The 71,457-nt window shown below is 47.0% G+C and overlaps 1 protein-coding gene across 5 annotated transcripts; it reads right to left on the bottom strand.

Moving 5' to 3' along the window:
* Positions 1 to 36,357: 36,357 nt before the first annotated feature.
* Positions 36,358 to 64,597, bottom strand: SPP2 (secreted phosphoprotein 2). 5 transcript variants are annotated; one of them, XM_026491639.4, is made up of 8 exons: positions 64,234 to 64,597; positions 58,508 to 59,436; positions 58,282 to 58,406; positions 51,717 to 51,839; positions 50,491 to 50,598; positions 45,739 to 45,793; positions 42,973 to 43,070; positions 36,358 to 36,466 (listed from the first exon to the last, which is right to left on the bottom strand). In XM_026491639.4, exons 2-7 carry the CDS (start codon positions 58,587 to 58,589, stop codon positions 43,000 to 43,002), a joined length of 564 nt encoding a protein of 187 aa, XP_026347424.2. In that variant the 5' UTR covers positions 58,590 to 59,436; positions 64,234 to 64,597; the 3' UTR covers positions 36,358 to 36,466; positions 42,973 to 42,999. The 5 variants fall into 5 exon arrangements, with proteins under 5 accessions (XP_026347424.2, XP_026347426.2, XP_057161740.1 ...); XM_026491641.4 differs by lacking the exon at positions 64,234 to 64,597 and having other exon boundaries at positions 50,491 to 50,595; positions 58,508 to 58,836; XM_057305757.1 differs by lacking the exons at positions 36,358 to 36,466; positions 64,234 to 64,597 and adding an exon at positions 39,617 to 39,935 and having other exon boundaries at positions 58,508 to 59,431.
* Positions 64,598 to 71,457: the final 6,860 nt, after the last annotated feature.

The following is a 71,457-nucleotide window of genomic DNA, read 5'->3' as shown; positions in this document are numbered from 1 at the left end:
GTCAAGCACACTTAGCCCATGACCCAGCAGTTCCACTCCTACATCCGCATCCGAGAGAAATGAGAACGTGTTCACACAAAGACGTGAATGTGAATGTTCACAGCAGCATTACTCATGACGGCCAACAAGCAGAAACAACACAGAGGTCCTCTGACGGGTGAGTGGGTAACAAAATGGCGTACATCCATGCAACAGGAAATTACGAGAAAGAACAGAGTACTAATACAGCCAACAGTGTGGGTGAGCTCCCCAAACATTCTGCTGAGGGGAAGCGGCCAGACACAGAAGACTGCACATTGCATGATCTCACTGATGTGAAATCTCTAGAAAAGGCAGAGCTGCGGCAGCAGAAAGCCGGCCGGTGGTTGCCTGGGTGAGGATGGGGAAGAGGGACTGACTGCCATTTTGACCGGGTGATGGAAGTGCTCTTAAACTTGGCTGAGGCTCATTGCACAGCTGTATAAATTGACAACGTTATTGGACTGTATGCTTTAAAAGGGTAAATTTTACCTCGATAAAGCTGATGTAAGAATCTAGGTGAGTAAAGCAAAGTACAAATTAGGAAGCGACTAGTGATGACATGGAAGGCCTCACGTTTTCAGGGTACTGCTTGATTGTGACCCATCTCCGTCTTCCCCAGAGTAGCTTACACAGTGTCTGCACCCAGAAGGACATCAACAATGTGCAGAATGGTGAAGAAACGTGCTGGAGTGCATGCTCACTCTGGGCCGGGCACTCGTCTGAGTGTCCCACGTGTTAACATCCCAAGGTAATCCCAGTAGGCCACCATTTTAGCATTGTCAACCCCATCATACAGCTGGGGACAGAGAAGTTGTGTAGCTTGTCCCAAGTCACAGGCTGGGAAGCAGTGGGCTGGAGCAGCCCCCAGAGCCACCTTCCGAGTTGTCCCCATACACAATGTGCCCATTCATCAAGGGCTTCGGTCTTTTCCCATTTTGCCCTGGCCTCCGCCCTGTGGGGTAGATGTCATTCCACACGAGCCTCATTCTGCACGGGGCCACGTCCACAGTCTGTGGCTCCGAGTCAGCCCCTCCAGCCACAGCCTTGCTGCTCACGGAGCCACGGCACTGCCTGCTGGGTGGGGGAAGCATAGGAGCACCCTGCTAGCAGCTTGCCCTCGCAGGGGCCACAGCCAAGCTGTTTGCCTCCTTTTGGGCTCCTCCGGCACTGTCTGTGCTCTAGCACCCTTGGGCTCCCATAGCAAAGGACCGCAGACTGGGTAGCCCAAGGAACAGAAATTTCTTCTCTCACACTTCTGCCATTTTGGCTGGAAGTCCAAGACCAAGGTGTCAACAGCTTTGGTTTCTTCTGAGGCATCTCCCCTTGGCTTGTAGAGGGCCACCTGCCCACTGTATCTTCACATGGTCATCCCTCGATCTGTGTGTTCCTGTGTCCTAATGTCCTCTCCTTATAAGGACATGGGTCATATTGGGTTAGGGGCAACCCCAATGACTTCGCTGTAACTTAATTACCTCTTCGAAGGGCGAATACAGTCACATTCTGGCGTACTGTGGGTTAGTGCTTCAGCATATGAATTCGGGGAGGGTGGGGAGGACATAGTTCAGCCTGTAACAACATGCCTCAGTTAACGGCACCGTCACCCTCTGCCTCCAGGACAGCAACTTTGGGCACTGCCCTCTCTCTCCCTCCTCCTCCTTTAATATACCCACACTCACTCCACCCCTCTGTTTTGAGCCCAACTCCTTGGTGTAGACTCATCACCTCCTTCTAGATGGTGCCAACAGCCATCCCAACCCACTGACGGTTCTGCTTTTGAATACCCTCTCTGCAACACGGCTCTCTGACTGACTGCAGATCACCTCGTGTCTTGGGCAGGGCCTTGTCTTGCCTGTGCCCCCAAACCCACAGGATCCATGTGTCCCACCTCCTCCCCTCCGCTGCCCCATTAAGTTCTGAGTAGCTCTTCCATCTCACTGACAATCAGGGCTATCAACGCCACCTATGTATGTGTGATGAATGGCCATTGAAGATAGGAAGGGACATGAGGGTAGCTGACAGCAAATAAGAGCTATCCAAAGGGAAGGAGGCATGGGGCGCCTGGGTGGCTCAGTCGTTGGGTGTCTGCCTTCAGCTCAGGGTGTGATCCCGGTGTTCAGGGATCGAGCCCCACATCAGGCTCCTCCACTGGGAGCCTGCTTCTTCCTCTCCCATTCCCCCTGCTTGTGTTCCCTCTCTCGCGGGCTGTCTCTATCTCTGTCAAATAAATAAATAAAATCTTAAAAAAAAAAAAAAAAGGAAGGAGGCAAGTGAAATGATCAGGGAAGATGTTGCCAAGAAGGGCCAGAGGATGTCTGTGTGGTCTGGCCCAGAGATGTTGAGGTTGCAGGCTGTGAGCAATACCATGCATCCAAAGCTCGCTTGGACTCTGTGCTCATGGGGACAAAGACCCAGCTGTGGTCCTGCGAGTGGCTGGTTCTCTGCAGAAGAGCACAGAAGTGACAGGAACCATGCAGAGTCTTACAAAGATTCCAGAAATCCGAGGTCTACGAGGGATCCATGGGAGCCACGACGAAGACAGAAGAGATGCTTAAGGACACTTTGGAAAATGTGGACAATCAGGAAGAAAAGGGAGAAGCAGCAGAAATGGAAACTGACAAAGTTCTGTGTGAAATTGAGGGAGGGCTTTGGGCAAAGCACACGGTCAAGGGACTGACACCTTTCTAGGGCCCGGACCTCCAGGAGTGATGGCCGCCTCAGGAAAGGACCAGGAGGAGAAGAGGCACTGGCTGGCTGGGTGTGCACTGCAGCTAGCAAGCACCTGGCTGTGCCCACCCCCAGCCCACCACCCACAATCTGTCCTCTGCAGTGGTCACCATTGCCTGTGTCTCTTGCTCTGCACCTGTCACGAGGTGTTGCATTTTGGAGAAGGCTCTCTGCTAATATCTCCTCACTCTCAGCAGAGGTTTAGGGGATGTCTTGGATCCCAAAGGGGTGTTTCTTATGAAAGATGGTGTAATTAAATGCATTATTTCCAGGAGTATAAACAGAAGTATCTTGCTTAGGGGAGGGCAAAGAGTTCTGCCTTATCACAAAATACTTCTGAGAACAGCTTTGAATGTTCTTGCCTGACTGTTGAGAACTCTGCACATTTTGTACATCAGTTAAACACTATATAAATGGATTTTAATACACTTCTGCTTTGCAAAGAGGGAGTGGTACCCAGGGGCTGGGCTATACCCAAATGCTGGTCATATCTTGAATATTGCATGTGCCCAGCATATAGTAAATTCTAATACTAATACTAACAGTAAAAGCTTTTTTAAAAAGTGAACTATGAAACAACAATGATGACGTGGGTAATGATGCAAGAGTTGATGCTGTTATTGATCTAGTCTCACCTCCAGTCCAAGCCTGCTCTGCTCCCTTTGGCCTCCTGTGTTCCTGATGCAGGATGCCCTTTGCCTGTTTGAGGCTCCCCTTCTGGTTTCTATCTCCACCTAACTTATTACGTCGTCTCAGCTGATGGACATCTGGAGTCTCCTCCTAAGAAATTCTGTTCCTTTCTTCACTTCCTTCCTTTTATCCTAGCCCTACATTTTTTGGGGTACTAGTTCCCCCTGAATTTTTTTTCAATCTTCCAAAATCCTTACCTTGAGATCTTTGGGTTAAAGTTCATGAATCCTAAGTCATTTACATGGGGCACAAATAGAAAACGAAGGGACTGGAAACTGAGAGTGGAAAAGATGGGGGACTTAATGGCAGAGATGTTTACAAAATGCCATGGAGAAGATGAAGGAAATGAACCAAGCCTTGGACACGTCCCTGGGCAGTCTGTAAACGGGGTTCCTGGCCTGGCTTCAGCGTGAAGCTCTCTCATGGGCAGAGCAGGTAGAGATTAGCCTACATCAGCTGATCAAGGGGTCTGAGAAATAGTGAACGGCAACCAGAAAAACTCATTGCTAAGCTTCTCACCTAGACAAGGACCCTTACATCTATCGGTGCCTGGAATTCTTACAATTAACAAAACCTTGTGGTTTGCACCACTCTTCCTGGTGCCATTTGAGCTGAAGCAGTGATGGCCACCCCATTCTACCACAGTCTCATTCCCGTATTATCCATCTTTCTTCTCTCCTCACTCAACTTTTCACTCTCCTCTGTCTCCCAAAAAAATAACCTTAGTTTACACGATGAAGTACTTTACCAAATGTTCCTTCTCCACCCTTGCCTTTACAGAAGTCTGGCTGCACCTTGGGGGCCGTGCTCCCCAATCGTCCTTTAGTGGAGACTGATGGTTCTCCTACACCCCCATATTCTCTCCCTTCCCTGCTAACACCAAGGCTATTATTCCTCCCTCTTTATAGCAACTTCCCACCAGACATCTTGACCCAGATGTCCTATCTCAATTCACCAAGGCCAACCTTAACTCATATGCTCACTCTCCAACCTGCCCCTTCCACCATGTCCCCATCTAAGCAATTGACTTGCCATCAATCCAGTTGCCAAACACAGAACCCCTGGCCCCATTCTTGATTCTTCTCTCCCCCTCCAGGGGGTCAATTACCAAATCCCTTGGCTCTGCTTTCCAGATACCTGTCGCATCTTCTCTACTTCTCTCACCCACCCTTACAAGCACTGCACTAAATCAGGGTCCTGTTACCTTTCTTCTGCATAACTTCAACAGCTTGGTATCATTCTACCTGCCTTTCCTCTCCCCCAACAATCCATTCCCTACATAGCTAAAGATTTCTAAAATGCAAATCTGATCATGCCATTTCTCCGCTTAAAACATTTTAATGACTCCCCAATGCCTAGAGTAAAATTTAAATTTTTCGCCATGGATTAGAAGGTCATTCATAATGGAACAGGGATAAGATAAAATCTACTAGGTAAGTATTTACATTCCTTCTCCCCAGTGAGCCCTCCCGCTGCCCTGCACACACATGCACCCCTTCTAATGAAGGAGGCAACCGTGATCTGAGCTTTAATTTGGTGCTCAGGGCAATGAGTGAACAGCAGAACTGGAAGAAATCCAGAATGCTGAGATTGATTCACTTCAAAAACAAACGAGAGCAAGTTGCTAACAAATTCAAAGACCTGGCTCCAGGTCCCCAAAGAGAAGGTGGGCTCAGACCTCTGGCTTTAGGGCTACCTGGGAAGTACAGCCAGCCTTGTTGCAGGGGCCTGGGGTCCGGAGCAGTGCCTGAAAGAGGTAACTTCCAATGGGATCCCATTACCACAAATACAAAAAAAAAAAAAAAAATCAAAGCCACTGCCTGGAGGACTGGCATAATTATTTCAGATGTGAAGAAAGGCATATGTGTGGAGCTTAAAAATTTAATAAACACATTTCCTTGAAAAGGGTGTCTATAGACTCACCTTTCTGTTGGAAATCATAGCAATAATAGTATCTCAGACACTTACTCTATGATGTACATTTTATACATGTTCTCTCTTTACTCCTCCTACCCTTATTATGTCCATTTTACTGGTAGGAAAACAGTGGTTAAGCAACAAATATGCATAGCCAGTAAGTGGCAGAGCCAAAAGTCAAGCTCCAACTTGCCTGGTGCCCAAACCCAGGCAGGTAATGGCCGCACTAGAGAATCAGACATTTTTCTGAAACAAGGCAGGCGTCTCAGGTCAAATTCCCTGGAAGCAGAGCCTGAGTCAGAGATTCAAATACAGTTGATTGTATTGAGACGGTGCTCTGTAGGAGACACCTGTAAAGGAGGGAGAAAGCAGGAGAGGGACGGGAAGGAGCAGAGCAAGAATGTGGCTTCAGAGAAAATCTAGCCTTGGATTAGTCAACAGAATGGAAGGGAAGGGTGTCTCTATAAAATTGTCCCACCTGGAAGCAAAGGGGGCAGGCCGTGTTAGTCAGCATGCTGGCGGCTACGTGCCCAGTAGGTAGAGAGTATCTAGCAGATTCGATACTGCAAAAGCACACGAACAATTAAACAAAAAAGCAGTGAAATGTCTCAAATTCTCTAAATCTAAGTTGGGAATAAAATGCCATTCTTCCCTGTCCGTCAAAACAAGTAGATATTCCTAAAGCATTAGGCTGGAATCACAAAGAACTGGCCAGTGGTAAACAGAAGCCTAAGGTAGCCCCATCATCTCCAACCCTGCACTGATGCCCTAAGTAAGCCTCTCCCTTTGAGTGCAGCAGGGAGGGGCAGACAGCTACACTGTGAACTGGCTATGGAGAGGGCCACATGGAGGGAACCATGGGAGGTGTCTGGAAGTCACCGGGAGCAGTCCCCTGTTAATGGCTAGCAAGAAAACTGGAACTTCTGCCCTATTGTCCCAAGGTCAGTCTTGCCAACAGCAGGAGGGAGTGTGGAAGCAGATTCTTCCCCAGTCGAGCCTCCAGATGGGAACACAGCCTGACCAACACATAAACTGTGGTTTTGTGAGACGCCGAGCGAAGGACTCAGCTAAGTCATGTCCAGATTCCTGGCTTATGGAAGCTGTGAGATGATAAAAGTGTGCTGCTTTAAGGTGCTAAGTTTGAGATGATGTGATCGGTAGCAACAGAAAACTAACATAGGGCAGCATGGAGCATTACACTAGATTTGTGAGTCATGTGATGATTGACACTTACATATGTGTAAGTATGTTGCAGAAGTGCAAGGGCTGTTATTACACCTGTAGGAGAAGTCTCAGATAACTACTGTCGGGTATAGTGTAATGTGTTCGTTGAACAACATGTAATTAAATGCAGCAAAGTTCATTTTGGAACTCTATACAAGACTTCATACATATCATGTCAAGCACATCAGCACACAACAAATCATAATTTAGCAAGCTACAGAGACATTTTGATTCTCTAATTTGTTAATAAAACCCCATATTTCACATCTCAAATAATTGCTCTATATTGTTTATAATATAATTATAATTGCTCTGTATTTTAGCAGTAGGAAATTTCCTATTTTATTTTCTTTTTAAGAAATAACATCCAAACCTCAGGGTTAGAATAACAAAGGCTGACTAGCTATATTTGAAATGGCTTCAACCCACTTCTCATTTCAAAAATTGTAAGGATAGGGGCGCCTGGGTGGTGCAGGCATTGGGCGTCTGCCTTCGGCTCAGGGCGTGATCTCAGCGTTCTGGGATCGAGCCCCACATCGGGCTTCTCTGCTAGGAGCCTGCTTTTTCCTCTCCCACTCCCCCTGCTTGTGTTCCCTGTCTCACTGGCTGTCTCTCTCTGTCAAATAAATAAATAAAATCTTTAATATAAATAAATAAAAATAAAAATTGTAAGGATAGTCAAATATGGAGAGGAAAAGCCAGAGGTCAAGTTCAAGGTGAAATTTCTGCTGTGGTATAGACTATGTAGGTAGATTGAGAAATACATGCTCCGTCTTCTGAACTTAAAAAATATATATGTAATTGATTTTCTACAATTTCCTGCAGTCTTTTTTTTTTTTTTTTTAAATCAGGAAAACAAACGAGTCAAAAAGCCACATAGCCATCAGTCAACTTTACAGACACTTTCTTCTGAATGAGACAGGTCAGGGGCACAACAGGCTCCCACCCCATCCTCAGTCCATGGGCATCCTCCCCACTCTCCCCCTTGCAGACTGTAACCCTCTGCAGGCAGCAGAAGGGCAAGGGGGGGGGATGGGCAGAGGCCACTGCTTTCTGGGATGCTCTCTAACCATGAGTAGGGTAGCTTCAAGCCAGGAGCCCAGACTGCAGGGGAAGCCCATCCTGACAGCTACAGCACCTAGTCAAAGAACCACACCCTATGCATCACCACGGACTTAGTTAAGAAAAATGAAGTGAGTGATGGAGCAGGACATGAGTCAATGCTAGTCATGCACCGGAAGTAATCAGAATTTGCTTCTGTAGCCCTGCAGCTATGCTCATTTGGTTGAGTTTGGGGTCTAACTCCACAGCCTGGACTCCAAGTCACCAGGCCATTTGGCTTCCTAGAATTGGGAGTGCCTGAAAAGCTTTACAAATTGGCCATGGGCCTAGATCCATAGATAGATGGTAGATAGATAAATAGACAGACAGATAGATAGATAGAGATAGATGGTATAGATAGATGGTATAGGTATGGGTGTAGGTACAGGTGTAGATCTGGATTAAGCTGCATTTATGTTCAGATCTGGTTGCTGGAAGCTGCCCGCCTTGGAGAGGGGCAAACCCTGCTCCAGCCATCCTGTCTGTCGGCAAAATGCTCTGCTAGGTGAAAGTCTCCACGTTCCTGAATGAATGGGAGAAAAAAAAAAAACCAGCAGCCTCTGCCCTCTGTAGCTTCTGACTCATAATGGTATGCAAATGATGATGCAAGTAATTAGCATTAGTAATTAGAAAACGTGTTGGAGATGCTGACGACCTCTCCCAGAGATGCCGTTTGCATCCCGAGCAGAGGAAGGATTTGTTCGCAAATTACTTCTCAACAAGTCTATTAGAATTTCATTTCTGGGCCATTTATTTATTTATTTACGCTGCTCACGATATTCAGGAATCAATTTATTGCTACCTGGAGATGACTTTCACTGATGAGGACAAAGACATTTCCCTGTCACTCTTAATACCATCATTAGCATGCGTCTCCGTGGCCGCTCGGGACCTGCAGTTTTGACTCCCTGTTGCGTGATTTGCCAATTCAATCTTTGCTCTCTGAGATCTCACAGTTCTCCAGGTAGAGCCTGGGTGTGTTGGCAGGAGAGCCTCTGGTACCCGTGACACCCCTGCCCTTACCCCCCACCACCTCCGCCTCAGGGCAACCTTGACCCCACTGGAGGGCCACCCTGTGACCTGGCAGACAGCTCTGGCTGTTAGGACAGATCTCCTTTCCTTGATTCCCTGACTCACACCCTGGAACCCTCATTCTGGGGCCCTTGCAGAGCACGGAAGGTGCCCAGGAACCCCCGGAGTCGCGAGAAGGAAACACAGCTCCCATTCAGAAACTAGCTGAGCTATTTGGCACAAGGCATACCTCCCTGTAGTGTGCAAACAAAACAAACGGACAAAATGATGAGGGAAGCCCCCGGGGAGAGCCGGTCACAGCCCAGCGCGAAGGCTGGCAGTGAGTGGCAGGCCCAGCAGCAGGTGATTGGCAGCGTGGAGAACCTTCTTGAGCCCAAGGACCCCCAACCACAGGAGGGGGGAGATGGCAGATGGTGGACACCCATCCAAGGGTCTAAGGACAGCAGCAGAGCGATGCGAGAACCACTCCCTCCCCCCACCACGGACTCCAAGAAGATGGGAATGGGTGGGAAAACACCGGGAAGGGCTGGCTCTGCCTCTTAATCAAGCAGGAAAGGGTGCAGAGCGTAGATATTTATGGCATTCCCATAAAGTGATACTTTTATAATCATCGATGGGGGCAGCTGGGAAACCAACAGACTCCCCCTTAGCGATACCCTTATTTCCAAAAAGATGGCCCTTCAAAGTATGGAAAAGTTAGTCTTGATACCTATGACCATTGTTTTATGTGATGATCTAACGTGTGTACTATTAATTAAAGCCTTTTAAAACTTATTATTATCAATTATCCTTCCTCCTCCCACGTGAATCACAAGAGGCCGTCTATTCCTCACCCAAGAGGAATCTGGAACGCTTGCAAGTATCTGTTTCATGGATAAGAGGTATTTCATAAAACTCCAGGCTTGCACCTAAAAATATAAAATCCATTTAGCCTAAATTACCTCTTCGAAGGCCTTTGACTTCATCAGATTTGGCTGTAGAAATCTGCACACTCCAGTCAGGAAGCTAAGGAAATGAAGGCGGAATAGGGCTCAGAGGGGTGCTTTGGGTGTTTCCTTTTCGCCTTCTCTTCTGGTTCAAGCTTTTCCCAGACTCCTGCTGCTCACTGGTTTAGCGGTCTGATACAAGCAACCAGAGCGCACACCGCCATCCCGTGTGATGAAGGACGGGCCTCCATCACCCCGCAGATAAGGTTCTCTGGCTACGGGATCGTTCGTTTTCCCCGCTGTTCAACTACCTGGCTTCTTACCTCGCCTTTCCTCCAGAGATCCTCCAGGGATCTTTGATACGATTCTGTGCTAGCCTTGCCGTAGCCACATTGCCGAACATCACAGGGAGTGGTCTCTGAGGAGGCTCTCCAATCAGAGCGGTGAATGTTGACCTTTTGTTTCGAGGCTTGGAATTCATGGCTCTGTGTTGCTAGGGATGAATTCTGTGTCCTTTACTTAGTTACACTGGAGCCATGGATTGTTTAATCCGTTACAGGGCGTCCCTGCCTTCAGCATTTCACATGGATGGTACAGAAAGTCCTTCGTATCCCCATCTTTGCAATATTCAAAACAAGCTTGACGGGGACACTTCTCCACATTCAGAGTTAAGCCGAAGCTGGGCTAAAAGCAGGGGGAAGAACGAGAAGTGGCACAGTATTTGCCGTGCCAGGACACACCACGTTCCATGTCAGCCCTCCTCGTGGCTCTGTTCAAACACACAGTTTGCACACAATCTTCTTCCCATTATCTGCGGGAAGGGGAGGGCTGTGCGGGGAGCAGGAGAGGGAGGAAGTTACACAGATGTCAGTATCACCCCAGGTCACCCAGAAGGTCTGGGCCACATTGACCTCCTTTAAAACACAAGGGGAAGGGCAGGCTTGTCTCCCCAGTGGACGGTGTCACCAGGCAGTGCCCGCCTGGCACTGGTTTCTTAGGATCCAGTGCTGGCAGGAAAAGGGGTGGCCAAGCTGGGGGGATCAAGTTCAACTGAAGCAATAGTAAAACAGATTCAGGACCACTCAGACGCATGGGAGAAACGGGGGCGCCACTTGGGCGCGCACAGGTATGTCATGGATATTACTGAAAGTGCCCTAAGCCCGCTGAAGCAGTATTGTGGAGGTCGGAGAAAACAGTCACTCCTGGATAAACACAGCAGCTGTTGGATGCTTTTAAGTTAATGTAATGGGGCGCCTGGGCGGCTCAGTCATTAAGCGTCTGCCTTCTGCTCAGGTCATGATCCCAGGGTCCTGGATCAAGTCCCACATCGGGCTCCCTGCTCAGTGGGGAGTCTGCTTCTCCCTCTCCCACTCCCCCTGCTTGTGTTCCCTCTCTCACTCTCTCCCTATCAAATAGATAAATAAAAATCTTTAGGAAAAAAGTAAACTTAAAATAATGAAACGCGATGATACCCGCCCTGTCTAGCCCCTCTCCTAATTCTGGACGGTAAGCCAAGGGCTTTGTGCATACTCCCTTTTGCTTTATCCTCAGAGCACGTCTGTCCGGTGGGCATTTACACACCACGAGACCCAGGAGGAAGCTGTGTGACCCACGCCGTTCTGCCGAGGTCACGCCGTTCTCTGGTCACCAAGCACCAGAGCACCGGGGCCAGCCCAGCCTGCTGAACTCTCCCGTCCGTGCTCCCCAGGAAGGTGGGCTCCAGCCGCACAGTTCCTCAGAGGGGCTCCCGCTCCAGCCCCCCTCACAGGCAGGCTGGTTCCACTGGCCCAGAAGGAGAGAGTCGCCGACACTGTTAATTTTGAAGAAAACCAAATTTCTTCAACTTAAAGAACACTCCTGTACTTTAACATTGCCCTGCCAAGGTTTTCCTTTATATTAGAACGTCCTTTCTTCAGTAAATGGACAGTGCTAAGGGAAGGTAGTTTTTTAAAATATCATTTTTAAAAAATAGAAAACCCCAAATACATATCTACACCATGTGAACCAGATTATCCAAGGGTCTGTGAGGGACCCAGCCAGGGTTTGCATCTGTCACATGCGGGCAAAGAAAGGATGGAGGCAGGTGAGGGGTAGATGTCCGCCATTGTCCTGGCCCCAGGGCTGTCTTCAAACCATTCTGAGAACATCCCATTATCTCCCCGTCCGAGGTAGGGGATCTGCTTCACATCCCATTCCAGGAAGCAGGTGCCCAGGTCCACCCTCTACTCAGAGGCAGGATTGCAAGGGCCTTGCCTGCTAGACAGGAAGTGTCTCCAGAACATGTGTCAGTGGGGTCCATACTCGAAGAGGCTAAGTGGCTGTTCTGTTCCTTCTGTTCTGCCCACAGGACAACCTGCAGGTCCCTCCTCCTTTTCTGCTAGGAGGATTCTGCCCCTTCTTCTATCTACCCAGGACCTCTTGCCCGCAGGCTTCCCCTCCCCCGCAGCTGAGCTCGCTGGTCCCTGGGAGTGGAGAAACTGGTTCTCCAAGAATCCTGTGGCTTTATGCTTATCTTTTTTTCTGCAGAGATTCCTTTGAGTCTTTCTCTCTGCTTCAGTGTAGGCTGGGGTGACCTGGCAGAGGGGGAAGAAGCAGAGGGGAGGGTCACTATTCCAGTTGTGCTATGAACTTGATGGGGTTTGGGAATATAGGTGAGGTTCAGTGGGGTGGAGTCAGAGCCGATGACCAAGAAAGAATTCTTGAGGCGTCTCTGGTGCAAAATGGTGGTTTATGAAAGCACGGGGACAGGACCCGTGGGCAGAAAGAGCTCTGCCTGGGGTGGCGAGGGGTGGCTGATTATATATTGTGGGGTTGAGGGAGATAAAGAAAAAGGGAGGTTTCAAAAGGATACCAGAGGCCTGGCCATTGTCAAGTTAAGGTTGTTTTCCCCTCTAGCAAGGCATTAGCATGAAGACAGTTGGGAGCTTTCTGGAGGAACATCACATGTCCCACCCGGGAGTGGGGGAGGGGAGGTTGCAGGGTAGGCTTATGCTTAGTCTTCAGCCCCCCTTCTGCTCCCTTCTCAGACCAAAGGTGTGTGTCCCCTCAAAGGCATACACTGAAGCCTAAATGCCCAAGGTGACGGTACTTGGAGGCCGGGCTTCGGGACGTGATTAGGTCATGAAGGGGGGGGAGCCCTCGAGAATGGGACCAGCACCCTTATGAGACGGGAAGGGGACTCAGGATCACCTTATCTCTTCTCTCTGCCATTGAGATGGTCCTCACCAGACGCCAGGTCTGCCAGGGCCTTGATTTTGCATGTCCGGCTTCCAGAACTGTGAGAAATAAGTGTCTACGGGTTAAGCCCCCCAGCCTGTGGGAATTGTTACAGCAGCCTGAAGGGACTGATGAGGGAACAGAAGGCAAGCTGAGGACAAAGCAGAAACTGAAGCCCTGCAACACCCGCCCCCCAACCTTGGGGTGTACCTGACATTCCCCAGGCACTCCAGCTGCCCTAAAGGACAAAGAAATAGTTAACAAAGAAAAAGTTAATAGTTAATAGTTAACAAAGAAATAGAGACCACAATCCTGCAAGATTAAGTCTCCCTCAGTTTACAAATGTCTTGGCATTTACAAGAACAAAGCGTTTCTATCACTAACCTAGCTTCCGGAAGGGAATGTAGATACAATTAAATGTCCTTATAATCTGCAGCCTCCAGGAAGTTCCCAACCATCTTTTAACGTTAACGCCTTGCTAGAGGGAAAAACAACCTTAACTTGACAATGGCCAGGCCTCTGGTTTCCTGTGAATCTTTAACATATGAAAGGATTTTCTCAACCTCCCTGTTTCTTTTCCTCCCCCAACCCCAAGGTATATAACAGCCACCTCTCATCCCCCGCCCCCCCCCCCCCCGGAGCAGCAGCTCTTTCTGCCCACGGCTCCTGTCCCCGTACTTTCATAAAACCACCTTTTTGCACCAAAGACGTCTCAAGAATTCTTTCTTGGTCGTTGGCTCCAGACTCCACCCCACTGAACCTCACCTACATTCCACAACCTCATCAGGACCACTAGAGCCCCCACCGGCCACTACCCAAGCACACACCTGGCGCTGTCTGGGTGGGGAAAAGACTCACTGGCAGATACTGAGCCCTGGCCCAGCACTGGGGGAAGCGTTCACTTGCACTCCATTTAGTCCTAACAACTCTGTGCGGAAACTTTTACTATCCTGATCGCGGAGATGAGAAGGCTGAGAAATGATGAGTTTGGGTAAATTTTTCCAAAGGGTCATTGTAGGAGAATCAGGATCAAGTCTCACATCCTTCTAACTGCAAGGCCAGCCGGGCTCCTGTGCAGGGATGTCCACCATCCCTGCGGCTTGCCTCCTCCTCCTGCCTGGGGCACTTCCCTTATGCATAACGAGGTGCCTCTCCTCTTGGCTGGCAGAGCGAGCTCAGCCGTGCCCCCTCCTGCGGCACAGTCCCTCCAGAGGGGAAGTTTCCATGGTGAGAAAATTCATCAACAGGCCTGTGCCTTCTTCTCTTCCTCCTTATTCAGAATCCCAGATACTTCATGGGAAAGTATATTCGGAGGATGAAGCTTCCCCATGGCCTTCCTTACAGGGCTTCCCTCCATCTGGGCATTGAACTTAATCTTAGTTAAAAAAAAAAAAAAAAAAAGGCTTCTCAGCATTTGAAAGCCCTTGACCTAGGTAGTCAAAGGATCACAGACGTTGGGACTTCTTGCTGTCAAGAGTAAGAGCAAGATAATACTTACCTCCCTCTACTTACCTCCCTCCACCTCTCTGTGGAGAGAGCTTAATTTTTACTTGAGTCTTGGAAGCAATTCTCTCCGATGTCACCAGTGATGACAAGACCGGGCAGGGGTCTTCGGGTGGGTCCAGGGTAAGTTGCAAAGACCAGTCAGTGCCTTTTGCCCAGGCTGTCTGAAAATGTCACATGGACGCTGGGAATCCATATATTGGAGCAAGGCAGAGGCTCGGTGCTTCTGTATCTGGTTTATGGGGATCAAATCGAGAGCATAGACGCCCCAACCTCAACATCGGAACACATGGACACAGGGTATTTGGATCATAACAATGAAGTCTTCTTTCAGAATATACATACAAAAAGGATTCCAGGCTAATTGTAAAATGTCAAAGAACCCTAAATTTCCGATTTTCGGTAGTTTGAATATAGTCACTAAGGATGCATCACTTTAACATTTTAGTCAAGCCAACTGTTACGCCAATAAGAAAATCAGTTGTGCAAAACTTTATTTGTAATACAAGGAGTTTCTATCTGGAGGAATAACTAGAAATTTTCAACAAATTTGAGAAGAAATACCTGAAATATAACAGGAATAATGATAATTTTGGAGTAGGTATTCTTTTGAAAATTAAGGATTTGTAAATGAAACTATAGCTAATAAATTATCATCTACTCCTTCAAAACAAGTTGAGAAAAATAAAATAAAACATCCCTGAAACTGACAGTTGAAAATATCCATCTCTTGGAAATCTCTGTTTGCCATTATTGAGTTTTTGTTTTTCTGGAGGAAAAAAAGAAAAATAAAAAAAGCTTTTACAAATTATTAGAAATTGACCAAAGGATAAAAAGAAGAAAGAGCTCAAATGATGAACTCCGTTTGATTTCTATTTAAAAAATCCCCAATTCTGAAATGTATCATTAGCATATCTATTATTCCCTATTGCTATATAACAAATCATCATAAAACATAATGGCTTAAAACAACCATAATTATATTTTACCTCTCGTGGATTCTGTCAGGAATTCAAGAGCAGCCGAGTTAGGTGGTTCTGGCTCTGAGTTTCTCATCAGGTTAAGTTAAACAGTTGGTTGGCTGTGATCATTTGAAGGTTTGCCTGGGGCTGGAGGACCCAGTTCCAGGGTCGCTCCCTCATGCGGCTGGCATGTCGGCATAACAAGTTGTTTCTTCTCCATGTGAACCTCAACTGGAGCTGCCTTTACAACATGGCTACAGCGTCTCCCGGAGTAAGTGACCCGAGAGATCAAAATGGAAACTGAAGTCCTTTTCACGACCTTTCACGACCTAGCCGCAGAAATCACGTGTTGTAACCTCTGCCATGCTCTCCTGGGTGCAGAAGGGCCCTGATTAATGTAGGTGGGAGATACAAGGTGTTCATATAGGGATGAGAATCATCCGAGGGCCATCTCGGAGGCTTGCTATTACAGAAGAATGACTGAAATGGATGGATGAGGTCACCATTATCTAAGACTATAAGATGATACATAATAATATATTTTTCAAGTGCAATGAAAGAGTAATAACCAATCTAACAGTGAATAATTTCTTTTTTTTTTAAAGATTTTTTTATTCATTTGACAGGGAGAGAGACAGCCAGCAAGAGAGGGAACACAAGAGGGGGAGTGGGAGAGGAAGAAGCAGGCTCCCAGTGGAGGAGCCTGATGTGGGGCTCGATCCCAGACGGCTGGGATCACGCCCTGAGCCGAAGGTAGACGCTTAATGACTGAGCCACCCAGGTGCCCCTGAATAATTTCTTTTTAAAAACATTTATCTATTTATTTATTTATTATTTGAGAGAGAGAGAGAGCATGGTGGGGGAGCGGGGAGGAGCAGAGGGGAGAGACATGGACGGGGAAAGAAACTCAAGGAGACTCCTCCCTGAGCAAAGAGCCCGACATGGGGTTCTGTATCACAACCCTGAGATCGTGACTGGAGTAGAAACCAAGAGTCACATGCTTAATCCACTGAGCCACCCAAGCGCCCCAAATAGTTCATATTTTCCACAGACATTTTAGTAAATGTTGCTGTTGTTGTTATTGTTTTTATTAATAAAGAGGTAATTAGAATCTATACACATCAGTTATAGAAGTATTTCTACAAAAAAAAAATCAAAATTGATTTTGGTGAAATGGTCGCATGGTCTGGGATGGCACTAACCACAGGAGGCAGAGCCACTCAGTTGAAAAAGAATTTTAACAAACTTCCTGAAAGGTATGCTAGTCACTATATACATATAATTTCTCTATAAATACATACATTTCTTTTATATATATTATATATTTCCTTTCCATGAATGTAATTTGAGATTTTGTGAGAAACTGAATAATTTTCAAAATGATATTAACATTGTTGTATTAGTGTTGGTTTATGTTGTATGTTTCAGAATATGTAAACAAAGTGGCTTTAAAAAATCGAATATTCTCTCTCTGTTTTTAAAAAGAAAACCAGAGATCAGCAGTCTAGGGCTGGCATAGCAGCTCCGTGATCATCAAGGACCCTTCTCTCTTCCTGCTTTACCCTCCAAATGCCTGGTCTCCATTTTTATGTTTGCTTCATAGTACAAGATGGATGACAGGTAGAGCTCCATCAGTCCGAATTCCAGGCTATAAAGGAGGAGGAGGAGGAGGAGGAGAAGAAGAAGAAGGAGGAGGAGGAGGAGGAGGAGGAAGAGGAGGAGGAGGAGGGGGAGGAGGGGGAGAAGGGGGAGGAGGAGGAAAAGGAGCAAAATAGGGGGCATACCTCCCCCTGCAGCCAGTTGACTTGAAGGAACTTCTTAGAAGTCCCACCTGATGCTTCTGCTCATACTGCATTGATAGGACTTCATTACATAGCCACATCTGCCTGCAAGGAGAGATGGCAAATGTCATCTTTGTTCTAAGTAGCTAAAATCAGGGTTATTTCTCTGAATTTTCTTTAAAAAGGCAGTAGAATTGATATTGCATAGGAAAATTGCAATCTCTACTACAATTTCAATTTTTATAAGACATGATTTACGCATTTACCAAGAAAGATTGAAAAATTAAAGATATCAACAAAGGAAAGTAAAAATATATCATACTGGAAGCTACTTAATAGTTCCAAATATGTTGGGTTGTTTGTTATTATAATAGGGATTGAGGACATTTTTAAATAGTTGAACTATTGAAAGTTTATTAAACAAGTCTGCAGTGATACAAGAGGCCAGTCTAAATTGTCATGTCTTTACCAAATGCTAAGTGTTCCAGACTTTTAAAAATATGCTTCAAAGAGAAATGAGTTATTATTTTTCTTTTTTTCCAAAGGGAAAGAAATACTGTATTTATGATTTGAGAGAAATGACAAAAGTTTCAAAGTAACTTGGAAAGAATAAAGGAATTATGCCAAAATTTATTTCTGAGGATTTTGAAGCCCTAATAGCTTCCTCTTTAGAAGAGATGAAATATTTGGGAGGCAAGTAGGAAATGTATAAGAAGGCAGATTGCAGAAGTATGGTTAACAGATGAAGAGAACACTATGAAATCATTACCTATTACATGGGTATAGAATTGTATATGCAGTTATATCATCAGTAACTAGTACCAATGTTTGGAGGCTTAGTATAAACATACATTTTAATTAAAAATTTTTTCATTATTTTTTTGTTGAAGTATAGTTGATACACGTTACATTAGTTTTAGGTGTACAGCATCGTTCTTTGACAAGTTTATACACTATACTATGACCACAGCAAGTGCAGACACCATCTGTCACCACACAATGCTGTTACAATACTATTTGACTGTATTCCCTATGCTGAGCCTTTATTGCCATGACTTACCCATTTCATAACCAGAAGCCTGCGTCTGCCACTGCCCCTCACCCATTCTGCCTATCCACCCACCCCTGTCTCTCTCGCACTACATCTCAATTTTTAAGGTAACGAAAAAATGAAAAAATTTCATTTGCTGAAAAACGAAAAGATCAGGGGCGCCTAAGTGGCTCAGTGGTTAAGCATCTGTCTTCGGCTCAGGGCGTGATCCCAGGGTCCTGGGATCGAGCCCCATACCGGGCTTCTCCGCTGGGAGCCTGCTTCTTCCTCTCCCACTCCCACTGCTTGTGTTCCCTCTCTCACTGGCTGTCTCTATCTCTGTCGAATAAATAAATAAAATCTTAAAAAAAAAAAAAAGAGAAGATCAGAATGCTATTTAAATGAAAACAGTCACTGTATGAGGTATAAAAAAAAATCAAATATGGGTGTGAATTTCACAGATTTATTGCAAATTCCAGTCTGAGAATTGCAGTATGCTGGCACTCTGAGACTCTCTGTTGTTATCCATCTAAGTAACCTCGGCTGTTTGTGATAACGGTCCTCAAAATGAAGTTACTGCGTTGTCAGCCCTACCGGATTTTGAGCTAAGCTAGCCAATCATGAGAGTGAGGGCAGAGGGCTCGTTTTCAATTCTAAGCTGCCTACAAATATACTTACACCGCTCAAGGGGGAATGGAAGCTAGAGGTTCGGAGATCTGACACAGATTCCTACTGAGTGGAAATCGTAACCAAATTCATGGAGCCTGACGGACTCGCTGCTGGTGTATAAAACGTGCTGCTACAATGGAGCAAAGGTGATGGTTTGTTAACTTACCTTCCCCATGAGAATTTTATCCTTCCGTTACTGTGAGTCAGAGTTAGAAATGTAAGATAGACCCGCAAAATTGCTCCTGCGATTGTAATTGTGTCTCTCACGTTCTTTCTATGAGGTTACATTTTAAAAATTGAAAGGTCACTTTATGAAAATATTTCATACCATCCAAAAACAAATAACTGGCTATTTCTGGCCAAGATGGATTCACAGGGAACGGTTTTTAGAAAGTCAAACACTGAACGTACAGACTCCGATACTTCAATCCAACGGTAACCCAGGTGGTGCTGTATTTCGTAGATGTCACTGGAGTCCATAATCAGTCTACTGTCAGTCAATGGGATTAGCCCAGAAAATCTGGGTGGGCTGAATTCCGTCAGTTGAAGGCCTGAAAAACAGAGCTGAGCTTTCTTAATGAAGAAGAAATTTTGCCTTGGAAGAGCAGCTCCAGCTTGTGCCCGAGAATTCAGGTCTGCCCTTCTGATGGGCACTTCTCTAATTTTAGATTTGTCCGGCCCGTTCCCACACTCATGTAAGCCAATTCCTTGCAGTAAACCTCTTAATATGTATTTCCTACTGACTCCCTGACTCTAATTGAACGCTGACTGATATGCCCATCAGTTAAAGGGCAGAGATTTTCCAAGCAGATAAAACAGCAAAGCTCACCTCTATGCTGCTTACAAGGAAGAAATCCACTTTAAAGACGAACACACAGGGGCGCCTGGGTGGCTCAGTCAGTTAAGCCTCTGACTCTTGATCTCAGCTCAGGTCTTGATCTCAAGAGTTGTGAGTTCAAGCCCCACGTTGGGCTCCACAGTTAGGCATGGAGTCTACTTAAAATATAAATAAATGAATAAAAATAAAGGTAAAAAAATAAAAATAAAGGTAAATAAACAGGTTAAAAGTAGAAGAGAGAAAAGATATACACTGATCAAAAGAAAGCTGGAGTGGCTTTATTAATATCACACAAAGTAAATTCCAGAGCAAATAATATTAAAAGGGATAAAGAGGAACATTTGAAAACGGTAAGGAAGTCAATTCATCGGGGAGACATAGCAGTTTTAAATGTGTGTGCACCTAACTGAGCTTTGAAATACAAACGCTGATTTGACAAAAGCACAATTACAGTTTAATTTCAACCCTCCACTCACTAAAAGAAAAAATAGTTTAAAAATCAGTTCAAAAGAGAAATTAAAATATCTTTTATGACCTAGCCTCAAAAGTAACGCACTGTCACTTCTGCTATAGTCTATTGGGTACACAGACCCAACGTTCAGGGTAGTATGCAAGCTATAAATACCAGGAGATGAGAAGCGGTTGTGGCCACATGGAGACTGGCTATTCCAGAATAATAACAGGTAAGATGTCCTGGGTGAGGTGCTCGTTATCTAAGATTATAAGGTATTCCCTAGTAATACACTTGCTAATGCAATGAGAACACCAGCCAATCGAATAGATGATACGAGCATTTTAATCATGCAATGTTGCCTCTGCTTTTCACCTTATTAATAAAGTGATAACTAGAATCAATGCACAGTGGTTATAAAGACACTTCTACAGCAAACCAAAATTGATTTTGATAAAATAGGGGCATGGCCTGGGATGGCACTGCAATAGGAGGTGGGGCCGTATGACTGGGAGGGGATCTTAATTAACAAGTTCACTGAAAAATATATTAATCACTATATATGTATAATCACAAAGTATATACTTTGTCATGCACAGAATTTGAGATTTTTTGTTAAAAAAAAAAAAAACCAACAGAAGGGAGGCGCCTGGGTGGCTCAGTTGGTTAAGCATTTGCCTTTGGCTCAGGTCATGATCCCAAAGTCCTAGGATCAAGCCCCACGTGGGGCTCCCTGCTCAGCAGGAAGTCTGTTTCTCCCTCTGCCCCTCACCCTCCTCGTGCACTTTTTCTTTCTCTCTCTCTCTCAAATAAATAAATAAAATTTTAAACAACGACAACAACAGGAATTAGTGAGGCAACGCAGAAATCAGCAACAGCCAGGAGCTGATGCCATTGGTAGCTGGAGGGGCAAAGGGAGACCGTGGAGCTACCGGAGCCCAGAGATGGTGTCACGGATCAGAAGCTGGGTATGTCTGGTCTAAGCTGGATGCAAGGAGACATGGCCCCTGGTAGTGGTAGCACCAAAGGCAGAATGAGAAGAGAAGAAAAGCTTTGGCTTCTCCATTACCTCACCCTCCAATCTCCCAACAATGCCTCCCTTTGGCCAAATTCATTTGGAAGCCGCTTAATAAATGTATTAGTTTCCTATTGCTTCTGTAAGGAATCAGTTCAAACTTTCAACACACAGTGACACAAATTTATCTTCTTACAATTCTGAAGATGAGAAATCCAGAATCAGTTCCACCGGGCTGAAGTCAAAGTGTTAGAATGACTGGTTCCTTCTGCAGGGTCAAGAGGAGGATCAGTTTCCTAGCTTTCTTTCAGGTCTAGAACAATTCCCTGCATTTCTTGGCTCACAGCCCCTTCCTCCATCTTCAAAGTCAGCAGCGTAACATCTTCAAGTTTCTTTCTGTCTGTTCCCACTCTCTGCTTCTGCAGTCACAACTCCTTCTCTCGGACTTTACTGATTACATGACCCCACCTAGATAATCCAGGGCCACCTTTCCATCTCAAGATCTCTAGTTTAATCACATCTGCAATGTCCCCTTTGCCATGTAAAGAAATATATTCACAGGCTCTGGGGATTAGGACACGGACATCTTTGGAGGGCTGTTATTCTGTCTACCACAATAAGGGAGACTGGGAAGTGTTACCTGCAGGGCTCAGGCCTCCTGGCGTCCAGACATAGAAGGGACTGGAAAAGGAATGGATCTCAAGGCAAAGAGACCCAAAACAAGCGCTCGTTTAGAGAACTTCTCTAAATTTTCACTGTTGCAATCTTACACAAAAGACTCCATTTCTTCGTCTTTCTCTTCCTAACCACTATTAATGAATTATTGTCTTCATCACATCCCCTCTCCCGAATAGAATAGACACCGCTCAACTGGAAACAATTTGCTGGCAGACAATAATAACACAACTAGCAAGTTTTTCCTCTGGTTTTGAGCTTGTAGAAACAGAGTGAGGTTTTTTAAAATCGTGTTTGGATTTTAATCTTTCACTTATTCCTTCCTTTCCAAACTATATAGGTTTGCTTTTCCTATGTTGGGTTTGCTAAAGAGGAAAAGGAGCAATCCCCACATACTGTCATCTAAGACATTTAAAATCTTTAATCAAGAGGGACGCCTGGGTGGCTCAGCTGGTTAAGCGCTTGCCTTTGGCTCAGGTCATGATCCCAGAGTCCTGCTCCATGGGGAGCCTGCTTCTCCCTCTGCCTGCCACTCCCCTGCTTGTTCTCTCTCTCTCTCTGACAAACAAATAAAATCTTTAAAAAAAAAAAAAAACAACACATGTTATCACAACAAGAACACTGGGTCCCAAATTCTGACCTGTGCAGAGCCTCAGCATCTCTCCGCACATCACCTTCTTACGTCTGTATCCAGGTATCCATGATCCAGCATTACACCTGCCCACTGTCAACCCACCATCTTCCACCACAGCACTGTCCTGATACGCAACTTCAGAGGCTGGCCCCTCGAGGAAAAGGGACCTTGGCAACTACCATGACTCCTTTGCTCAGGTCAGTTTTACTGTCTATGTACAACTGGAAGACTATAACCCAAAATGGTCACTGGCATCTTACCCATTGATCATGCCAAGCATGTGATAGGGTCCAACTGGTAAAAAAAGGAAAGTCAGGTAATGGCTAGTCTTCAGAGAGTAGAGGAGATCTGTGATTGGTTACTGCCACTTGCATTATTCATTGATATCAGGAGTGGCCATGAGGGGCCAAAATGTTAAGACTGCCAATGAATTGTAGGTGTTTAAGAAAACACTGGAATATAAACTCCATGAAGACAGGAACTCTGATGGTCTTGTTTGCCATAGAATCCTCAGCACCTAGGACAGTGCCTGGCTCAATTGAACGCTGTCTCAATACTCATCGAATGAATGTATTACTTAATTTAACTTAAAAAAATCATTTGGACTGAAAATCTATAAACTTTACTCATTATTATGACTCATTCTTTCTTTCCCCAAATCATGTATATAGAAAGGTACAAACATACAAAAAAGTTGAAAGAATAGTAAAATAAATATTCATACACCTGCCGTTTAGTTCAGTAATTGTTAACAGTTTATTGTGTTTATTTTTTTCAATATTTCATGTATTTATATTTGTAGACAGGCATGTGTACCAGTTAAAGTTCAGAGATGCAGAACCACCACACATCCGTATATCTTCATATCCATATTTGTGTTTATATATCTGTAAGGCCATTATCTTCATGTCTGAGGCTGGAGCTTGAAGTCCACAGGGCAGGAGTCAGAAGGGAAGACTGATGTAAAATGGAAGAGATCAAAACTGGGACCCCACAAGGATGGACAGATGGCTACTCCTCGGAGAACAGCAGAAGCCCACTGTTGGCAGACTTGAGCCATTTTTGCTGCCTCCAACCCCGATGAGGCAGGTGTCCTGCAAAAGCTAGGCCCTTCCTCGTGAAGCTGAACACACACACCTAGCCCAAGAGTTGAAGAAGCTGAAGGGAAATCCAAGGGAAGGTGGACTGGTTGCAGACCCAGACGCTCACTCATGCCAACAAAGGGAAAGGTGAATCAGCTGCTCAGGGATGTGCCATACCTACAGAACGGCCACTGTGTCCCTGTGCCTTCAGAACCTCCCACAAGCGTCCTTTGTGGCCCACGGAACCAGAAACATACAAGAAAGGTGAGCCTGGGAAACAGGTCAGCGTAGTCAAGCAAACACGTTACGAAGCCACCATCTCAAACCAAGCTTCGAAACGCTACCATTCCACCTCTAAATTGTTCAACTTTCATCTCATGTTTCCCTTCCAAAGGACGGAAGAGCCATCTGAGGAATTTTAATGGCAAGTTCAGCTCTCGTGAGTGGTGTGGATTACGTGTTTGCAACAAGCCCCAGGCACTGTTGCAGCTCGATTTTACTCTCATTTGATACAGTATCTTCTGTTTGGGAAAGACTTTGTTAAATTCACCTGGCCTGGTCTTGCATTGATTTTTACTCTGCTCCACCAAACAATAGAATAAGATCATCAGAATCATTTTGACAAATACGAAACTTTTATTTTCGTCAGGAAAAACAAGTTAGCATAAAATTTCTGATGGGAGCCTGCCTCCCAACTAACAGCTTGAGTTTTAAAATGAATCCTTTGACAAATGGCTTCTCTCCCGTTCTCAAGCTGCTATGACAAAATCTCCATCCTGAAAAAAGAAAACATTCCAAATGTTTCTTCTCGAAGAGCTGTACTGTAGCTCTTACAAAGTATCACTCTCTCCTGTTTTGTTTTTGAAGGGGTTCGGAAGAAGTATCCCCAAAATTTGTCACTTTGGCGTGTGGGCTATTTTAAGCTGAAGGCAATCAAGACACAGCAGACTCAAGAAAAACTTTCGTCTCCCCTTTAAACTACCTAAAAGACTTTGGATAGGGGTCCAAGCCCAGAAAGAGAGCTGTTACCAAGAGATCACATCTTTTTTTTTTAATTTTTATTTTAAAGATTGTATTTATTTATTTGACAGAGATAGAGACAGCCAGCGAGAGAGGGAACACAAGCAGGGGGAGTGGGAGAGGAAGAAGCAGGCTCATAGCGGAGGAGCCTGATGTGGGGCTCGATCCCGTAACGCCGGGATCACGCCCTGAGCCGAAGGCAGACACCCAACCGCCGCGCCACCCAGGCGCCCCGAGAGATCACATCTTCATCTTAATGAGCCGTCCACCTGGCTGCACAAACATCTGATTACCTAACCTCTGATCTTCTCAACCTCCTGTGAATTGCCCTCCTCCCTTTGAAGCCCCATGTCCCATCCCTTCTCTTAGCTCAAGACAACATATAAGCCTCAATTGTCCAGCTTGTCCTCAGGTCTCATATTTTTAGGGGCCCCCCTAAGTACATAATTAAATTAGTTTTTCACCTGTTAATATGTCTTATGCTAATTTGATTATTATACCAGTCAAAAAAACCTAGAAAGGTAGAAGGAGCAAATCTCCCCCACCAACATTTCCTTTTCTTGGCATTCCTTGGGTAGGCATTGCTGGAGTGAAGACTAAACCTGTTTAAAAATTTATGTATTGTCTCATTAGAATCAGACTATCCCTTCAGCTTCTGAAACTTGAGTGGAATAGGAACAGCAGATGAAGAATTTGTAACCAAGCAAAACTCCATAGCAACAAGTAATTAAAGCTGATTATAATTGTAAGACATTTACTCAGGATTTTTTTTTAATTCTTAAGAAAAATTAAATATGAAAGAACATCTCAGAATTTCAAGGCACATAAGTTGGCAACAAGTAAAAACCATTCATGTTAGGTTCAGTCATTCAAAAAAATGGGCGCATATTTTAGGCTTGATAAAAAGCTTTGCTTTGAGAATTCCAGCAAAGTCAGCTCCCCAGTGAAGCCTGGGATGAATTCTGTATGTACGTTTCTAATTTGCGTGCAACCCCGAGTGGATTCTTCTCTAGTGACAGCTTTTTCCCTGGTGGTTTGGTTTCCAGACTAGTCCACAAAAGCTTGTTTTACCCACATACACCCAAATTACAGCTCTAATCATACTATTTCAACTACATCTAGCTGCATTGTTTCATGGAAAATGAATCTTGAATTCCAAGTTGCAATGCCAAGAACACATCTTCCCTGAACCCAACAGCCAGAACAAGCAATTGTAGTGGGTTTAAATTCTACTTAGTAAAATATAACTCCAGATTAGCACTTCCCAAAGCATCCCTTGGAAAGTTCCCCAAAACAGAAAGGGAGGGGAAGTCCAATCAAATAAGCTTAGGAAACTGTAGGGGAGGAAAAAATAATTTCTCCCCTACCCTTCTGAGTTCTTATTTGAGACCCCTAAACAAAAGACAGATGCACAAGAGAAAAACAAACTGAAGTTGATGCACTGTATACCTCACGTATACACGGGAGATACCCAAGGAAAAGCGCGTAACTCCCAGTGGCCTAAGAAACCATCTTTAGCTTAGATAGCATCTTTAGCTAAAGACAAAAGGAAGAAAGATACGTGTTGGGGTAGGAGAGGCCAGTCACAGAAAGGTTGCTGGGAAAGCCCTAGTAAACAAGGGCAAGGCTGTTATGCAGATTTGAGTGGTGACTTCTCCACTGATAGAAGTTTCTCATGATTTAAAGCCATCCTTCTCTTCCCAGTACAGAGAGACACCCGTACAAATGGAGATTTCCTTCATACATGTTAATTTCCCTTTAAAAAAGGTAATTGCAACTCCCATATTCAGAGCTTTTCCTGCGTCTGCAGTGTCTCAAAATAATCAGCTCAAAATAATCCATTTGCCAAAGAAATGTATTTTGGAAAGCATAGTCTGCTGCCCTTCAAAATGTTGCACACCCTCTCTGTGTCTTCGAAGACTTCAGTTCACATTAGTATATGTTAAAGAATGATTGCAGAAGCAATTTTGGTGATACAAACAAATTTTATTGAACACTCCACGGTGTGAGCAATCTCCATGAGAACTGCAAAATGGGGCAGAAGGCAGGAAGCTTGCATCGGGTAAAGAATAAGGAGCCTGGGCCCCCTCTGTTGCCCTTCAGCTGGAACCAGATGCCACCCTCAGTTTATGACCAACCCTGTCCCAGTCGAGCCTTCAGATGAACACTCAGCCCTGGCCGACACCTTGAGTGCAGCCTGTGAGGGACAGGGAAGCAGAAGGCCGAGCTAAGCCACACTCAGTTTCCTGACTCTTCGAAACTGTGAGATAATAAGTTGTGTTGCTTAAAGCTGTAAAATTGAGGTAATTTGTTACACAGAAACAGGTAAGTAATACAACGGCATTTGGAAAACTTCCGCTTCCCAAACTTCTTATATACATATATACTGTAATCGTTTTCTAGGGCCGCCATAACAAATTTCCAGAAACCGGGTGGCTTAAACAAGAGAAATTTATTCACTCACTGCTCTAGAGGCTAGAAGTCTGAAACTAATGTGTGTGCAAAGACATGTACTCTTTGAAACCTGAAAGGGGATCCTCCCTTACCTCTTCCCACTTTCTGGTGGTAGCTGCAGTCCTTGTTTCTCAGCTCACAGCTGCATTACTCCATTCTCTGTCTCCACCTACACGTGCCCTTCTCCATGTGTCTGTTTGCATGCAGCCGTCTTCTTAGAAGGACAGCAGTCATACTGGATTCAGGGCTCACCCTACTCCAGCATGACCTCATCTCAATCACATCTACAGTAACCCTATTTCCAAATAGGTCAGAGACACTGGAGTTCAGACCACACATATCTTTTTTTTTTCTTTTTTTTTTTTTCTTTTTGGTGGTTCTTGGGGAGGGGGCAGCCAAAAAATTCAATGCAGAATATTTAAAAGGATGCTTTTTTTTTTTTTAAAGATTTTTTTATTTATTTGACAGAGAGAGGCAGCGAGAGAGGGAACACAAGCAGGGGGAGTGGAAGAGGGAGAAGCAGGCTTCCCACTGAGCAGGGGGCCCAATGTGAGGCTCGATCCCAGAACACTGAGATCATGACCTGAGCCGAAGGCAGACACTTAACGACCGAGCCACCCAGGTGCCCCTAAAAGGATGCTTTTAACTACACGATGCCATTTTCTGCAATAAACAAGCTTAATCTGACCACAATCTTTTTACAGAGAGTAAAAGTTTATGTTATTCCTGATCCATGTGTGACTGATTTAATACAAAACAAAAAGTGAACATTGTCAGGGACGTCAATCACTTGTAAAACGCAATGATGCACGATGTAGAATAAATGCCCTGGCCAGATGACCTTTATAATATTTCCGGTTGACACAATTACTGCTCAGCAGAGGAAGGTGGCAGGGCATGAAAAGGATAGCATTTTATTTCTACCACTGATGTGAGTAATAGGACAGCTGGAAAATTTATGAATCTGGAAGATGATCATAGTTAGAAGAAGAAAAACAACGTTTGATACAGTTTCCAAATAAGGGTTTTTACAATGGTAAGCGCGTCCTCAGATACTCAAAATGCGTGTTCAAGTGTATTTAATTTCTTGCTATTTAGTTAGTTCCATTTTAAAATACTAAACATTTTGCGATAGATTGATTGGCTTCCTCAAGCTGTAGAACCGTGCACTGTCGTTAAAGATAACCACCGCAATGTCTAGTAGCCTGGGGAGAATGTTTACAATGTAGTTCGTGTGTTGGTTTCCTAGGGCTGTCACAACCAATCACCACAAACAGGTGGCTCAAAACAACAGAGATTTACTGACTCACAGTCATGGAGGCTGGAAGTCTGAAACCAAGGTATCAGCCAAGATGTCAGTGGGACCATGATCCCGACCAAGTCTCCAGGGGAGAATCCTTCCTCGTCTCTTCCAGCTGCTGGTGGCTCCAGACGTCTGTGATCTTGGGGCCACATGACTCCCATTTCTGCCTCTGTCCACACGTGGCTTTCTCCCCTGTGTGTCTCTGTGTCCTCCCCTCTTCAAAAGGACACCTGTCATTGGATTTAAGACCTGCCCTAAATTCAAGATGCTCTCATCTTGAGATCCTTAAATGAATTCCACTAACAAAGATCCTTTTTGAACATCAGGTCATATTCATGGGTTCTGGGAAGACATGTCTTTGCAGGGAGTGGGAAGGTACAGTTCAATCTATTACAATTAGTCAGAAAGGCAGTCTATAAATTATGTAGTCCTACCCCAACATTGTACATATATACAGCCTGTAACACGATGTGAGGACGAGATTGGGGAACCGACACGAATATGAAAAGACCCCGCCACTGCCCCTCTATGCAGAGTTAAGAGAAGGAAGGAGTCCTGGAAGCTGGAAATCCCCAGTCAAGGTGTTGGTGGGTTTGGTTCCTCTGGAGGCTCTGAGGGAGGGTCAGGTCCAGGCCTCTCTCCTAGCTCCTGGTGGCTCCGGCAATCCTTGGCTTTCCTTGGCTTGTAGGCAAAAGCTCCAGTGTCTGCTCCATCATCATATGGACTTCCTTCCTGTCTCCGTGTCTCTGTTTTCTCTTACAAGGACACCAGTCACTGGCTTAAGATCCATTGGAATCCAGGGCGACCTCATCTTAACTAATTACATCTGCAAAGACCCTATTTCCAAATAAAGTCACATTCTGAGGTTCTGGATAGACATGAGTTTCGGGGGAACATTACTGAGCCCAGGTCAGCTGGCATGGGGTCATCTCGAGTCAGTCCAGCGTGGGGGCCATGGTTGGGCAAGAAGACCTGGAGAAGGAGGGTGAGGTGTGATGCGGGATGCCCTGGGGATGAGCGATGAGTCACAGGGACCATCTCAAGTGGAATTCTGTCAGCTCCAGACCCGGGCCAAAGGAACCCAGGGGAGAAAGGAACACAAGGCATCATTTCTAGAGAGCCCTGAGTGGAAGAACCAGACTTCCCACGAGCCAGGCCCCAGGGCAAAGCTACCCAGCCTTCCAGAATGGTGTGGTCCTCCCCACCCCACCTCTGCTTGCAGAGTGTGAGAACAGAAGACCACGCCTGTCTCCTTCCCCATTGCAGGCTCGGCCCCAGGTACCTCTGAGATGGGAGAGAAGGTGGTGATACCCAGCTTAGGGTCTTGACTGTATCATAGGACATGTGCTAACATGTATATATTAGTATGTAATACACATTACATATTAAATGCAATGCATTTTCTTGAAAATGTGAGTTTTGCTACCATAAAAACTCACTTTGAGAGTTGGGAATGGGATGTTCCTAAAACGATGTGTGCCTTAGAATGGAAAGCAGTAGGACACCCACCGTCCCAGCCGGCTGGTGTTAAACTAGCTGATGTCCCAGCAGACTCTGGCCTATTGAGGGGACGTCCAGGGGAATGCGTGACAGAGCAGAAAAGAAAGGAGAGGAAGGAAGGGTGGAAAGAGCAGGCAGCCTTGCCCAGTGGCTTCAACCAGGCAAAGCTGTCTCGATGAAGCAGCAACAGCCCCTGTGCTTCTGCCCACAGAACGACGCACATTTCCCAATTTCATTGTGACCTGGTTCCCGGGCCTCACCCTCCACACCGCAGGCCCGCGGAGCCGAGCTTAGCAAATCCTGCCACCTAGTGCCCTCTGGCTCCGAGCGCCCCGAAGCAGCTGGAAGTCTAAAGAAACGGCTCATTTTTCTTCCCCTCCTCCACTTTACCCACAAAGCCATTACCTCCACCACATCCTAGTTCGGAGAAAAATAAGGCTCCGATGTCTTATCTGCTCACTAATTTTGTTTTTTCTTCTAAGGTAGGTTTTGTTTGGCTTTTAGGGATGCCAGTTTTCTGTTGAGGGAAAGCCAAGGGAGTGGCTATTGGGTTATCCAAAGAAAGAATGCCAAGGTCATGGGCACAGGAAAACTGGGAATGAACCCGGCTCCTCAGCTAATTTTATAAACTGGGAACTCCAGGCCCTCAGTCTAAAAATAATTAAATAGATGGGCAACAGCGAGCGTTTAACAGAGATCCCTGGGGTAAAACCGTTCCCCAGCCGCACCTGAATGGAGTCCCCGTAGCTGATGCAGAGAGCCGTGCTCCCTGGCTTGGCTTCCAGAGTCACTCAGCGCATGTTTATCTGAGGGGTAGGTAGGTCTGCAGGGTGGGCTTGCGGGGGTTTTGTAAGAAGCCACACCGGCAACATCTGATGGCCAAAGTGGTCTATCAGGCCCACAGTTTGGCTTTCACTCTCTTTGCTTCATATCTACTGAGAGAACTTCAAATCCACTGGTTAACTTTCTAAAGGTTTATTTATTTATATATTTAATATTTTAAATTATTTTAAGGAAGGGAGAACACAATTCAGAGAGCTGAGCAGTAGGGCCCGGGTTTGCCTCTTACTAACAATAGGATAGGTTTTCTCTAAGCCATGCCTTCCTCCTTGGTCAAATTATGGTTATAGTGGTAGGTACCCAATAGGGTTATTTTAAGAATGGCATGATGGAATCCACGTAGAGTGCCTGCCTGGTCTGTGGTGTCCGATAAATGATAGCTATGTGGCTGTTTGATTTGGTTATTGTGGTAAGGTGAGTAATGGCCCCCTGAATGCGTCCACATCCTAATCCCCAGAATCTGTGAATGTGTTATCTTACAAGGTAACAGGGATCTTGCAGATATGGTTAAGCTAAAGATCCTGAGATGAAGATATCCTGAAATATCTGGGTGGACCCAATGAATCAGGAGGTTCTTTGTAAGACGAATGCAGCATAGTCACAGAAAAGGCCATGAATGACGGAAGTGAAGGCTGGAGCTTTGTCCTCTGAAGACAGAGGAGGGGCTCAAAGCCAGGGAATGAGGAGGACAGCCCCTAGAAGCTGAAAAAGGCAAGGAAATGAATTCTCCCTGGAGACTCCAGAAGGAGCACAATCCTGCTAGAAATACCTTGATTTTGCCCCAGGAGACCCATTTTGAACTTCTGACCTTCAGAACTGTTAGATGATACATTTGTGTTATTTTAAGCCACTAAAGTTTGTGCTTTACCAGCAATAGGAAACGAATATAGTTATAAATACCAAAATCTCATGTGGCTGGTCCCATGGCATTGGCTCAGGATCTTTTTATGAAAGGGATTTCCTCCCCGTCACCAGCCCAAGGATCCAGGCACGGTGAACATATCAGGGAGTAATAGACTGACTGAAAAAGCTGACCATTCACTATGGGAATACAGTCAAATTCAAAGCATATTTTAGAAATGAGTAGACCCCATTTGGAACAAAATAGGCCTGCACCCCAAACTGAACAAAACAATAAAGGACAGCAGGGAGAAAGCTCAGCCCGTGTGAACACTGACTCAAGACATAATAGAAAATTAATGTTTGCTACTTGGCCTAATTTGGAACATGGAAGGAGAATGGCTGAAGCGACCTACTACCAAGCAAGAGAGCGTGGGAATCACCACAAACATTGGGACCAACCCTACACCGCACCCCACATGTAAGGGCATGAGAACGCCAGGAGGGAGAGAAGCAGACTGAGCTGGGGAAGGGAGGAATCAGCTCTGGGGGCCTGCCAGGTCCAATGCAGAAGACCTCGCAATGTGGGGGGTGGAGAGGAGAGGAGAGTCAAAGGAGGAAGGAAGACAGAAGAAATATGGGGTTTGGACAAATATGCAAACTCAAGCATGTGAATTTGAGAAAGCTGAGGGTCTCAGATCCGTGGCGTCTCTCATTGACCTCTTGCTGTTTCGTGTAAATTCTATTAGCAAATCCATCAGAATGAGCAGCTTTAGATGGCTTCTCTTCCTCTGCCTATTGGTGTTTCCAGGAGGATGGGTTCTTACAACGGGGAGTCCCTTCCTTTGGCAGGGTGAGCAAGTGGCTGGAATCAGGACTGTAGCAACCACGGAAGTCCAGAAATAGTGCAGAAACAGCTGTAGATGTTCTGTAGAAATGGCTCTAGCCAGGGAACTTAGGGGGTGGAGGCTGTGACAAATTAAATCTGGGATTCGGTCTCTCAAAGTTCCGAGGGTGGGGTGGAGGTTATGATCCCTCTGATGGGTCTAATTCTCTTGACTTCCAATGCTCACCTGTCTGCATGTGACCCTGGCAATTCCCTACAGTTCACTGCCTGATCCCAGCCAGACGTTCCATATTCTGCGTGGACCAATGGCCACGGCTGCCACCATGGCAACTGTGGCTGGGCTCCTGACTAGGCAACATTATTTGCCCTTGGGCAGTGGTTAGGGCAGCCATAGGAAACCATACAACATAGCCAGGGGTTGGGCTGCCACTATGGAGAAATCTAACCAATCTCTTCCAGAAAGACTCCAGGGGGCTTTGGCTCCCACCATGTTCCAGGCTCCTTGTGTCCCAAGACTTGCCCACAGAACCCCCACACCTGCCCACTGCAGCTGCAGTCCCAGCTGAAGCCCCTTTAGGCTTCTCCTCCTTACCCCACTCACACTTGTCCGCAGTGGGCCCCACATCCCCTCCTTAAAAATCTACCATTCACATAAAGAGAGCGCTTCACATAGGACAGTCGAGTGAGATGGAAAAAATCCTCATTTGCCTTCCCTGGGTTGCAGATGCATGGAAGATACCACAGCCTAGAGAAGGAGAAGGCAGGTGTTGAGGAAAGACAACAGAGAAAGAAGGAAGGAGACAGTCCAGAAAACTCGGAGGTGATCAAACCGAGCTTCGTTTTAAAAGGCCAGAACGTGGCACCGCAGCACAGAGCATTTTGTAGAATGTTTCTTTGTCCCCGTCCCACGTCCCCTGAGCCACTAATGCCCAGTAGTCGCTGAAGAAATCAGGCCGTGTTGTGAAATGTATATAAAGTTAATCTTAGGAGCAGAATTAAACCTCCTGCCGCAGTCTGGAAGGAAGATCACACAGAAGAGAAAACCCACAAAACAGTCCGGGAAGTTGCGCCGAACTCGAGGAAGACACCAGCAAATTTCCGGGCTGAGGCAGCCCCAAAGGTGAGACCTGCACATACAGCTTTCCTCACACATGCCCCCGGGACGAGAGAAGGGCGTGGTGTGCAACGGGATGGCGACAAGCCAAGCCACACCGAGACGTTCCAGGATGGAAAATGAAAAAGAATGTTACATGTTGGCACTCTGGGCAATGTTTCATCCAGGCTGTGAAGGGACAAGAGAGGTAAGTGTGGTCCCTCCATAGAGGGGTGTGCGTGTTCCCAGGGGCCCACAAGAATGCAACGTCGTTATGCCTGTCCACACTGCTGATGATTCCCTGGCAAACAAGTCACCTCATTCAGACTGGCTCCGGTCACACCTGCCCCTGGAGGGAAGCCAGGACTGTTCTGCTGCCAGCCTCGGAGGGGCACAATGACATGTTTAAGGAGAGGTTTGTCACTGTTTGTCTTGTACTGGGACGTCTATAGAGGTGGGAGCTGGGCGAGGACAGGCGTGTGCTGATCAAAGGAAAGCTGCAAATCTCTTTGGTTAACAGGAAATCACTCACCTGAATTCTGGCCCTAAGGAACGAGAAACAGCGTCAGTGGAGTGTGCAGATCTTGGGGTCCTGCACACGCAGTTTGTATTTTTGTAGTTTCCACCGTTGCCAACTGCGATGAGCCCATTCCCCCGCTAAGTGTGTCTCTCCCAGCTGGTCTGCTGACGCCCAGGGAACATCAGTGCTTGGAGAAGGCACAGGCTGGGCGAGAGCACGGTGCCTGTGCTCAATGAGGAGAAAGGCAGCAACCATCCCCATGCACACATTTACAGAACAAGTCAGACCGTTTCTCTGCCAGATACATGACCCAGCAGACTCCCATCCCAGCACCCATGAGTGTTGCTAAGCAGGGACTGACCATTTTAGGCCGAGGTCTGTTTCTTACTATTCTCTCCTTCCAGAAGACAGTGGAAGAAACGTGTTGGCAAAAATGTTCGGGGAAGGCAGATAACAGAAATATTTAAATTACTTAAATGTGGTTCATATACTGTTGTGACCACTAAAAAGGTCACACCTGCCCTCCATGGATGTTCCTTTATTAGACCAGGGCGTAGGGAGATGGGGGGCGGAGGGAGGTGCCACGTACAGGCTATGTTGGGTTTCACAGCAATGATACCGGCACCAGGTAAGACAGCACAGCAGTGTAGAAAGAGACTACAGATCACTTTCACATATGAAAGGTGGTATTAACATCCTCAATGAAGCATCTGGCATCTGGCAGCATAGAATAATAAACCATGGCCATGTGGGGTCGTTCCAGGAATGCAAAGATGGTTCACTTGAGGCCAGATATTAACATGATTCACCATGTTTTGTTACCAAAGAAGAAAGACAAATTCCAAATCTCCAACTTTAAATTCCAAAAGGCAAAATTTCAAAAGATGTTTGAGAAAGCTCCATACACGTTTATATTCTAAACTCTTCGCGGTAGAGGGATGAAAACATCCTGAATAGGACTGAAAATATAAACACGGCTTACACCAGACGAGAAGGCGACATGATGCTTAAGCGTTCAACACTGAAACGCTCCTCGGAATGCTAGCAAAGCGAGGAATGAGGCAGGGTGCTTATCACCATACTGCTGCTGTCTAACCCCGTTGGAACAAACTCAAAGAAAATCAGAAAAAGAAAGAAGTGACACTGAAAAATGATGAGGGGGAGCAAAATTAATATTATTTGCAAAAATTATATGGTATACATTGGACACTCTGGAATAGCAACTGAAAAACCTATTAAAAACAATATGAAAATTGTTGAAGACAGGCCAAAAACCTAACATATATTAGTCAAGTTTATATTATAAGATAGAATGACAAAAGATCTCATTTATAATAATAAAAAGAAAATACCAATAAATATTTTTTTTAAAAAAATATATGTCAAACACACCTCTTATGCAAAAAAAATTTTTTTTAAATATGCCAAACACACCTCTTATGCAAAAAAAACCCCCTCTTACACTCTAGTAGGAGTAACATACCAAGACTTCGGTAAGGGGAAATGTATGGCTATTCTCACAGAATAAAACTCCAAAGTCGAAAGATGTCAAGTTTTCAAAACAAGCTGCAAATGTGGTATCACTGATTTAGAATACCGACTGAATTTTTTTTCATGACTTGACATGCGGATCTTAAAGTGGAAATAAAATAAGCATACGGGAATATTCAGGAAAGTTCTGAAAAATAGGGAAGGTGGGAGACAAGGCAGTTTCTAGCCTCAGCTGTAGGAAGCGGGGCGGTTTGCTAGGGGAGCAGGAGTAGGCAGTCACTTCTAAAGGAAGGTGCAAGTGACCGATAATGTCTTCAGTGCATCCTCCATCTGGGAAATAGTTCTCAGGGGCTTGTGACAGCTTCATGGAAAGCCAGGGGGAACTGATGGGGGCTTCAGTCTCGCTGGAAAGGGACTGCATCTGGATTTGCAGATTCTCACATCCTGTAATCCTCTCAGGGCTACTGCAGAAAGGCCTGGCGCCAGGAGCGTCCCCTAACTGTGGCGATTGCCAAGTGGCCTGGGAACACAGACCTCTGTCCGTGGGTCCCTTCCTGGCAATATTCACTTTGACAGAAAGCTGGCTTTGCTTTATTGACGCCCTGGACCGAGAAGTCTAGAGAAAAAGAATCCACAGGGATATTTTGGTGCTGGGGAGGGGACTGCCTTTCATCCCCAAATCACCAGGTGATTTTTTTTTTAATTAAAATAAGTCACAAAAGGAAAGACATTCTTGACACCAAGCTGCCTGGACTGATTGTCTTTTTAAGCATAAGGAATTTATAATCATTGCATATTGATCTAAAACACGATTTGACAGAAGTGGGCTAAGCGTGGCCACTTTGTGAGTTCTTAGCTCCTGAAATCCTTAGGTGCTACTAATCTCTTCATGTCTTTGCTTCTTATCTAAAAATTGGAGAGTTACGCCTTTTTATTTTTAAATCAGGCAATGGAAAAAGAAGAAGAGTAAAGCATTTATTAAGGACCGGAACCGATCAAAAGAAAAATCACACAATTCATGAAGTATCTTGCTTCACTGGCATTTCTATTCTTTCCGATGCATTTTGCTGTGAAAAGAGAGGAGAGGGGATTAGCCGCTGCAGCAGGCATTCCACCTTCTTGCTATGGAGACTCAGAGCCCAGCACTCCGGCGCGTACTCAAAGGAATTCCAAGTTGGCACTAGAGACTGGGGCAACTACACGAAGTGGCCAGCTCCTTGAACTAAGAGAAGAGATGAGAGATACCTGCAGGGGAAGGGGAAGTTGCCCCAGAAAGCAAACTCACGTTTCAAAAAAGGAAAGGCCAGAGGGGCCCTGAGGCAAAGCTGCAGCCAGGAGGGATGGAGACACCCAAGCCAGTAAAGGGGTAGACAGGCCTCAGCGACAGCCAACCGAGGGTATGGGGCTGGAGGTGGGACTACTCATTCATTCATTTATTCATCCATTCATCTATCCAATAACAAGTATGCATTAAGTATTGGGGTTTACAAACATAAATAAGATGTAGCCTCAATCGAAGGAAGGAAGGAAGGAAGGAAGGAAGGAAGGAAGGAAGGAAGGAAGGAGAAAGAAAGAAAGAAAGAAAGAAAGAAAGAAAGAAAGAAAGAAAGAAAGAAAGAAAGGCACCAACCATAGAAAAGCTAGAAGGGACTAGAGTATGGTACGTAAATACAATTCCAGGCATACTCAAGTGTAGGAGACTCTGAGGACAGGGGTTCCAGGAGAAGACATATGAGCTGACCCTGAGGACAAGCTGGGGGCGGGGTGCACAGCAGCAGGGGCCTGGGAACGGAGGTCACGTGACGTGGAGGCAGAGAGAAGCAGGGGACGCAGACACAGACTGCACCACTGCACAGAGGGCCCAGTTCCTCGTGTCCTGCACACTTGGGAGTTTAGACTGCACCCCTGCCCCCACCAGTGTTAACAGAATTCCAGTGACACGTGGAGGTGACCTGAGGGGAACAAGACGAGACCATCAGGAAGATGCCGGCCACACTGGGCTAGCGAAGGGACAGAGCCGGGAAACTCTTCAGAGGAAGACAGCAGAGTGCAGGGGCTGAGCGGATGAGGGCAGGGAGGACGTCCGGGAGGATTCTGTTTCAGATCTGGGTGACCAGGAAGACGAGTTGGTTACAGGAGGAAGACTAGTCCCGAGGGGAAGAATTCCGGTTTGAGCCCGTGGCAGCATATCCTGATGGAGACGTCTGGCATGCTGCTGGTTAAGGCACAGTACGGAAAGGGAGGGCAGAATGCTCCCCCCGACGGATGGGCATCTAAGTGCCAGGGGTGCCTGGGATCACCTGGGAACGAGAAGACAGTGAGTAGAGGAAAGCCAAGGCTGGAGTCCCGGGGACCACCACCATTTGGGGAGCAGGAGGAAGAAGAGACATCCGTGCAGAACAGAGAGAGGACGTAGAGCCGGGGAAGAAGTACCGAACGAAGCCACAAAGTTCAGTGGGCAAAGGGAAGGCCTGGGCGCGGGAGGCACCAGGAGGCCGGTAGAGACCAGGGCAGAGCCAGTGGAGAGAGGTCCTGGGACGCAACAGTGCGGACAGCATTTCTTTCAAGCCAGGTGGAAAGGGGACACGAGAGAGTAAAGAGGACGTGGGGATGAATGAGGGGTGGGGACCACTGCTCAGTAGACCCTCAGTCTTTGCAGAAATTTGCCTGCTCGCTAACGTTCCTTTGTAAGCCCCAAATCCATACTCCTGGTGATTTGCAGTCATTCTAGGACACGCCCTGGGTGGAAAAGCTAGTGGCCCCGCATACATGTGGCCGGCCAAGGTCAAGCAAGGGGATGCTGGGTCTCCTGTTGTAGCTCCTGCTGTAAACAAGCGTCCTTCTTGCAGATTTACGGCCACGCTTCGGGCACTTTCGAGCTGTGGTTGGTGACTTTGCAGTTTCGGATGGCCGCCACGCACCGTGCCGAGCTGGTGTCTAGCCCTGCTGAGCACAGGAAGGCTGTGGCATGGCTCACGGAGAACACGCGTGTGTTGGGGAGTGGGGCGCAGGCCTGAGCTGTCGCCGTTGACTGTGAGCTCAAGATGAATCAACAGTGGGTGTTAAATAAGGGGCCTTTCAACGGAAACACAGATAAAACAAGGTCGCGCACTGACAGGTTGACGAAAGGTGACCAGAGGCTCACGGGAGCCTAACCCTGTGCTTCCCACAGGGACCGGCTCAGTGTTCGCGAAGTCACTGTTGGCAGCAACTTTGCGGATCGTGACTCCCCGATCCTGAGCGCGGACGGTCATTCGGGTGCGCAGTGAAGGGCCATCAGAGCGGCGTGTGAGCGGACACAGCCCCACGCGGCCGGCTTTCCACCCCCCGAACACCGGCTGGTCTTTCCTATCTCAGACGGTGGGGGAGTGGGGGGGGAGGGTTCGACTCCCCCAGTAGGGGGGCAGCCATGGGAGATCATGACAACAAGCTGTCATGCGTGGGTCTGATACCCAAATATGGAAATCACTCGGCCGGCTCACTGAGGGGCCCACGTCGTGGGGTCGCTCCTCCCACCTAGCCGATGACAGGTAGGTGTGTGTTGAGGCTTCCAGGCAACTAGTCTTTGCCTTCCAGCCGGCAGCTGCCTACCTAGCTTCACCCAACACGTGACAGATGCAAATAATCCTGGGGCTTTCGGGGTGCGTGGGTGACTCAGCCCATCGAGCATCTGACTTCAGGTCATGATCTCGGGGTCCTAAATCGAACACCGTGTTGGGCTCTGTGCTCAGTGGGGAGTCTGCTTGTTCCCCTCCCGCTGCCCCTCCCCCCCCTCAAATAAATAAATAAAATTTTCAAAAAAATAATAATCCTTGGGCTTTTGTCCCCCCCCCCCCCCCCGCTCTTTCCTAAACATGGAGATATTGACGTGGGGTAGAGTGTCACGTGTTACAGGGCAGGGAAAGAGAGACAGACAGACATCAGTAGCTAAAATCCCGATCTCGGAGGCGCCTGGGTGGCTCAGTCGGTGAAGCGTCTGCCTTCGGCTCAGGTCACGATCCCAGAGTCCCGGGATCGAGCCCAAGTCGGGCTCCTTGCTCGGGATGTCTGCTTCTCCCTCTGCCCCTCACCCTGCTGATGCTCTCTTTCTCTCTCTCTTTCAAATAAACAAATTTTAAAAAATCTTTAAAATCCCAATCTCAACAGCACCTCTGAGAGCAAGAGCCTCTGGTGACCCTGCTTCCTCATCTACAAAACAGAGAAAATACTGACAAAGCTTCACACGGGTTGTTGCACGATTTATACAAGGCAGAGCACGGGAAGGGTCCAGACACCGACCCAGGCACCCGTGGGAGTTCTGATCTTCCCTGGTGCCGGGCCCAGACACATTTGTTGTGCAAACTGACAGACTCATGAGACCGATCCTTCTGGGCCTGCAGCAGTCCACGTCAGGCCTCACTAGCAGCAGCCTGCTTTGCTGCCCTGGGGCTGAGCTTCAGGGGTCCACACGAATCGACATTGCAACGTAAAGGAGAACGCCTCGCTCACGCCGCTGTGCTTTGGGTGCACTCTGTGTGGTTTGTGGTCGTCTGGCCGCTGCATAATTAAAGAGTGTGAACTAGTCCAGCTATAAAGATCAGGCAAGGGCTAGACGCTCGGAGAGACCCCTTACAGTGTGAGAGTTGGGACCTGATTTTCATGGCCTCTATTTTAGAGTAGCAAGTAAGAAAAACTGCCAAAGCTCGTGTTGAAATATTACCGTTCGCTCTCTACTCCTCTATATGAAATGATTTTCTAGTAACCTGAAAGAATCCTAGAACAGGGTTTATTAAATTACAAAAACACTTACTCAGCCCCAATTATGCCAGGCTCTGAGGGTTTCGTGCTCCCTGAGCCAAAACCTCCCCCTTCAGGGAGCTCCCCACCAGAAAATGTATTCACAGCTCGAGCAAGTCATCCTGGTTTGGGTCATGCGTGTGTTCCTTCCTTCCTTCCAACCTGATTGAACCCTTATTATGTTCTAGACATTGTTCTTCACTTTAAGGTAGTAAACTAAAATAATTAATACGAATGACAAGACCATGCATCCCCAAGGAGTTCACGGTCTAGCAGGGCCAAAAACAAGTACAAAAATAATAATAAACGTTTAAAGGAAGTGAGCCAAGAGGTTAGGAGACTGGAACACCGTCTCACAGCTCCCGGTGATACAGCGGGCTCAGAGCCAGGTCCGCTGACCCCAGGCCCTGCGCTGGCCATCCCAGGCTCATTTTGGGATTCTAGGAAATTCGGAGCACAGTGGAGAAATCTGATGGTCGCGGGAGGGCAGGGACACAACTGGGATTTACGTCAAAGCCAATGTCCAGGCGAGGGTGGCAGTGTCAAGCCTTTCATGGGCGCTGCCTTGAAAGACACATTTGGTAAACAATCAATTTTGTTATAGAAATCAAATCCAGAATTTCTATCGTAAACCATGTAGGTGAATATGCCCAATATAATCGTATTATTAATTAATGAAATACAGCCAGTTCATTGAGAATTCTACTCTGCCCGCCCCCAAGGATGCTGTACAAAGCAAAAGGAAATGATTTGGATTTATAAAAAAGGAATACGATGAGTACATTTCTTCATAATGAGTAGTTTCTAGATCTCCATATGAGGCCGGTGTTTATTTTTAGGAGGCACATAGATTAAAGAGAAAACCTACCATTTGCAACTTTCATCCAATACAGCCTCCCTGGTAAATTTTCCTTCTATTTTCGTAAAATGTCAGTTGACTTCTTTCATATTCCAATGGTTAAAAATTAATTATACTACGCTTAACTGATTTTTTTAAAGCACGAGTCTCAGGAACCTAAAGTGAAGAATTCCGTCATCCACCCCAAAATACTTGCCGAATGCTGGCTGCGTGCCAGGCTCCGTGCAGGGCACTAGCAGACAGGAGCACGTGACGTGCCCTGCGCCCTGCGTGCGCCCTGCGTCCGGGGAATCTGGTGCAGCCCGATGGCGCAGAGAAGAGACGAGCCACTGCAGGGCTCTGTGATGAGGACCATCAGGAAGGGGTCAAAGTAGACCTCCCAAGGGAAATGACGCTGTGCTGAGGCCTGACCGGTGAGGAGGGATTAGCCAGGTGGCTGTTCCACGCAGAGGTCTCAACAGGACAAGTACTGTGAGCATCTCGGTACTGCTGGAGCTTAGGGCCGAGGCAGAGTTGGAGAAGTGAGCAGGGGCCAGATCACCAAGGCCTTTGTGGGCCGTGCTAAGGGGCTCGGACGTTATCCTGAAGGTGTACAGTGTTATGTAAACTAAAGTCTGGGAAGGCTCCAGCTTTGTTATTAATGTGTGTGTGTGTGTGTGTGTGTGCATGTGTACAAATGAATGTGCATAGAATCGATGTCTATAATTGCATCTGAAGATTCTTTTCAAGTGTGCCCTCCCTGAGGTCCCCTTACTACTTGGGAGCCTTTAGAAACACTTAGCTACATCTGCTCCCGTCCCTAGTAACTGGGAATTTATGTACTCAGTGATACTCCGTGCAGGTTGGGTAAACCGGCCCCCAGTCTTCAGCTCCCCCCACATTAGGGGCGAATAGCCTGTTCTTCCTTTTGGCTTAGTGTCTGCCTTTTGCATACCTCTGCTTTATCCCCAGGTGAAGCGAGCATTAGGGGCTTTATGTGGAAAGGATCAGAGACTCCTCTGTGTTTCAAGATAAGCTTGAGGACAGCATGTAAGGTGGAGAGCATGAGATCAGGACCTGGGCAAGAATGCACGCACCGGTCAGTGGTGACGGTAATGAAATGATTGGCCAACGCCAAAGAGAATGTGTAGCCAAGATCAATAAGACTGGACCTCTGTGGATGTCAGGAAAAGAGAAAGGGGAAGAAGAGTCACTGATGCTCTAAAATTTTGAGCTTGAGAAAATTAGGTGGATGGTGACGCCCTCAATTAAGAAAGGCAGTTAAAGAGGGGGTCGGGTGGGTTCCAGGAGGTCACAGGTACCCATAGCAACCGCATCCAGGGAGACCAGATCTCAGGACAGAATGTGGTAAGAGGTGTGTGCTCGGAAGGGATTGCAGATCACTGATGAGGTCGGGCAGGTGGAAGAGTTGACAGAGCGATCTATGGAAGGAAGAGCGGGTGGGCTACGGAGACAACAGAGACGGTCACCGGTATTTACATTATTGATCGAGGAGAGGAAGGCAGATCCAATTTCCTGAATCTGAGGGCTGAACGTCCAGGGCGCAAAAAACAGACCACAAATGGGAGGTGAGCAGAGTGGGGCAGCAGCCAAAGACTACGACTATGTGGAGAAGTTCAGCACACAAGGAGGGAGGGAGGGAGGGCAGCTGCTGGGTTGGGGAGAGTCAAAGGAGGGGCTGTTCTGTCTGTCTGTTCGGTCTTCAGCTGGACACTTGATCATGTCGGTGGTTGACAAATACAAAAGCCACAGGAGAAAGCTCAAGATGTGTGGGGTGGGAGAGACGACCGAGGGACAGTCTGGGAGGAGACCAGGCAGTGGGAAATGAGAGCTGAACGGCGGAGTAAGACATTTGAGGACACGAGGGCAGCAGCGTTAAGGCGAGCACTCCAAGCAGCTTCTATTTTTAAATACACATTTTTAACTGTGTCCCCTTACCTCGAGGCTGTTACTCAAAGCCGGTGTTTATTCTTGAAGTCTGTGCCACGTGCTTGGGTACCCTCGATTCCCAGGAGGTAAGATCCCTCTCAGGCTCCCTACAGATGGAAGGACATACAGGCTCTGTCATCACACCAAGGTCTGAGACAACGCGGTCCCCACGACGATGAACAGTGGGAAGAGGTGTGACCAGCATAACCAGACCCACACTGCTGAGAGATGCCCCAGAACAGGACAGCTCTGTCTTCCTTACCTGTCTCTCCCTCACTCTCCGCTGTATGGTGTCACAGCGGAACCCATGCTAATTTCTCTCCGTGTGTGATCTGTCCCAGCCACTACTATAAGCCTCGAGGGCAGGGACTGTCATAATAGTCTTTCAGTCCCCCATGAGATCTGCCCAGTGCTTGTCACATGCATTTGGTGAAATAAATTAAATTGTTGTCTTCGAAGCAGTCTCTGCATAGCTGTATCCATGATGTTCCCAAGGCACAATGTGTTTTTAAAATTCAGCTCTGGAACCTGAAGGCTTCAGAGGGGCAGAGGTGGGGGATGGGCTAGCCCGGTGATGGGTAGTAAGGAGGGCACGTACTGCACGGAGCACTGGGTGTTATATGCAAACAATGAATCATGGAACATGACATCAAAAACTAAGCATGTACTGTATGGTGACTAACATAACATAATAAAAAAATTTTTAAAAAACTTTAGAAAAAAGAGCCTCAAAAAAAATTAAAATAAAATAAAATTCCTCTCTGGAATTACCTTCTGAGTCATATAAACAAGGATCAATCACATTAATTTATATCCATAAAATATTTTTGGTCCCAAATGGCATTTTCCCAATGCAGTAGGCAGCCTCCAAGATGGCCTCTGGGTATTCACACTCAAGTGTCCCCCTCCCACAATGGACCAGAGCTGGTCTGTGTGACAAATAAAATCACAGAAGGGATGATACACAAATTCCAAAATTAGGTAACAAAAGACCGCATCTTCTGTCTTGAGTGCTCAGTGGCTTGTTCATTCTGTCTCTCTTTCTCCCTCTCTCTCTCTCATCATTGTCTCTGGGGGAAGACAGATGTCGTGTTTTGAGGACATTCAGACAACCCTATGGAAAGGCCCACAGGGGGTGAAACTGAAGCCCTCAGTCCAAGAGCCCATGAAGAGCTGAAGCCAATAAACACATGAGTGATCTTGGAAGTGGATCTTTCAGACCCAGTCAAGCCTTCAGATGAGATCACAGCCCCAGACAACATCTTATCTGCAACCTTGTTAGAGACCCTGAGTCAGAACCACCCGGCTAAGCTGCCTGTGGGTTCCTGACCTTCAGAAACTGTAATATAACAAAAATTTGTTGTTTTAAACTGCTAAGTTTGGGGATAATTTGACACACAGCAATATACAACTAATGCACCCAAGTTGGTTATTAATCTGATTAATTACATTTATCTTGGCTATTTCCAAAATCAAATCCAAGAACAAATATTTTCCACCACTACAGCGATTCAAAAGAATGGGCCATAGATTCTCAAGGCAACACCAAGCAAGAAGTGTTCAAAAAATGTCCTCGGCCATGGTCCCGCTGTTTGAACAACTATATGTTCTCCCAAAGCAACAACTCAGAGGTGTCTAAAACCTTTTTGTTTTAAATCAAGCCTCAGGGGGCACCTGGGAGGCTCAGTCAGTGAAGCATCCAACTCTTGGTTTCAGGGTGTGATATCCAGCCCCACATCGGGCTCCAGGCTCAGCTCGGAGTCTGCTTGGGATTCTCTTTCCACCTCGCTCCCTGCTCTTGGTCTCTCTCTCTCTCTCTCAAATAAATAAGTAAAATCTTATAAAAAATAAATTAAAAAATAAAAAATAAATCAAGCCTCAAATTATAAGCCCAGCACTTCAAATAAATTGCAGTATGCCTAGTGAGGATCAAACATGGAGCTCAATGAAATATTAATATCTGTGTTACTCATTTTAATGAAGAACTCCAAAATAGGGTGAAACGCACAACCCTTCTGGAAAACGGCATTGGCAAAAACAAAAGCTGGAGAGACTGACATATCAAAGTGCCCTGCACTGACTTATTAAAGTCCTATCTCTGCCACTCGTTACCTGGATCCGAGTCCCACGTTGGCCATAGAGCCTCGGACACACTACAGGAACTCACTAAGCCTCAGTTTGCTCATCTAGAAAATGGGAAGCAACACATGTTGCCTCACAGGATGGTTGTGAAGAGAAAGCTATGTCAAGCAATTAGCACAGAGTTAAGTGTCTTGTGTATGACATCAGCACCAAGAGTTACCGTTCATCTCCTCTGCAGAAGCAGGTCATAGGACCCCTGGTTCGCAGATCTATCCTGAAACTTAAATGAGAGGGAAACTGATCTGTAAAAGGGAGGAAGTACATTATCATTAACTTCACCTGCTGGCCCCAAAGTAGTGCTGAGGGTGGAGGGCAAGCAGGCGTTCAAGAGAGTTTGAGCTTTTTCAGAAAATGCCCCAAAGTGAGGCAGGAGGAAAGGTCACGAGCACTGGGTGTTATACGCAACTAATGAATGATTGACCACATCAAAAACTAATGAGGTACTATATGTTGGCTAATTGAAATTTAAAAAAAGGAAAAAAAATAAACGAGAATGTTTATTTTCTGGAATTGTATAACTGTTCAAAGGTTATGTATTGATGTTTCCAGTTTTAAATGACCCACTAACAGAACTTCAATATGAAATTGTTTCAAGAAAAAAAAAATCATTAAAAAGAGCAGATCTCAACTTACCACGTAGGTAGTTGTTTCTCCATTTAAAGGATTCCAATATGTCCCCCAAAAACATCTAAATCAATATAGGCATCGGGATACATCAACACATGAAAGAGAGAAGAAGGAGACACTGTAAAAAATGCAAATATTATCTGGAGGACTGTGATGCATTACGTAATTCATTGTTAGTGAAATAAGGCAACACATTTTATTAAATAACTTTACATGGTGTCAAACGTGTGTGTCTAAGAAAGCACATGGGAAGAACCACTTGCATGAAGTTTAAATTGCCTAAAAACTTTCCACTGGGCTCAGAATGTGCTCCCAAATATTGGGGACCAAAAAGATGGCACCTTTCATGTGAACTTGCAAACAGACTGCATTTAGACCAGATGTGCAGGGTTCCTGACTGTGAAGTTCCCACAAGGTGTTCAGTTTGGAAAAGGCTTGCACGAGAAGTCTTCAGGAAGCCACTGAAAGCCCACATAACGACGTAAGTCCACACACAAACTCGCACATGAATGCTCACTGCACCATTATTGATAATAGCCAAAAAGGGGAAGGAACCCAAATGTTGCTCAACCAATGAATGGATAGATCAAACATAGTATATCCGTACAAACCATCTTATCCAACACTAAACACCAACGAAGTTCCGATACATCCTACGGCAGGTATGAACATGATACTTAGTGAGATAAGCCAGTCACAGAAGGGTACATGACTCCATTTATACCAAAATGGCCAGAATAGGCAAATCCGTAGACTCGGAAAGTAGACGAGTGGTTGCTGGGAGCTGGGAGAATGGGGAGCACAGAAGGGCGGCCCCTGGGGATGAGGTTTCTTTTTGAGGTGACGAAAACGTTCTGGATTTAGGTAGTGGTGGTGGTTGTACCATCTATGAATATGCTAAAAACCACTGAACTGGATACATTGTAAGGGTGAGTTATATACTATGCGGATTATAACTCAATAAAGGTGTAATTTTAAAAAGGTGGGGGATGGGCACATGACCAAAGCCAGGCCAAGGGAGTCCTGCATCTCCAGTGGGGCTAGAGAGAGATGCTCCCTTTTCCTCCTAAGTTTCGAGAATCTGAATCTGGAGCACCTTGCTTCTTGCTACAAGGAGAAATGTCATCCGCAGTAAGAGAGGGAGAAGAGAAAGGGGAGGTTGGGGGGGCAGGGCGAGGGAGGAGGGGTGGGGGAAGGAAGGCGGAGGGAGGGGCAGAAATACATGTGGTGTTGAACGCTCCTATATTAACTGGTCTGTGAGGCCAACTGTTCCCGGTCCTTTCTGGGAATGTGATCCGGGGACGGAGCCCATTGGGGCGTAGGTGACTTGTAGCTGAATTTCTATCATTGGAAATGGACCACAGCAAGTAAATCAAGTGCCTGTCACTTCCCCTTCCCTGAGCTCAGAATTCTGTTAGTTCTTCTTCCTCAGTTTCTCCCTTTGGACTGTTTCTAGGTCTCTTGGCTGAAGCCTTAGCCAAATCTCATCCCATCTACTGCAAACCAGGGTTTGTCAAAAGCCGAGTTCACTTGGCAGCCTCCAGGTGTTAGCATCGCCCTCTGGCCGGGGACGAAACCACTCGGTGTTTGTCTGGGCGCTCCTGTGCCATCCAGAGCCCTTCCTCCTCTCTCTAGTTCACTTTCATAATTAACACATATAATAGAGACTACCCGCAACACAGATATGTATTTGCTTAAGGAGAGAAGAATATTAGCAAATTTAGAAACTTATTTCCTCTAATTTCCTTACAGCTTGTAACTTTTTAAAAATCATGTAAGGGGAAAATGCAAACTTCGTACATTCAGCGGTTTCTCACATTATGTCTTCACAAGATAGTTTTCATTTGATCGAAGTCCTTATTCTTCATATTTTGGATTTGCAGTCTTTTTCTCCATGGTTTGCACCTTTCTTCACATTATGTTCTTTTCCCTGGAAATTTTTCTAGAACCTACATATGTTTTTCAAATGATCTTCATTTTCGCTACTGGATTTTTTTTGTTGTTTTATTTCTTCTATTTCCTACTTCCAACAGTGATTTACTTGTTTGAAGACGAAATTCATCCTACTCTATTCTCTTTTATGTTTGTAATATCACCGCTAATTTCACTGAAAATGGTTAACAGCTGTTTTCTTTCTTTCCTTTTTTTTTTCTGTTTCGTATAAGAAATCTATTTCAGAGTTTCCAGGAATTACTTGAAATCTCCATCTGCTTTCTTCTTCTTCCCTTGAATTATGGCATTCTTTAATTTAAGGAATTTTTTTTTAATTTGCTCGTTAATTCTTCGCGATTTCCTGATCTTTTTTTTTTTTTTTTAAGATTTTATTTATTTATTTGACAGAGATAGAGACAGCCAGCAAGAGAGGGAACACAAGCAGGGGGAGTGGGAGAGGAAGAAGCAGGCTCATAGTGGAGGAGCCTGATGTGGGGCTCGATCCCAGAACGCCGGGATCACGCCCTGAGCTGAAGGCAGACGCTTAACCGCTGTGCCACCCAGGCGCCCCGCGATTTCCTGATCTTTGAGGAACATCTACCTGAGAGTTTATTTTCAAATATTGTTTGTTTCAAGGGCCCATTTAAGTTAATGTCAGAGTCTTCCTACAAAACTTGGATTGGAAAAAAAGTGCAATGTCCTCACTATGCAATGAGAAAGTTGCAACAGATTTGTGGGCTGTGCGATCAGAATCAACTTCCCAAATCAGAGATGGAAAGGGGGTTAAATGGGGGGGGGCAGTTACTGAATTCAGTTCAATGTGTTAAAGGTCATAGAATGAACTAGAGTCCATTTCCCAACACTCACTACTAATTCCTGGCACCTGCTAGCGTTCCCTGTCACCTGTCCTGCCAGCCTCCTGGAGCCCCCACCTGCTCTTAGCCAATAGGCCCATAGCCATTAGGACGAAGCCAGAGATCCTAGTTCATCCAGAGATCCTAGACATGACCCCTGAGGCCCAGCCTGACTTCCTCTCCAGATCAACCCTTATGCCTCTGTCCTGTATTTTGCTCATGGAGGTCATCAAGATTTCTGTCCATTCCAACCCAACCAGCTTCTCATGCATCAGGGAATCCCTTTTTGACCCCTTTGTGCTCAGAATCGGTTTTCCTCCCTCCCCTCCATACCTGTCCCCTTTGTCCTGATGGAAGTTCTTGATGTGAACATCCCCCAGGGAAGCTCTCCTGCGCCCAGATGAGATTATGTCCTCTTGACATGTGCCCCCGCATGCTGGCCTGGTAGTCAGGGTCACCCCTGCTGAGTGGACCCCCATTCCTCTACAAACTCCATGGGGCCTAGGATTGCTTGTCTCACTCCTCACTGTCTCCCTGGCTGTTTCCATAGAAGCCACAAAATCAATGTGAGCAAAATGTTTGTGAAATGCTGTGTTTGGTCCTTGTCATTGCTGGATTGGCCAGGCCACAAGTATGCAAGTATGTCAGCATGGAAACACACCTGACTTCCTAGATGCCTCAGTGGAGTCTAGAAAAGCTGGCCCTTCATACTTGCCCTAACACCCAGGAACTAGATCCTGGAACCATGGCTCCATGCAAAGCCCAGAAACCACCTGTGGACTGATCCGCAAAGGTGCCAGTGTGCACGAGATCAATCGAACATTTCTGCGGAGAAGTTCCTAGCACCTGGGCTTAGTCTTCCTGCACCTGTCAAACTGTCTCCTGTCGTGGAAGCTCCCAGCCATTAGCTTCCTCACATCCTGATCCTACAATGGACTTCCAAGCAAAATATTTAAGGTGTATGTTCATAATATGGGAACATTAACTTTCATGTATATTTCTTGAAGCTGCATTTTCTTTACTCTCTTAATGTAATTTTCACCTGCAGAATGAAATCTTGAAAAACCGAATAAAAACGTGAGTAGAGAAAGATCATCATTGGACAGATCCACCTGTACCACAGTAGAAATATTTTAAAATACCAGTCAAAAATGTTATCCCATTTTGAATAATAATAGAGCAATTATGTTTTTATGCCTAGTTGGAGTCAAGAAATTTCCTCCTCATATCATATTCTTGACCTCTCTTCCTCCGTTCTCTTATATTCATTCAACAAACATTTACTGAACATCCACCCTGTATCAAACATTGTCCTAGACCAACAAAAGGTAACACTCTTTGCCCCTCAGGAGACATACATTCCAGTAAGGAAAGCAGTTAATAAGCAAACAGACAAATAAATATGTAATATATGTTCATGTCGGAAATTTACATATTGTTAATTTTACAGAATTATTGCAAATCAATTTCAATATATTTGGGGTGGGGGGACCCATGTCCTGCCATTCACCAAGCATCTCTTGCCCACCAACTTACTCAGTTCTCTCTGCATTATTCGGTGGCTTTTCCTCCTGGCATCTCACAGATGAAGAAGCGGCAGGTCATGGAGTTAAGCACCCTGACGTAGACTGCGGAGCTGCTGAATGGTTTTGAACTCTAGTCCAACAAAAATGCCCCTCCCACATCCGTCCACTAAACCACAGTGCCAGGGACCTGCATACTGAGATCTAAAACGTTAAAGATTTGCCAGCTGTTGCTTTAAGCTATTTCCAAATCTCCGGGAAATAAAGACAGAGTAGGACAGAGGGAGAAGAGGTTGGACAAGTAGGGGAGATTCCAGCCGAATCAGCAGAGCTGTACTCGCCCCTGCCTGGGTGACGTTCCGTGATTCTGTCACACTGGTCTGCTTGTCACAGACCCACACAGACCCTACCAGGCGCTGTCCCGGAGGACGCCAAACTCCTGGTCCTACCTCTTCGCTGCTGTTAGACTCAGAGCTGGAGGACCAGCGGCAGCGAACCCACACGTCCTGCACCTCTTCGGCGGACACCCGCACCGTGCTTCTGCAAACAGCGGCCTGCTGGAAAAGAAAGCATTGGGTTCAATCCTCAGCCGCTCAAAGAAAGGGGTAGGATCTATGTGAGAGTTCAGGCGATACCGAAGGCCTGACAGAATGATGCAAACAGAAAGGAAAAATTCATAGAGGCAGTTCATGTTTCCAAAATGAAAATTTCCCAAGACAGAAGCAGAAAAAATTGAAACATTTAAAGACCTGTTAGGCATTTGGTGTATTACAAGGCCCCCCGGGAGAGCAGCCATTCCCTCCAGGAGCAGGGGGCGGGCTGCCTCGAAGTTTCCCAGTGGAACAAAAGGAAGTGGGAAGAACCCAAAGGACTTTGTTCTCTTCTTTGACCTCAGATTCCATTAGGAACAGACGCTGTAACACTTAGATTTGAGTCCTTCATAAAACAGTCACAAAGAAGTCTCATGAAACAAGTAACAAAACAAAGGATTCCCCTTTTCGAAATTTACACTGTTGTGAAGGGACCCTGACACAAAATAACCCATCAAGTAACAACCTCATCAAGGAACAAACCCCCGAGAACTCATACATCTGAACACAAACATTCTGGAAAGCAAGGGTGCTGGCCTGCTCCACCAGACCCTTGCCCATGGGTGTTAACTAAATATGGGGCCACGCTCTGGTCACTGCGGACACCACACTGAACACACCATGGTCCTGACCCCATGAAGCCTGAGCCAGAGAGGAGGAGGGAGTCAGATAATACAGGACGGGCAATTGCAAAATAATGCCACTCACGCCAAGAACACAGCTGGTGTTTTAGATTCATTTAAACTGGAATTTGAAACATCTCTGGAATTTGCCTTTGGGGTTGGCCTCTTTGTATTAACTGCCTGGAACCATCCGTTTCAAGATGCAGGAAACTGAGGCAGGGCTTCAGTAATTTGCCAGGATCATTCAAGACCACGGACTCCAGAGCCCAAGTCCTCAACCACTGAGCCGCACTGGCCCTGCCCCGGGGAATACAGTATGGACACAGCTGGCGCCTCCCAGTGTGGCCGGATGCCGGCAGGGGCCACGCTCTCCTTACGACTTGGAACAGCTCCAGGACATGGAAGAAGCGAGGTGCTTCATCCTGCTAGTCTCTGGGATATGGCGTTTCCTGCCTCACTTACCACGTAGTAGCCCCTTTGGAAGTCACAGCTGGCAGGGTCTTCTCCAGAATCTCTCCTGCATGTTGTCTCCCGAATGCCAAACTCTAGGTCCATGTTCAAGCTGTCCTGATCCAGAACGTTGACCTTCCCAAAGACAAAGCGTCAGTTTGCCCGGGTGAGCTTCTGAAGTTTCCAATGCTACAAATGTTTCTCCCCGCACAGGAGAGAATGTTACAGGCTCCTTCTTGGGGGAAACTGTTAAATGGTTTTAGCAATCCCCCAGTTCCACTCCCTCAGTCTGAGACCAGAAGCGCTTTTGCAAAGGAACATAATACTTCATTTAAAAAAATGGAATCAGAACTTAGGTGTCTGAACTACAAGGTCAATGTCACTTCTGATGACTTAATTTACAGTGGATCCTCATGATTCAGAGCTTCCATTTTTACAAATGTGCTTACTCACTAAAACGTATTCATAACCCCCAAAATCAATGCTCAGCGTCCCTTTCCAGTCATCCACCGACAGGCACAGAGCGGCAAAGAACTTGAGTTGCCCGTGCACACGTTCCCAGCTGAGATCAGATAAGGCAGTGCTCGGCCTCCTAGCTTCCGCTGTCATACTGCACACTTTCAGGGTTTATTTTGGACCATGTTTTTCTCATTTTTGTGGGTTTTTTTCCCCCTTGGTGATTTTGCTGTTTCAAATGGCCCCCAAGTGTAGTCCTAAAGGGCTGTCCGTGCTCCCAAGCACCAGAAGGTCTGGATGTGCCACATAGAGAGAAGATGTGGGTTAGACCAGGAGCAAGGGTTCCGTATGCACTAATACAGTGCTCGTGGTGACTTTCTAGAACACAACTACTGCAAATAATGAGAATCAACCGTGTGTATTTAAGGGTCATTTTCCTAAAAGAATGCCCCATGATTTCTTAGTAATCCCTGATATAAGAAATTAAGTGGTGCGTACATTTCTGCATATAGTACTACCCAGTCCTACTTCCTGTTTGATCAGTTGTGGCCCGTGAATGAGTTTACACAATCGTCTACTCCTTTCCACCAAAGGTGGGATCCTGGGGGAAACTGCCAAACTTCGTGATGAATCTGTGATGCTGTGATGACATGGAAATCCTATGACTTAATGAGAGCCCGCAGTGTGTCCAGCTTAGGCTCCAGCTTAGATTACAGCCACACAGTAAACACCTTAAAGAAAACGAAGCAAGGTCGTTCTAGAAGGTTATGGTGTTATGAGGGAACAAACAACACTATAATGGGGGTCAGGGGGAGGAAGTAGCTACTGCAGAGAAGGTGCCAGAGAAATCCTCCCAAAGAAGAAATATTTTCCGCTAAGGCTCATAGAATGGAATGGGAAAGAGCCCATTGTGTGGAAAAAGCAGGGCCAATGTCCTGGGGCAGAATAAGTCCAACTATTGTGGCTGGAGCAAAATGAACAAGAGGAGAACGGTACGCCATGATGTGTGAGAGATGGGGTGTGTCACGGAATTTATGGTCCTGTCACCGACGGGACGGTGTTTAGATTTCATTCTCATTGCAATGGGAAGTTCTCAGAAGGACTTAAGAGCTAAGATGTGAATCACCATGGCTGCTGCAAAGAGACCACACTGGGGCAGGAACAAGATGGCGGCAGGGAGGCTGCCATGGCCCAGTACCCGACCACACCCCCAGGCTCCAAAACTCTCGTCTCTTTCAGTCCTCGAGCCCACCTTGTGACAAAGCCGAGTCAGCAGCTTCCTGGTGAGGGTAAGGTAGGGAGAACCCTCTGTGAGAGCACAGATCACTCACACGTTGGGAAGGACGGGCACAGGTAGAACACTGTGTTTGGGAATAAGTGACAAACTCCAAGCCTGCGATGGGGTGGTGGGCTTTGCATCTCCTTCTGACAGTGGGTGAAGAGTGCTCATAGAAGTAGAGTTTTCTGGAAACAAGTAAGACTAGAAATTCAGCCTCAGCAGTATTTATTACCACATTTATTCATAATTTTAAAATATTGGATAATAAATCCGAGTCTCATAAAAAAAATAAAGCCCTCTTCTGCTGGGGCGTGTTGCTGGGGCTCTCCACCCTGATCGAGCTCTAGCAATTTCCGTTAAAGCAATCCAATGAAAACAAACTGGCAACACAAAGGCTTAGTTACAAAGATGAAAATGTGGGATTTTTTTTGAGTACAGATAATTTTATTGAACTATGAGATGAGTTTGCAACCTTTCTTTGCATCTTGAAGCACTCTGTTCAGAATAAGGAGAAAAGCCTAATGGTTTTGCTTTTTCATCCAAACTCACTTCCCACGCAAATCTCTACTCTGTTGTTTGAAAAAGGTGGGGCAACCTGAATGCTTGACGATAAGGAATCAACTAGAGAAAATCCCAAATCCAGCATTGTTGCTGAAGTAAACTGTGGGACTTTACAATTGATGTTACACTATGCTCCTGTTTTTCTTTTAAAAAATATGTTTTATACCAATATATGAAAAGGATCCAAAAAGACCTTCCCCCACACGCTCATAGTGGGTATCTCAGAGGAATGGATAATAGATAGTAGTTTTGGCTTTTTCTTTCTTGTTATATTTTCTAACTTTTTATAATGAGCATATTTTGTTTTTTTATTCAAAAAATTAATAAAAATATATGAGCAATAAAAAACCCATAACAATTCCTTTTGGTGATTATAGTGGTTAATTTTATGTGTCGACTTGACTGGGCCATGGTGCTGAGATATTTGGTCAAACACTCTGGATATTTCAATGAAGGTGTTTTTTAGATGGAACTAACATTTAAATTAGTGGATTTGAGTAAAGCAGACATCCGCCATAATGTGGGTGGGCCTCATGCAATCAGTTGAAGGCGTGGATAGAATAGACTTTTTCCTGAGCGGGAAAGGACTCTGCCAGTAGACTGCCTTCAGATGTGAACTGCAACATCAGCTCTTTCCTGGGCCTCCAACCTGTCAGCCCACCCTACAGATTTTGAATTGAGCAAACCTCCATATAGTGTAAGCCAATTCTTTATTTTTTTTTCTTTATTTTTTTTTTAAAGATTTTATTTATTTATTTGACAGAGAGAGACAGCCACCGAGAGAGGGAACACAAGCAGGGGGAGTGGGAGAGGAAGAAGCAGGCTCATAGCAGAGGAGCCTGATATGGGACTCGATCCCAGAGCACTGGGATCACGCCCTGAGCCGAAGGCAGACACTTAACGACTGCGCCACCCAGGCGCCCCAAGCCAATTCTTCACTATGATAAATCTCTCTCACTCATTCTCCTTCTCCCTCTCCCCCAACATCTGTCTCTCTCTCTTTCTCACACACACACACACACACACACACACACACACATACACACGCAGTCTATTGCTTCTGCTCTGGAGAAGCCTGACAAACAACAGTGATCACTGAGGTTTTTCCAACTATGATTGGACAAAAAGTGAAGAGCAGGCAGGCTGGCCGAGAATAATTTAGAAAGCCCAAAAGCAAAACAAAGCAAAGATGAACGTAAAAAATGGACAGCGATGGACACACACGTACAAAGGATCCCAAACCTTCCGCGGCTTCGCCTCGGGCTGTCCCGGAACCCAGCCACCCCCACCCTCCCTGCGCCCAGGCCCCGCTCAGCTGCCCTCCGTCACTGCCTGCTTCCGGCAGTCACTGTCTCAGGGCCCTCCCTAGCACCCCACTCCTCCCCCAGCTAGAGAGACCTTTTCCAAGTGCAGCGATCTGCCTGCACTTCTGTATATGTTCCATGGTCCTTAAAACAGACCTCAAACTCCTCAAAGTCATGCCCTGGGCAGGGCCACCTCATGTCCCAACTCAGACCCACTTCTCTGACCTCCTTTGGCCCTAGCCCGACTCTTTCTCAAGGTCTTTGGTCCTTCAGGTCCCCCTCACCGTGGTCTCCCCCGCGGCCGGAAGTCATGTCACTGATGGAGCCGTAGCTCAAACATGGCAGCCTCCCCATCTGACAGCTGCCTGAGCCCCAGCCCAGCCCAGCCACACCCCTACCTGTTTGGTTCTCTCCACAGGCCTCCCCACTCTCTGGAACGAACTTATTTGTTTGTGTACTCGTGCACCCCGTCCTCCTGTCTTTCCTCCCCTTCCTCCATCCCTCCCCTCTCCCTTCTTCTCTCCCCAGTAGAACCTGAGTTCTGTCCTCTTCTCTTCCTCATCCCGGCACAAGGCTCATGTCCTCCACCTTTCCTTTTCCCTGTGCCCCTGAGGAAAGAATCTGAGGGAGCCCAGTGTCCACGTCAGAGCAAGGAAACCAACACTGACGAAGTCACATTGTCTTGTCCTTTCCTGTCTTAAACTTGGAGCCCAAGAGATAAGTCATTTAAAATCAATTGCAAGAGTACTTGATCCAGGTCCATTGGTAAAACCCAGTGGTTCTTAACCCTGACTGCACGTGAGAGCAACCAGAAGAACATCGAAGAACATGGCCCCCACCCCTGCAGACCGAGACCTTATGAGTCAACCATCTCTCCTGGGCGTCGGGAGCTCCAGCTCCCAGGGATGCTGACGTGTAACAGGGTCCAGGGCCACTGGGTTCAGGAAGCAAACCCAGGAATAAAGGAGCAGAGCCCGGCTCTCCACCCTAAGTCCACTGACCAGCACCCCGAAACTCCTGCACATGACTGAACCACTTATTTCCTTCGGACATATTCCTGGAAGTGAAGCTGTGAGATGAAAATTTGTAAATCTTTGCTATATTTATTGTTTCACACGCTTAGTCATTAGAAAAGGCTGATGAGAAGCTAGAACAGGCAGATTTCCAGAAAGAAGAGCAGCATACAGAGGCGGAGAGGCGTCTCCCGTGAGTGAACTCACCAAGGATCACACGCACGCATACGTAACCATGTTGTCTGGCAGGCACACGCGTGTCCGGGCTCAGGTGTCTGATACAAGACGGTGCCCGTGCCAGAAAGTGCCCTGGGGGGCGATGCCTCCTGCGGGCCCATCTCCACAGGCCACATTTCCACGGGGTCCCTCAGGACCTGTTCTCACGCTCTTGTTCACTTAATTAACCACTACCTTTCTTCCTCAGTGAGTATCAGCTACCTTACAGGTGCATTTAAAGCGTTCATCTGAGAGCCCAGCGAGAGGACTCTGATCCCCTCACACCACAAGTGGATTTCATTAAATGCAAAAGATGGAAGCCGATACAGCCAGTGTGCAAAAAGCGGGTTCTTTATTCTGATCCTACCAGAAGGAATTCACCCTTGGCAGCTGACATATCTCCCAGGGCTCCCAAACCACGACATCAGGGCCAAGAACCCCACTCTGGCCGTGACAGCCTGCTCCTAGGCTGGGCCCCTAGCTAAAACACAGCCCATGATCTCCATGACCTGTGGCCCAATTAGAAAAGCCACCCTGGGTGACTCAGTCAGTTGAGCATCTGACTCTTGGTTTAGGCTCGGGTCATGATCCCAGGGTCGTGAGATGGAGCCCTGCAGCGGGCTCTAAGCTCAGAGGGAAGTCTGCTTGAGGATTCTCTCTCTCCCTTCCTTTTGCTCTTCCCCCTGCTCGCTCTCCCTCTCAAATAAATACATCTTTAAAAAGAAAAGGAAAAGACAAATGAGACAAGTTAATTAATTTCCCAGGAATCTGGAAATGAGAAAGTGAGCCAGTTTCTGAACAAGGGTCGAGATGAGTGTGCTGTGTTTCTGGAGATGAGAGCTAGGAAGCCGTGAGCCTGGCACTCTTCACAGCAGGAAAGGGAGCAAGCTCAGTGGGAGCTAAGGTGGTGCCTGGGCCGGAGGGGAGAGGCCAGTGGCAGCAGAGAGAAAGCGGTGGCCTTCCGTCCCTACATAGGCGTCTCTGCTCCGGCCCCCGTGGCCTGGCTGCACAGAGCTGTCATTGGTAGGACCTGTGACTTTACAGAACCTCTCCCACGTCCTATCTTAGCACCCACTAGCCTGGAGAAATTTCTGTTCCTACCACACCTGGACCGTAAGCAAGCCCCGAAATCCCCTGCAGACGGGGGTGGGGGGTGGGGGTTGGGGGGGTGACTCCCTGCCCAGGCTCCTCATTTCCTTTGAAGCAGATTTCTGCATTTCTTTCTTCGCCAATCACAGACCAAGTCATTGGAAGCCAAGAAAATTCACATTTTCCCCATTTCCCCAAGCTAACAGGAAACAGACCATTACCAAATCGACAAAGGAAGGTGGGATTTGGGGACTTAAAAGCCGGAATTTTTTGCCTCTGAGTATGAAGAGCAGGACTGCTGAAATCCAAAAAGCCTCGTTTCTAATAAACGAGCAGCTCTTACTAAAACATCTCAAGAGGAAACATGGGGGCCTTGGCTACGGAAGCAGGACGCACGCAGGGCAACATCTGGAAGAGAGAAGCCAGGCCAGGGGGAAGACGCTCCAGGAGAACCCTGCGTCCAAAGTGGCTTGGAGGGTCTTAGGACAGTAACTGTTATTAAATTCTTTCTCTGTCCAGAAACAGTACGAAAGAGAGGATTAGCTACTATCTCTTTAAAACGGAAAAATGTTTAAAGCGTGCCCAAGAGACAATCAATCAATCAATAACAGAAAGCAGTAGATTTAAAGAGGCATCAGGAGGATGGAATACGTACTTACCCTTTTTAAGGAGCTTCTGAATGCCCGGAACAGATACGGGCTCAGGGACTGGGAATTCACTTTTGCCACAGACGCACGGAGGGCTTCCCTCAAGGAGGACGAGTCATAGTCGTACACCGGGAAACCTGGAGCCAAAAGCACACGGGGACACAGTGAGACAAGGCACAGGGGCCAGCACGGCGTCACAGCCTCAGGGGCAGGGGGCCCGTGTCTCCGAGTCCCTTACCTGCGCAAGGCAGATAATTCACTCCCAGCACGAACACGGTCAGTACCGTCATCACCATCTTCTCCGTTCTGGGAAGAGTCATTTTAGTTCAGAGGCTGCGAGATCGTTCCTATGCGTTTGGGGGTGACCAGTCCAGCTGAAGGCAGCTCTTTATCAACTGGGGCCTGGCTTGCTCTCTCTGACCGGGGCAGTCTGCCGCTTAAACAAACAATTGATCCTGGGGTCAGTATCCACTGCTGGCTCTTCCTATGGAAAAGTTCCAGTTTGAGGCTACTTTTGAAGTTCTGACCTCAGGATGGGACTCTAGCCCAGGGCGCAAGACAGCAAGAGGCTCGGGACTCTGTGTGCGCTGTTTGTTTTTCTCTATTTTAATTACATCCACATGTACCGCTTGTTTCTCTTCATTTTAATGGCATTTTTTAGAAGGGAGGGGAGATGTAATCTTATTTTCAGCAAAACCGTGAATTTTAGATTTGTCTGTTCAGTTCTCTCCTGTGTTCCTAAAGATCTTGTAGTTGACTGTGTATAGAAACTATGTGGTTATTTCAAGATGTTTCTGGAAATCCTGACCGTAAAGGAGAGGACCTAACTAGGTCACCCAAGTACACGTGCCGTGTGCGTAGCTTCCTGTCGACCAGTCTTCTCTGCTAGTGGACGTTTTTGTCCTTCACCTGGATGGTAAGGCATTGGCATGTTGATGATTCTCACGTGCTGTAAGAGCCCAGCGTAGCTGGGGAATATGAAAAAGGGGAGATACTTTATAGTAAACCGTGTGTGTTACAAGCAGGTGGCTGTGTTCTCATCCTTCGAGTTCATTCAGGAGAAGCTGTATTGTGCTGTGGCTCAGAAAGACCTAGCCTGGCATCTTGGCTCCACACTCATCAAGTGTCTGCCCTTGGGCACGGTGCTTAATGCCTCAACTTCCTCATCTGTAAAATGGGCATAAATAGTAACATATAAAGGGTGTTATTAATCGGAGTTCTCCAGAGAAACAGAAACAACAGGGTGTTTAGAGAGACAGAGAGAGGGAGACAGAGACAGAGAGAGAGTTGTGTTAAGGAATGGGCTTACACCTGGTGGAAGATGGCACATCTAGAATCTGCAAGGTGGGCCGGCAGGCAGGAGACCCAAAGAGGGCTGCAGCACAATGCAAAGGCAGTCTGCTGGCACAACTCCTTCCTGCTCAGGGGAGGTCAGTTTCTGTCTATTGATGCCTTCAACTGATTGGATGAGGCCCACTCACGTTATAGAGACTATCTGTTTTACTCAAAGTCAGTTGATTAAAAAAGTTAATCTCATTTGAGAATATCTTTGGAGAAACAGCCAGGAAAATGTTGGACCTAGTATCTGGGCACCACAGCCAAGCTGAGTCATAAAATTGGCCATCACATAAGAATTAAATCACTAACACTTGGCAGAGCCCTTGACCAATTAATTGCTCAATAAATGGTAACTGCTAGCTGAAATGGAATTCAATACATACTTTCTCGCATCTGTTATGTATAAGGCGACGGGTCCAGAGAACAGCTTACATGAACGAATGATCTAGCTCAGCCTCTTACACAGGCAACTATGAGCGCCAGCAAGGGAAGCATCCAAAGGATGCACCCCTCCTGACCTCACTCCCAGGTGGGTGTGTGTCTGAACTGGGCGTTGACAGAAGCGGAAGCACCCACAGGGGAGGAGGGGACCAAGGCCAGGGAGACAGAGCAGGAAGGAGAGCTCTGGGGAGGGGACTGCGGCCATTGACCAGGGACATGGTGTGGGGCAGGATGTTGGTCAGAGGCAGTCCAGCCGTTGTTACCCGCAGGAAGGACGAGGAGGAGACCATGGGTCGACTCACCAGCACCGCTGTGCCCTGCCCGAAGTGTGGGATCAAGTATGAAATTAATGCTACCATGTGCAGCAACTCGGTGAATCAAAATATTGTCTCTGTTTTGCCTGCCCTCTGCACAAAGGGTCAAAGTCATGCTTCTGATGACTTCACAGCCTGGCCGGATCAGGGATATTTACTGCTCTGATCCCAAAGATATTCTTTCTACAGGCCTTCCTCATCATCACGTTGTCACAAAGGTTATTCAAAATCCCTGGATGATCTCAGGGTCCGAATGTCCATTTACCCCATGCAACACTTCTGGGTCCAGTAGCTTCTGGCCTTATCTGGGGCCACCCGCCTTCCCTCTCTAGGCTCCAGTCATACAGTTGTCCTTGCAGTTCCTCGGGGACACAAAACAAGTTCCATCCCACAGCCTTTCCCTGATCCCTTCTCACAAACAGTGATGACATTCCTCTTGCTCCCCCACGTCAGCTCCTTCCCATCATGCGGGCATCGGCTTAACTAGCACCTCCTCAGAGAACTTTCCTGAGCACCCCCCGCATCATCTCCGCTTCCCCCCTTCCCACCACTCATCACAATGCCTGGTGGTCTCGCTTGCTTGCTTGTTATTGTCCTTCACCTCTAGGAGACCACGGTCTCCGCGAGGCAGGGAGCGTGCCCTGTCTCGTTTGTTCGACACCACATCCCAGACAGGAGCACACACGGTCTCTCTGAACCTTAATCCGGGTCTTCCCGTTTGGAGCCTGCACGAATTTCTGGGGTGCCAAAGGTACACAAGGCCGTACGCTCAGAGATTTGTAATTCTCCTACTAGCGGTACCATCTGTCTCCGAACTCCAAGGCCTCGTTACATGAGCAATACCAATAAAAGTAATTGCAAAAGAATAGAGGAGATTAAGGAGACAACAATAAACTAATGTGGCCAGCGCAGGGCTGTTGATTTGGTCTGTCGCTGGCTGGGGCGGGATAGATCGTTGCAGGGCTGGATCCCCGTGGCTGAAATATACAACGCACGGGGCGGGCAGAGCACGTGCGGGTTGGTGCTCAGAAGCGATGATCTAAAACTGCATCACGGCTGCTAAATAAACCCCGAATAGTATATATAAGCCATATGTTGAAATCCAGGCCATAATGATGTTGGTGTTTTGTTTCGTTTTGTTTTGCCTATCTGCAGAAAGGCATACAGCATTAATTCCAGCAGCTTTCTGCTCTTCCAATAAAAAGTACTTAGGTGAACTATTAAAAGTGATGTGGCAGTAAGTGAAGAAGCTTGCATAGATTTTTTTTTTTTTTTTACATAGCCCCTGGACATTTGTATTTATCACAGGAAGCTTAACGAGCAATTGGGAAAAGTTTGGGAAAAGACGAGTGGACATCCATATCACAGACTATCATCTTTATCCTTTCTCTTGAGATTGTTTCTTTCATTCTTCATCTCTCTAGTAATATTACACTTCAGAAAAATCATGAAGTTTAGAGCAAATGTAAGCCAAATGTTCATCTGGTCCGTAAATGACAAATTTTGCCTCTATCTTGCAATTTCGTGTAAGAACATGGTTTCTCAACCCCTGAACGCCACTGTCAAGATGTACCTTGATTACCTATGGTCACAACATTTCCAGGACCACAGCATTTCCATGTCCTGGAAATTATTGTAATATTTTAATTATGGCTTCCTATAAATTTTCACTTATTTTGTTTTGGTGGGATGTGTCCTATGAAAGTTTTTTTTTGTTTGTTTTATATCCTACTCAACTTGTTTTTGGTTTCTACTAGTGTCATCTTTAGAAAGTCTTCAGGTTAAAGTCATAATTGTTTACCTATATGTTATAATTTCCTGTTTTACATTTTAATTATTTAATTCATTTGGAATGAATTTTGATAAAAGTTGTGAAGTAATGATTTAACAACTTTTTTTGTATAAAACCCCTCGTATCTAGGGTGTACAGTCACTTCTATTTCTTAACCAAACCATGACAGATAAGAGGATGTGCTTCACCAAAACAAAGGAATTAGCTAAGCACAAGGAAGGTTCAGTTTGAATCAGCTTCAACTTCATCTGACCAGAAATTCAAAACCAGATTAAGGGACAGTTAAGTTTATATTTCATATTAAAAAAAAAAAAAAAGGTGTGATGATAGGCAGCCCAAAGCTTTTTTGGAGATTCCACAATTATCAGGGACCTGGACTTCTTCAGGATATCCTATCATTATGGTCCAAAATGGCAGCCAGAGCTCCAGCCATCACATTCTCTTCCATGTAGCTTGAAGAAGGAAAGAGAAAGATGAGCCTCTTCTCCTTCAGGACACTTTCCAAAGGTCACACACAACATTGCTGCTTACATCTCATTGGCCAAAAATAAGTTACCAAGAGATTTATGCTCCACAGTAGACAGGTGACGAGAATCTCCAGGAAGACAATTATGCAGGAGGCTAGAAGGCCACCCTTGAATAGAGAAAAGATAATAGTAATAAAGAATTAAATAAAGATAAAGAATACTGGGATTCAGACCCTTCGTGTAGACTTTGGAGTTGCATTTCTGATTAGTACAGAGAAAATTAAGCAAACGTTTTTAAATGACACATTGCTATTTCCAGGAAAAATAAACATTTGCTCAGAAAAGGATTCACTTAGGAAAACTTTGGTTACAGTGTGGTAACCAACATCATCCCCCAAACCACAGTAGCTTCAACAATCGAATCTTATCTTTGCCTAATGCTACACACTCACTGCCAGTTGAAAAAGGGACTCTCGTCATCACAGTCACAAAAGGACCCGGACTGATGGAGCAACCATCTTCTGGAACGTGGGTGATTAGCTATGCCAGATGCAAAGAGAGCCCTGGAGAATTTCACATCAGTAATGAAATGCTCTGCGGCTTGTTGGCCAGATCTGTCGCATGACCCCGCCTCACCTCAGAAGCCCACCCTGAAGGTAGACTCCCGAATACTTGACATAGAGCAACAGTGGCAACGACAAAAGGATATGCCACGTTGCTGTGAAAAATAGATATGGTCATGATCCCATGAGCACTGAACGTGACGGCTGGGAGTTTGGCAGCAGCTCTGGGAAGTGTTTCCCGCGTGGAGGTGGGGGTGGGGATGGGGCATTAAAAAAAGGAACCCTCATCTTCCACAGTAGGAAGTCACAGGAATCAAACCATCCACAAATAGCAGCATAAGCCTATTATTTAGAAATATGAACGTAAAAAAGCAGAACAAACAGGCAAAAGACTTCCGAGGGTTTGTCTCCATTCTTCGTTAGGCACAGACTGTTATTTTCCACTCTCAGCCTCGCGGCGCTTTTTGGCTTTTTAAAATATGTCAAATATTATTTTGGAAGGGAAAGAAATTAAATTTCAAATTTCGAGAGTGGGAGGAAATGCCTCAAATATTTGATAGCAATCGTCTCTTTATCTGTTGAACGCACAACACCACATGTCATCCTCTCAGGAACAAAAGCGAGGAACACAATGAGAAGCCTTATGGGTGTCTTTGCCCCTCGACTCCGGGTGCTCAGATCTGGAACAAATCCTGTGTCTGTTTCCATTTCCACAAGCAGCAAATAAGCAGCATTGGAGAGCAAAGCAAACTGCAGAACTCAACAGCCCCCAAAGGAAGGGTAATTTGCAGACTTTTATACTTCCAGTCACCGTGTCTAATCCCGTGCTCACCCCTGGAAGCACAACAGCGTTTCTAAGAGACAGGAATCCAGAGAATTCTAAAACAACACTCTTCCCTTTTAAAAATGTAAATCAATGGACGTTTGCGGGCTCCACCACTGAATGCACGCCAAGGATTTATCGAAAAGCTTCCTTGATGCTTCCAAATTCTTGGGATTGCTTTGTGCCGTCCTGCAATTAACAAGAGATACTGAATGTTTTTTCCTACCTGGTACGTTAAGGCTACTTTCAGACCAGTCATTTCTCAAGCATAGGCTTGTCTGAAGAACATGGGGAGCGGGAGCTCTTTGGGGGCCAGCTTCGCTCTGTCCTCCTCCAGGCTTCTGGAAGGGCAGCCAGCCCCTGGGGACTGAGGCTGCTCAGCTCTTTTCATTGACTCACATAGATGTGAATAACGGTGAGAGTCTGGCATCTTGTCGCCAGACGGCCTGCGCAGCCCTGTCTTCCTTCGGACAACCGTGAGGAAGGTGATGGTGGAAAAGACGCGAGGTAAGGGAATAAAGAATCCATAAAGCCATCTCAGGACAGTGTCCTGCTTCTCAAGCCCAACTTCTTGCTGCCTAATCCTATGACGCCCGTTGGAAACCGAGAATTCCCTCTAGTTCCCTGCAGGAGTCTCATCGCTTTCCCTCCTCCCAGGCAGATGGAGATCCTGGGCCAACTAGGGAGAAGGTCATGTTCTCAAAGAGACAAAAACAAAGTCATGAATAATTTCCAACGTGTTCCCCTGGTTTTGTGCAGTCGCTTGGAAGTTTGCCATGTGCCAGGGCCCTGCCGAGCACACACATCCCACAACCACACGCTGAAGGACACTGATGCCACCCCCTTCGGGCAGGCAAGATGGCAGGGCCCAGATGTAGGGCTAATGGTAGAGTTCAGTGTGTTGTCCTGCCATCTTCTGCCAGGCACACTTTTCATGGCCCTGGGGACACCATGGGAGGCTTGGGGTCATCTACTGGTAGAGCCACAACATGGTAAGTAAAGGCTCAACAGGAATTGTTGGGACTTTCTCCTTCGTTTGACTAAAACCTCCTTCCTGGCCTTCGTCCTGGCCAAGCACTCGCCCTCCCAGACTCGGCTCAGACCCCAGCTGCCTGCACAGTTCACGGCAACTCCTTCTTGCTGCTCTGCCCATGGGCCCTGGGGTGGGTCCCTGGGACTTCCTTGTGATCGTGCCTTTCACATCCTGTTAGGATCTTGAATTCTCTCATCTGTCTCCTTAGAGTGTGAGTCCTTTGAAGGAAGTGATGGAGTCATTTATTTCAAGTAATTGAAGGGGCGCCTGGGTGGCTCAGTCGGTTAAACGTCTGCGTTCGGCTCAGGTCATGATCTCAGGGTCCTGAGATCGAGCCCCACATCAGGTTCTCTGCTCAGCAGAGCTTCTGCTTCTCTCTCTCTCTCTGACCCTCCTCCCCGCTTGTTCTCTCTTTCTCCCACTCTCTCTCTGTCTCAAGTAATTTAAAAAGTGATTGTTGAATGAATGAGTGCATGAATGAATGAGTGCATGCATGAATGAATGCACACATGAATGAATGCACACGAGTTCAGATGAGGAAGCCAGAATTTCATGACCTGCCCCAGCTCACATAACTATTTATGCCAGAACAGATCTAAAAGTTATGTCTCCTAACTTCTGAGCCAAGGCTTTTCCCACCATCCTGTTCCGCACCTGGAATGTTTTCCCTCTTCAGGAGTCCCCTCTATGATTTAGCTAACACTATGGGAGAAACTAGTTTAACCACTTGAAAGGGAATAGAGCAAAGATTAAAGAACGCAGACGGGAAAAAAAACTACAAATCAGAAGAAGAAAAAGGAGAACATACAAAAATGAGAGAAAAGAAGAGAGATGGTCACCAAAACCATGGCTTCCATCAGCAACACACAGCAGTGATCCCGGGATGCGGTTTGTCTCATGGAAGCACCAACACGGCCTGGGACTCACGATGTTCTCGTGCTTCGTTTCTCCACATCTTGACACCAAAGTCCAAGAAACATGCAGAATGACTAAAATAGAATCAGTGTAATTAACGTCAAGAATTCTGGAAGTCTGTGATTTCACCCAGCTGGGGATGGGCATGGAAGCTGGGAGAAGACCCACCACTCCCGTGTCAGAGATGAAGGGCAGCTTGTTAGTGACAGCAGCAGTCAGGGGATCAGGGAGGCTCGTGTTGGTTACCTGAGCCTGGGTCCCCCCGGGCGACAGGAGAAGAGCCAGATTCTACCCACACACACAGTCAACTGTGCTACAGGAGAAGATCCCTGCTCCTTGAGAACCCAGAACTTTCCTAGCAGGCAGTAGGGTGCCAACACTCTCCTCCAGACGGAAATGATACCTTCCTATCAGAAAGTTGGCACGCCCGTCCTTGGTTTTGAAGAGAGACCTTGTCTCGATCTTCCAAGGCTCTTCATCATATGAAAACCCTTGAATAAAGAGTCAGCAACAAAGATAGATGTGCAGAAACATGGGAAACCAGCGACGATGGCCTCTCAGCAAACACCCGACGTAGGCATTTGCTCACCTACTGAACACTCCCAGCAGTCATGCAGCAGGCACTGCGCTGCTCGCCGGTTATACTCTGGGAAGCAAACCTGATGTGGTTTCTGACCTCGGGGAGCTTACACTTAAGGGGGGAAGATTCATCTCCCCAAGATTCCATAAGTACATGCCAAATGATGATAGTGACGAGGAACATCAGAGGAGGCTTGGGGGCCCCATAGAGGCAGTGCATGGGGTGCTATGAAAGTGAGTCTGAGCTTGGGGTGAGGGCTGAAGGCTGAGCTGGAACCCGTAAGGCAAGGAAGAGAGTCCCAGGCAGAAGGGGTAGAAAGAACACGCGCCCAGGCAGCAGGAAGCGGGGTCACCTCCGAGTAGGGGAATCACACAGCTTCCCCACCACAGTTCTATTGTCCCAGACTCACTGTTCAGAGCATCGCTGCCCCTCTCCCGGGTGCCCTGGAGGAACCGAGGGGCCAGAGCTCGGGGAAGGGGGGGTGTCAGGTGAGCTGAAAATGTAAATAGGACCGGAGCACGCAGAGCCTTGCAGTCTCTGTGAATAACCAAAGTCATTATCCCCAGAGCACCAAGAAGCTATTGAAGGGTTTTAAACAAGAGTGTTGCATGATCAGGTTTTCGCATTGAAGAGGGCACTTCGGCTCAGATGCAGAGTCTAGAGGAAGTGAACAGGGAGGGTCAGAGTCGATTGCTGTGGCTGGAACGAGGGTAGTAGCCGTGGAGAAGGAGAGAGTAGTTAGATTTCAGAGACATTTAGGGGTACAGTTGCCAGGGTACAGAGGGCACCACGGAGGACCCCAGGATTTCCATCTGGCACGGCTGGTGGAAACATTGGACAGTGTGAGCAGAGAGGCAGAGAGGCCATTGGATAAGCAGGCATGGAGCCCAGGTGGGAGACCCGGGCGGAAGTTATGAAGTCGACACCATGTAGACAGTAACTGAGGTCATAAGCGTGAACGAGAGTCCTCAGGGTGGCATGAGGAGAGCACCCAGGACAGAGCCCTAAGAAAGCCATCATTAATGGATAAGTAGTTTGGAAGGGTTTCCAGAGGCAACTGGGAAGGTGCCATCAGAGGTTTGAAGAAAACCCACCGACTGTGGTTTCCAGAGGAGAAGAAGGAAGTTGGAAGTCATCACCACTGTCGCATCTGCTGAGAAGCGAGGTAAGAGGACTGAGAAACACCGTTGTTTGTGAAGGCACTGGACTCACTGGTGATCTAGGCGAGGGGTGTTCCGTGTGGAAGGAGGGCTGATGCATGAGTGGGACGGAAGGAAAGGGAGGCCATGAATACAGGGACATCTGTGACAACCCAGACTAAAAAGAAAGGGACAGAAGGCCAATGGAAAGATGGGGAGCAGGGGCTTGGCGTTTTGAGGCTAGGGAAGGTTGGAGCAGAAGGAGATACTTCCAGTGGGAGATAGTCACTTGAGAAAGGAAGAGGTTAAATAAAAGTGGGTTCCTTGGTTCCTGAGATGCAAGGAGGGGAGCAGGTGGCGTCTGACACGCAGGAGGAAGGACTGACTTCGAAAAGACGAAGGACAAGGCCCGGGTGGCAGTGGAAAGGAGGAGAAAACCCCGGGTCTGGGTATAGGGAGGTCTCTAAATCTGGAGGAGGAAGGTTGAGTGAGCACCCATGGGGATGGGGCAGTAGCGTGCAAGGCTGTTTGCCAAGAAAGAGACAGGGGAGGGGAAGCCAGAGCTGGTGCGGGTGGTGGAGGTCTGGCGTGGCCGCTGCAGAGAGAGGGGAGCAAGGGAAGCAAGGAGGTTCAGACGGAGTGTGAGTGTGCACGCACACACGCACACGCATGCACACATCCGCAGGACGCGACCCAGTCTCCACGGGGTGACAAATCCAGCCAGCTAGACCTCCTTCCTCCTGCCCACTTGCCAGCCTGATGTCTGTTCCCGAACTATCCCTCACCAGGATCGTCCCGGCGACGCGGGGTGGCCTGATGAACCCAGCAAGAATGTCTGCTCCTCAGAGGGCTGGGGGAGCCAGCCAGGGGGAGGGAAACTGCCGACACTCATCACTCCACACCTGTCCTTCATCCCTGTCACATCTACAAAAATGAATTCAAAACAACCGAAATGACCAAGAAGAGAAGGCCCGCCAGTGTTCTGACCAAAGCGGTTGCTACTATCGATTATCCGGGGAGTGGCAGATCCCAAGTGTTTCAGAGAGCGGGGAGCCCAGGTCATGCATGGTTCAGCTCAGCCTCTCCTTTTCCTACCCTCTCAGCCATGGGTCGTCCTTACTCTTTGAGAAAGTGAAATACGGGAGAATGAACCCAGGGGCCCTGGATCCAGAGGCAGGCAGTGCACGCTCCACGCAGGTGAATTTATCTTCCCTTCTCCGAGCGTTAAATGCTCCATCCAAGTCAGATGCACTTCGTTCTGAAAATGAAAGCCTCCTCTCTTTTTATAGGGGCAGAAACGGTGTCCTTCACTTACAGAAAGATCTGAAAAGGAAAGCTCACAAAAAGAAGGGACTTAAACCCAGAATTCTGGCGCCGGACCTCAGAGTGCTGTCAGGAGCAAGAGGAAATTGTTCTCCTGACCTGGAAACAACCCTCACTTGGAATGAGTTTCCTGCTTCCGAGGACAGTAGGCTCAGAGCCTGGGGCTTCGAGGGCTGGCGGGCAGGTGGGTAGAGAGGGGGGTGTTCTGCTGATGGTGTCAGCCCTGGGCTGTCCCTGGGGAGGGGGCAGGCAGAGAAATCTGCAGGGAAGGGGGGTGGTTGCTGAAGTTGCCCCAGGGTGTCTTCAGTTCTGGGTCACTGAAGGCACACGGCTCAGAGGAAAGCATCCATGAACCACCTAATCTGCCTAAAGAAAACTGACAGCAGGGCTTGAAAGGAAAGCATTTCTGGAATAATCCGAGAGTGCTGCAGCTTCTGCTGAGCAGACTGAAGAAAAAGCAGAGAGCCTGGGGGGCCGGGTGAGGGGAGGGCTTCATTTTGCAGTGGGAGCTTTATCCAGAAGCCCTCTCCATCAACCTGGAAAAAAAGAGCGGGTTCTCTTTTATCTGTCACACATCTCAGAAAAACTAACTAGACCTCAGAGCCATTTGTCAGCGCTGACATGAGAGGGGAGAGGAAGCTTGGAGGGACGGGGAGGGGAGCAGGAAACCAGGACAGAACACCTCGCCCTTAACCGTGCACCAAGCCAGAGAGTCCTGGCCGTCCTGGCGAGTCAGGGCTCGGACGCGCTGCTCCTTCTTCGGGACTTTCCTTAAAAGCACTAAGGCAGGCTGAGAGCGTACAATTTCTGTCCATGCGACGTTACTGCAAACACTATTCCCCCACCTCAAAACCCAGAAAAAAAAAAAGGCTACTAATACTTTTAATTTGGGAGCTATGTCCTTTTTTTGCTTATTTTAAAAATAAAAACGAAGCCTCTGCTATGTGAAGAATGCACCTTGGGGCCGAGGTGAGAAGGAGCGGTTGAAGATGTGCCTCAAGGCCCCCATCCACCCGGGCCCCGAGACCCTGCAGGAAGGCCCCGACCTCTTTACCTGTACAGGTACGGGTCCCTGGAGCCATTCAGTTTTCATTTTCCCTGGCGAAAATCTTTCCTGAGGGCGAATGTAACAGGATAACCAAATGGTCAAACATTTGCCCAGAACACAGAAGTTAAGCCGAGTTAATAAACGACAGGCAGAGACAATAGCTAACATTATGTGGGTACGGACTGTTTGCCAGGCACTGGGCTCAGCAAATTTCAGAGTCGGGATTTGAACCCAGGCAAGCTGGTTCAAGTCTGTGCTCTTAACCACCCACCTGCACATAATTCCCTCTACCTCAAACATTCCTCCCTGAATTAATGCTCTTTAGCCCTTAGCACGTTCCAGGGCATATCTTCCTGCTCCCCAGACCTGGGTTGGGTCCCCTTTCTATCTGCGCCCGGGGAGTCCTGTACTGAAGTTTCCATCATAGTGCGAGACTCAGGACTGAAATGCCGTTGGACTTGCTTCTTCCTATAGATGGCGAGGTCTCTGACGTCAGGGTTGGAATTATAACCAGCAGTGCAAGGCACACGAAGTATGTGTCTGAATCCTCGGGTTAATGAAACGATGGAAAAGACCAGGTTTTTGTCCTAAGAGAGCTGCTATTCCAGTGGGGAACAGATCGTTGTACCATGACCATGAATGACACCTGCAGACAGGCTGCGGTCAAGCCAGGTTCCAAACCCACATGGGGAAGGACCGGTGACCTCTGCCCAGGGAAACCAGGAAAGAACTGGATGGTGTTTAATTAGGGATGAGTAATATTTTAACCAGCCAAGAAGGGAGAAGAGACAACGTGAATGAAGAAACCTCAGGGCACGTTGGAGAACAGGGAAGAATAGTCCAATTCAATGACACACATCCCTAACAGGGCTCCCTCAATAGCCCAGCATTGTCTAGGTACAGTGACTAGAACAAGCCAGTAGGACAAAGTCTCTTCACTCCAGAACTTCCCAGAGAGGAAGGAGGAAGACACAACAACAGATCATGATGAGAACTGATAACCACAACCTCCCGACCAGGATTCCAGACCAGAAATGGAGTACAAGTGTGCCGAGGGCTGATCCTCCAGGCTGGGTGGCTAGGTGGGGGCCTGGCCAGGGCCTGTGGCCCCCTGAAGTCCTCATCGAGCACCCAGGGGACCCCCAGACACTTCTCTTCTACACCCGGGCCATGAATTTGAAGAGTCAGGAAGCTCTGGGAGCAGAAGATCAAGGCAGGCTTTCTGGAGGAGGTGATTCCCGCGTTGGGCACTAGCAGTAAAGTAAGAGCTCACCAGAAGGGCAGGTGGGAGACACTTTGGGCAAAGGAACAGCTGAAAGTGGTGACCACAGAGATGCTAAATTCACTGAGCAGTTTACCAAGGGCCAGCCAGCCCTGAGACCCTCCCAAGCTACCTCGTTTAATCCTCCCAA

Source organism: Ursus arctos, unplaced genomic scaffold (genome assembly GCF_023065955.2).
Source record: "Ursus arctos isolate Adak ecotype North America unplaced genomic scaffold, UrsArc2.0 scaffold_1, whole genome shotgun sequence".
Taxonomy (NCBI): domain Eukaryota; kingdom Metazoa; phylum Chordata; class Mammalia; order Carnivora; family Ursidae; genus Ursus; species Ursus arctos.
This window is presented reverse-complemented; position numbering and strand designations above follow the sequence as displayed.

Bases quoted from the DNA above. Each gene is read 5' to 3' on its own strand.
- SPP2 (XM_057305745.1), bottom strand. From the start codon at position 58,589: ATGACTCTTCCCAGAACGGAGAAGATGGTGATGACGGTACTGACCGTG. The intron at 51,840-58,281 runs GTAAGTACGTAT...GTCTTTGGGAAG, and splicing joins TCAGAAGCTCCTTAAAAAGG to GTCAACGTTCTGGATCAGGA. The intron at 50,599-51,716 runs GTAAGTGAGGCA...TTTCTTTTCCAG, and splicing joins TCCAAAGGGGCTACTACGTG to CAGGCCGCTGTTTGCAGAAG.